Source organism: Engystomops pustulosus, chromosome 3 (assembly GCF_040894005.1).
Source record: "Engystomops pustulosus chromosome 3, aEngPut4.maternal, whole genome shotgun sequence".
Lineage (NCBI taxonomy): Eukaryota > Metazoa > Chordata > Amphibia > Anura > Leptodactylidae > Engystomops > Engystomops pustulosus.
Window position 1 is genome coordinate 199,297,657 of NC_092413.1, and position 72,089 is coordinate 199,369,745.

The window sequence follows — 72,089 nt, forward strand, 5'->3', positions numbered from 1 at the left end:
ATGAGGGCAGCAGAGCGCTGCAACCACGCATGAGCAATGTCCCCAAGTCAGAATCCTCTTGCGTAGAGCAGGTTGGACGTAGGTCTCGCCAGGAGGTAGCTGCCAAAGGTCCACTAGAGAGGCCACTCAGGAGGGATGACATGCTAAGTCACCGGTTCTTCCCCAATGACATCCAATGCACAAGAGAGGGTGTCAGCCTTGATTTTCTTTTTAGCCGGATGGAAATGGATAAGGAAATTGAAACAGGAAAAGAAGTAAAACCAATGGGCTTTTCGAGGTTCTGTGAAGATGCAGAACAGAGCTCCCTCGAGAAGTTAGCGCCTCTCTTCTAAGGCACGTTTTATCGCCAATAGTTCCCGATCTCTTATGGAGTAATTCCTCTCTGCAGAGGTGAAAGTCTTCGAAAAGAAACCGCAAGTAAGAATGCAGCCTTTGGGCCCTTTCTGGGTAAGCACTGCTCCCGCAGAGGAGGCATCAAATTCCAGGTGGAAAGGCTTCTCTGTATCTGGCCATGTCAGAACTGGGGCCGAGGCAAAGGCAGACTTTAATTTAGAGGAGGCCTCTTCAGCCGCTTGAGGCCAGAATCGGGGATTGGCACGGTTCTTGGCGAGTGCCACAATGGGAGACACAAGGGAGGAGAAGTGCGGAATAAACTGCCAGTAATAATTTGCAAAGCCCAGGAACCTCTGCATTGCACGTAGTCCTACTGGGCAAGGCCATTGAAGAACCGTAAATAACTTGGAAGGATTCATCTGTAGATCCCGGTTAGATAATATAGCCGAGGAAAGAGACTCCTCTGATGGAACTGGCACTTCTTAAGTTTGGTGTAGAGACGATCGGCCCGTAAATGGGTAAGAACTTGCTGTACGTGGAATTTGTGGGATTCAAGATCCGGAGAGAACACCAGGATATTGTCGAGATAGACCACGACGCAGGTATATAGCAAGTCTCTGAAGATGTCATTAACAAATACCTGGAAGACAGCTGTTGCTACTCCCATTAGCTGTACATTTAAACTGAAAGAGATAGAGGCAGGTATACATCCTGTAGTGACATCTAGTGGTTGCTTTTGGTACATTCCGCTTTCTTGCTTATTGTGAAATCTAATACATTTTATTATTATGAAATTTTATACGAAATTGAAATTAAACTTAAGATTTTTATGAAGCTTATGTGTTGACTGGTTGTTTGGGGCGATGTTTTGGGATTGGAGCTGGGTGATGGCTTGTTTTTTTGTGGAACATGTACTTTGCAACAGTATCATTCTGGAGTACATTTGTTTTCTTGATCACGCTTTATTGCATTTTTGTTGGATGAAATAGGTAAAAATCATAATTTTTGGTAGGTCCCCCTCCCCCCCCAGGGTGTTCGTCAAGCGGGGTTCAATAATGATCTTTTTTTAAATCTATAGGCCGTGAGGGGCGTGGCTAGCGAATGGCGGGTTAGGACGCACAGACTGAGTGCTCCGCTCCGGAACCCGGCTATCTAGCAACGCAGCAGGCATTTAACACCCCTTACCTCAGCCATGATGGTGGGCAAAGGCGGCAGGAACACCGGGAGATCCCGCCCGAGGAAAGAAAACGGGAACTTGTCCGCCTTTTTCGAGCCGGCGGGCTCCGTCAGCAAGAGGCCGGCATCACCCAAGATGGCCGCCGGCACTGTGAGCGCCAGCGCTTCCTCCCCGAAGACGCAGGGGAGAGAGAGACTGCCCCAACAAGTACAAGTGCTTGCGACAGCTGCCCTGGCACCCGGTCGGGAGGCAGATGAAGTGGGGGTAGCCGAGACCGGACCACAAAGGGAGGCACCACGCACCACTCTGGCCCAGGTAGGAGAGAGAGTGAGCCCAGTAAGGGGGTCTGCTTCAACCCAGCGCGCTCAAGCCACGTGGGCAGATAAGGTGGCATCACCAACATCAGGAGGAAGCCAGCAACATGACTCCCTAGAGGAGCGTGCGATAGCTCGCAGTCCCCGGTCAGAACGGGATGCCCCCCCCTCTCCAAGATCACCAGAGATATTGGGGGAAGCTCACACCAGCATGCATGGGGGAAACCAAGCTGGGCTCTCCACATCAAGCCCTGGGGCCCACTCTGCCCCTCTGGGGGCCTCTCCACGATGGGCATCTCCCCACAGCCCTAATCCCTCTGTCAAGCCTCCTGCTTCAGGCAATGGAGGGCATTGGCCTGGTGCCTCCTCGCCTGCCTCACGTGCCAGTGATGAGTGGGACTGGAGGGCCCATATAATGGCGCTACCCACGAGAGAAGACCTTCAAACCCTTTTAGGGAAGATGGAAGCCTCGCATAAGAAAGACATGGAGGACATTAAGTCAGAGATTAAGCATGTGGGACACAGAGTCCTAGAGCTGGAGGACCAGCAGGAGGACCTGCGTGATATTATTCATTCTCATAAAGAGGTAATTCTACAACACACATCTCAAATAGCTGATATTATGGATCATCTCGACGATATTGAAAACCGTCATAGGCGGAATAATTTGAGAATACGTGGCCTCCCAGAAGAGGTTTTGCCGGAACAACTAGAGACTTGGGCTCAGAAATTCTTTGGTAACTTGCTACAAATGTCTCCCAGCAAGAAGATTGAGATTGACAGGATACATCGCACACTTGGTCCGCGCTCCTCTGATCCTAAACGTGCGCGAGATGTCATATGTCGCATACATTTTTACAGGGAGAAGGAACGTATCCTGCAGCGGGTCCGAGACTCTGGGGGCTTACAACATGGAGACTCATCCATTCTGATCCTACCAGATTTAGCCAGACGTACACTATTCCTAAGGAAAGCTCTTAAGCCCCTTCTGCAGCTCCTACGGGATCACGACATCCCCTACAGATGGGGGTACCCTTTCCAATTGTTGGCCAGGAAAGATGGAAAGACTGCTTCATTCAGACGTCTTGGAGATCTACCCAAGTTCCTAGGAACTTTTGAGCTACCAATGGTGTCATTACCAGATTGGCCGAGTCCGATCTCTCTACCTGTGTCACCGCCGAGGGAACAATGGAATAGAGTTCCGCCCAAACAACAAAGGGATCCCAAGAGACCCAGAAGTGCTGCCTCTACGAGTTCAACCTGAGATACATCCTGTTTAGTGGATACCCCTGAAGCCTTCACTATCTTGATCTACTGTGAATTTCCCACTTGTAACGCCCAGTTGGGGGCACCTTAGAGCGCTTTTTGTTGCACAATATAAGATTTGTTACGCCTGCTGCCGTATACCTGGCCTGTTGAGCCATGTTCTCTCTTAGGGTTTGGTGCTAATGCACAACCGTCATAAGCTTGTCTAGTTCCCAAGTAGGGTTAGCAACAATTTCTGTTGCTCAGTGCATAGCACCTAAGCTTAGAATAATATATTGCACTGTATATACTGGCTTCCTAGTCTCCTTGGGACTGGGAACCTGGTGTACAGATTGCTTGTTTCCTTTTATTTTAGTATAAGGTTTGTCATTTGAGTTCCCCTGTCTGTCCTTGTTTGTCTTTGTGAGTCTTACCCCCTTTTTTTTTTTTTTTTTTTTCCTCTCCCCCTGGTGCGAGTGACATCACTGCCGAATCATTATGTCTAACCTGTCCTTTGCCACGTTCAATGCTAGGGGCCTAAATAGCCCAGGAAAGAGAGGGCAAATTCTATACAAATTCCATAAATTGCGTGTTCAGATAGTCATGTTCCAAGAAACGCACTTTAAAGCCTCTTGCATGCCGGTGTGTCATAATAAGTTCTATAATGTCTGGTTTCATGCTCCAAATCCTGTTCAGAAGTCCAAAGGGGTTTCCGTGGCATTTCACTCTTCCTTTTCTCCGCAGGTCCTGGACTCTAGGGTGGATCAAGAAGGCAGATTTCTCTTTCTTAAGATATCTGTAGCAGGCTCAGTATACACTCTGGCTAACGTATATTTTCCAAACGTAGGACAAATCGCGTACGGTCTTTGTCTCTTGGAGAATTTGGCAGAATTTGCTGGGGGATCGGCCATCATACTCGGAGGTGATCTGAATGTACCGCTTGATCCAAGCCTTGACACTTCTGAAGGTAAGTCCTCAATTTCTTTTGCAGCCACCCGTAGACTCAAACAAGCAATAGCCAAATTGAACTTAGTAGACCTCTGGAGAATACTACATCCTACAGTTAGGGATTATAGTCATTACTCTAGTGTGCACAACACATATAGCCGTATTGACACTATTTTGATCTCTCACTCCCTTCTTGATCTCGGTCCTACATGCTCCGTTGATTCTATTCTGTGGTCTGACCATGCGCCAGTACTGGGAGCGATCAGACCCTATCCTCAGAAGAGGAAAACATTTTCTTGGCGACTAAACGACCACTTGCTAAAAGATGTCTTATGTCTGACTGAGATCAGGATGGCCTTAGAGAGGTTTAAAACAGGCAACATAATTGATTCTAGTAATGCCCCGACAATGTGGGAAGGGTTAAAATGTGAACTCCGTAGAATATTCATGTCTCATGGGGCTAGACTCAAGAAACAAAACGCCTTTAAACTAAGGACCCTGCTAGCTACCCTGACTTCCCTTGAGTCTGCAAACAAGAGGCAGAAGACTGATGCACTAAGAGCAGAGTTATCTTCTGTTAGACAACAAATCCTACAAATCTTGGATCAAAAAACGTTATGCGCGAGAGATCGGTTGCGTTTCGGTTACTTTGAATATGGTAACAAAAGCGGAAAATGGCTTTCCAGGGCCCTACACCCTAGGTTACTTTCCTCAAGGGTGATGTCTATAAACTCTCCTACTAAGGGTGCACTCCATAGTCCCTCAGAAATCCTTGAGGAATTCAAAGAATTTTATGAAAACCTCTATAATATACCAACACATGCAGACCCGAACAGGAAAGAGGAGATCGCTGCGTATTTATCTAAATTTGCGCCTAAAGGCATCTCACAAGAGATAGCACAGGGACTAGAAGATGAATTTATGCCAGAGGAACTTTCCCAGGTGATTAAGGAATTGAAAGTGGGCAAGAGCCCGGGCCCGGATGGCTTCTCCCCGCGCTTTTATAAATTATTGAAACCGGATCTGGTAGATCCCCTCTTGGCCTCATATAATGCAATTGCAAAAGGAGCTTCGTTTCCCAAACAATCTTTAATGGCGCACATCTCTGTAATCCCAAAACCGGGAAAGGACACCACACACTGCGCCAATTTTAGGCCCATCTCCCTCATAAATATAGACATAAAGATATACTCCAAAATGATAGCGCAGCGCCTGCAAAAGCTGATCCCTGGCCTCATCCATAAAGAGCAGGTAGGCTTTGTCCCAAATAGAGAAGCCAGAGATAATACGATCAAAACAATATCCCTGATGCATGCTGCTCGCCGTCATAAGATCCCTACGTGCCTACTCTCTGTGGATGCCGAAAAGGCATTTGACAGGGTTAGTTGGGACTTTATGGAGCAGACACTTCAACAGATAGGTCTCGGTCCTCTCATGCTGGCGCGCATAATGGCCCTATACCAGCATCCGACGGCTATGGTCAGGGTTAATGGAGACCTTACTGCACCATTTAATATAAGTAATGGGACCCGTCAAGGGTGTCCCCTTTCACCGTTACTTTACATCCTAGTAATGGAGTCCCTGGCGAATGCCATCAGAACCAATGAATCCATTAAAGGCTTAAACCTGGGCGGTTATCACCATAAAATGGCCATTTTTGCGGATGACCTGCTACTATTCATCACACAACCACGCATAACATTACCTACGGTTATGGCAGAGTTTAAAATTTTCTCCGAACTCTCTAACTTCAAGGTGAATCTCACCAAATCCGAAATACTTAATGTAAACCTGCCGGACACCCTAGTGGGAGAGATTGGGGGCGAATTTCCCTTTCGTTGGGCTGAGAAATCTATCACGTATTTGGGGATACAGATCCCAATGGACTTGTCTAGTCTGTTTCAGGTAAACTACCAACCCCTCCTGACCACAATCGAGAAAGATCTCCTCGCGTGGAAGCGCTTACCACTCTCTTGGTTCGGAAGGATCAGTGTAATTAAAATGGACATATTACCAAAATTACTTTACTATTTCCAGACAATTCCCCTACGTATAACTTCTCCCTTCTTTAGCAGACTCAAGGGAATAATCTCAAGATTTGTATGGGACTCCTCTAGGCCCCGTATGTCGCACTATATTCTCACCAGACCCAAAGAATTAGGTGGAGCAGGCCTGCCCGATATGGGCTTATATTATGAGGCCTCTATGCTGGCATGCATGGTTGACGCAGTTTTAAGTTCACCCTCGAAGCTATGGGTGATGTTAGAAGCCTCCTTGAATTCGACTCCCTTGGGAGCGTCTCTGTGGCTTTCTGCCACAGATCGAGGGATACCCCCGGTCCGCACACCCCTGTATAAAACGCTCATAGGTGTCTGGGATATAATGAGGAAACGCCACAATTTGACGTCCATACCTGGTCCTATGTCACCAATATTCTTAGACCCTAGATGCCCTTTGAGGGACATGACCCCGGAATTGTTCGGACTTCCACCAAACGAGGTGGTGCAAATAAGGCATGCTTTAGTAAATAGGGACGTACACTCCCTGGATGGATGGTTCCCCACAAACATGAGGGGTAGTAGGTGGTTTATGGCTAAGCAGCTGAGTAGTTTTATCCAGTCATTAGGACCCACACAAGCGCTTACACGGGAAGTGACATTTATAGAGCGTATTTTCACGAATAAAACTGCTCCTAGACATTTGATTTCTACAGTCTACGGGTGGTTGCTGAAGGAGAGGGCTGCGAAAACACCAATCCCATATAGACAAGCATGGGAAAGAGCTTTGAACAAATCATTTTCTGAGGAGGACTGGGACAAGGCGGCCATCCTGATTCACAAAATCTCTGTGTCAGCACAAATTCAAGAGACAAACTTTAAAATCATGGCCAGATGGTACCGAACCCCAGCAAAGTTACATAGGATGTTCCCCTCGGTGTCTGATGTTTGCTGGAGATGTAGTCGGGAGCAGGGTACTATGCTGCATGTCTGGTGGTCGTGCCCTGGGGTTCAGGATCTGTGGAAGGGAGTCTTCGCTCTTTACAACAAGTTATGGTCAGATACTATTACACCACTTCCAGAGCTTGGGCTGTTGTCTATGTTCCCGGGTTCAATTTCAGCGGCGAAGAAAGGCTTCCTGAGACACTGCATTGTTGCCACTCGCCAAATAATCCCCAGGCTCTGGAAGTCCAGCATGTGCCCAACAAGAGCCCAGTGGGCAGAGGCCCTGAACAATATAATGAGGATGGAAGAAATGAGAGCCGTAGAGGGGCTGACGGACTCGCAGTTCGATAAATATACTAAGACTTGGTCCCCCTGGATAGATTTCCGCAGCTCAACGGAATTTGCATCTTGGATAGAGGGGACATAGATTAGATAGGAGATATGTAAGGACCAGGTGGACGAATCCTCGCACTCCTTACCTACCCCCCTTTCCCCTTTGCTCCCCCTTTTTTCTTTTATTTCCTTCCCCTATTGTGCTCCTCCCCTAATACCCTTCCTCCACCCCTAATGTGGTTTCCGATATATGTTTGTTCTATGTGAGTAATGTTAATCTTGTAATTATGTTAATCAAGTTATAGTCCTATACGACTTCTTTCTTTGCATCTTAATATAGAGTTGGCCTTTATTACAGCAGTAATATTATGTTTCATGAAACGGCTATTCATTTTTTTTTACATTGTACCTAAGGTGTATGACATTTGTTTTATATACACTATGATACGTATACTGACTTAATTGGCACTTGTTCCATTGTTAATACCTTGAAAGTTTTTATGTGTCATTTTCAATAAAGTTTATTGAACAGAATCTATAGGCCGTAACAGACACAATGACACTATATATCAGGGGTTTGTGTCTATAAATCCATGATTTAGACTTTTTTCCGTTATACATCTCTTTCCTGATGTATTGCAGGGTATGAGCTGTATCAGCCTATACACATGCATAGGCTGACACTGAATGTAAGATGACGTAACAGACAGGCTGCCATGGGAACGATCTGCGTCCCCTCAAGATGGCGTCGGGCCATCCAATGCTCTCTAATGGCAGTTTTTGAAAATATATTTAGTTTAGGGGGTTAATTTGCCTGACGGGCTCTCTTTAACAAAAATAAAGCATTTCACAGATATAAGTACAACCTGTTTATATCAGTCCTGCTGTACACAATTTCAGTTGCTTCTGGTTTCTGACCCTGGTTCTTCCGAGCAGAGCCAGCAGCCATCTTGCTTTTTCGGTCCAATGCTGTGTAGCTGAGCTGCTCTCTGCCTCTAGCCCCTCCCCCTGCATTCCAGGACAAGCTCACACTCACTGACTTCCTAATAGAAATGGGGATGGGCGTGGCCATCGGACAACCCGACGGATTTGGAAAAAACGCGGAATTTAAAAACAATTTGTTTTGCAAGATCAAGCACTCACATGCACCAGGAAGAAGCAGGTGAACTCCGGCTGACCTCGGCGCAGCAGTGACACCTGCTGGATATCGGGCACACGACCTTAGTGAATCCCAGCAGACCCGAATCCTTGTCGGACAACGCACCGCGGGATCGCGACTGGACCGGGTAAGTAAATGAGCCCCAATGTTACACCAAGTTATAAGAACTAAAACAGCAATAAAACCAAGTAAAATTGTAAAGTAAGGTGTTAAATGATCTTTATTGTGTAGATATTAGGGGATTGAAATTTGAGAATTTTCTTTCAAGGGTCAACCCCTTTAAGCTTGCTACCTTTAAGCCATTGCACTATTACAATCTGTATAGGCTCTTTGAGTGGATGGTGAGGACTGGGCTGTACTTCTGAAACTGGATGAGATGATATACTATTAGGCTGTGACCATAAGGACACACAACTTAACTACAATCATTAGCCAAAAAGGGAGACAAAACACAAGAGACTTGACTTTATTGTCATTCATAAGGATAGAAAACTATAATTACACATTGTCATGATAGTTGGTCAAGCTCAAAACTTAAAACATTTTTCATGACTACACAATCTACTGATCAGAGTAGTTCTTTTATTTACACTTTTTTTTTTTTTTTTTTATAGCTGAACTCTACAAACATTACACACTACGAAGCATGCGTCAGGACACCGCTTTTGTCTGCGGCAGAGCAGGGAACAGTACATCCCCTGCTCAGACAAAAGCATACAGGCAGACAGCGTGCAATTCAGATGGCCACGTGACCACCAAAATCACGCACACTTCGTGGCAGCCCTGAGAATTTACACAAAACAGGTCACACTTGCCACAAATTTTAATCCTGAAGAATTATTTACTTACCTGATGGTTCTGCCATAAAATATCTAAACTACAGAACAAAGTACAGGCAGTCCCCGGGTTAGGCCGCGGTCACACGATCCGCTAAGCGTCCTTTCATAACGCGACGCTAGCGCACAGGGGGGGCGGTCCTCGGCCCGAACGCACATGCGTTAACAGGGAAACGCATTCGATCGGCTTATCAATCGCATGCGTTTCCCTGTTAACGCATGTGCGGTCGGGCCGAGGACCGCCCCCTGTGCGCTATCGTCACGTTATGAACGTACGTCTAGCGGTACGTGTGACCGCGGCCTAACGTACAAGATGGGGTCCGGAGGTTTGTTCTTAAGTTGAATTTGTATGCAAGTCGAAACTGTATATTTTATAATTGTAGATCCAGACCAAAAAAAATTTGGCTCCAGTGACAATTCGACTTTAAACATTTTTTTGCTGTAATGGGACCAAGGATTATCAATAAAGCTTCATTACAGACACCTTACAGCAGATCATTACAGTCTGGGACTATAGTAACATCCAGAGACTTCACCAGAGGTTAGAGGGGTCTGTCTGTAACTATGGGTTGTCTGTAAGTCGAGTGTCCTTAAGTAGGGGACTGCCTGTAATTGACTAATTTAGCAGCTTCTATTAAGGGTACATTTACACACATGCATTTGACTGCTTTAAAAGAGTTGTTCTTCGTTGCTGGAAGGGTAAGCAGCCACGTTAACATTTTTACAGCTGCAAGCACATGGTAACACGTAAAATACTTTCAAAAAACACAAAAAAGAAGTTGTGTGAACACATTAAAAAGGGTCAAAATACTGAATAAAAGAAATAAATCTTTCATTTATGGTCACACAGTTAAAAATTCAATCTGGAAACAAAAACCATAAAACCTCTGGCCACACCCTAACCCAGCTGACCTTCAATCTGATGTACATAAATATTTGATGGTAGGAAGTTATAGGAATTACTTCTAGCAAACATTATTATCTCAAGGAATCAAGGGTCAAAGCTGTCAGCGACATTTTAAGTAGTAAAAAGGTAAGTCATAAGTAACATCTGCATTCTTAAAGTGTGGTCACACGTGGGGCTTGCATTGGATTTAAAAACCTATATTGCAGGCAAAACATGTGACTGCGCTTCATAAAAGTTTTATTTTTTTCCTGTTTGATTTCTTATACAAGTGAACACAGCGGAGTTTATAAATGATCCAGTGCTAATGCTCATAAAGGCCCGTTGCACATCTGATGACTGCGGAATCTACGGTTATTTGGTCGATTTGGCCCAAGATTAGATTTGGGCATGTATCCATATGGCATTTGCTTTACTGAAAACATTATTAATGAACAGGATAGAAAAGTTCTTAAGGCCGGCGGCACACATGGCGTTTTGAATGAGTTTTTGGCCCGTTTTTAAGCAGTCCGTTAAAATACGCCTCTGTTTTTGACAGGTTTGACCAATTATCTTAATTCAAACGGGCCAAAAAAAACTGATGAGTTTTTAAATGCATGCAGTTTTTGACGGACTGTTTAAAAACGGGCCAAAAATGCGATGTGATTTGCCTATCTACATTACTGTTAACATTTGCATTTACAAAACGCAGTGGAAATGTGATGTTAACAAATAGTTTGAACTGTTGACACTTAACATGCATTAACATTGCATTTACACTGCATTTTGTAAATGCTAATGTTAATAGTAATGTAATTAGGCAAATCACCTCATCCCAGCTACTGTAATGCGTTTCAAAACGCAATGAAAATGCACTGTGTGACCGCGCCCCAGGGAAGGCAGCAACTAACAGCATCATAGATAACCAAGATGTGGAAAGTCCTTGTCCAAGGATGTGCAAAATATCTACAGAAGAGTCCGAATTTCTTGGAAAAATTAAATAACCTGGTGCGTAGCCATCTAACATGCTGTGGCTGCATTGCTGTTAAATCTGTATCTCAAATCACATTTATCAGACGGTTTACAGTTGTTTGAGACTTAACCCCTTGGCCGCAGTCACACGTTCCGCTAGGAATCTGTTCATAACACGCGGCTAGCACACAGGGGGCGGTGCTCCGCCCGAAGGCACATGCGTTTCCAGGGATTGATAAGCCTTCCACTGAAGGTAAACATCAGTGTGACCACACATGACTGATACAATGCAGAATTTCTATAGCAAAATCTAAAAATCAATTAATTGATGTTAACAAATAAGTTACATAAAGTTTTCCCTCCAATGAACTAGATGGTAAAAGTCTGTTGTGTCTCAAAATCCATTCCACCATCTATAATGAGATTATTCAACACGCACAAAAAAAACTGAAGAAAAGCAGGAACAATGAGTTACATAAGTGGACAGGTGGCTGCCGCCTTTGCCTCCCCCAGCAGGGTTTGGCACTGCAAATCTTCCAGCAGCTGCCTGGAGCAAGGAGAGGTGGTTTTCATAATCCAAGACATCAATAGGTTTCTGCAGATCCCCTTTGAGGTTGTAATGGTGTATACATTTGTTAGAGATTTTGTATGTCCATCTCCACAAGACATTTTTGCAATACATCTGCTGGGTGTGACTATATCTCTACACAAGGCAAACTTCAGAGACAATAACCAGCTCCTGATACAGTCCTCCCACATGAGATTTGTTTCAGCAATTTTTATGCTTCATTTTAAATGCAGAAGTTTTACAAAAATCACAGCCTGGAAGAAGTACATACACTGATGCTTCTCAGAATGTGAGGCCATGTTAACACATTCTAGTTGAATTGTGCTTTAAAACGCAATGGGAAGGGACATGTCCCGATTGAATAAGAATTTAAACTTGAACGCATGCAATAAGAAACAAACACCATGATTTTTGCATCATAAGGTGGAGTTTACATTGCGTTTGAAACAAAACAATAGCTGCGGAGAGATTTTCCTAGTTACGTAACAGTCAACATTTGCACGTAGAAAACAGACTAAGGCCGCAGTCACACGTACCGCTAGGCGTCCGTCATAACGCGCCGCTAGCGCACAGGGGGAGGTCCTCGGCCCAAACACGCACGTGCATTTGGGCCGAGGACCGCCCCCTGTGCGCTAGCGTCGCGTTAGGAACGTACGCCTAGTGGTACGTGCGACCGCAGCCTAAACCCCACTTGTGAAAGAAGCCCAAGGGAGATGCCACACGTCCCGTTTTTAAAGGTGATGCCAACACATGCCGTTTTGAACCCGTTTTTAAGCAGTCCGTTAAAAACCGCATGCGGTTTTGAAGAAGGCCGGCGGCACACAGGGCGCTTTGTCTGCGCTTGCAAACGCAGACAAAGTCGCGCCCACCGGGGCGGGCTTCGGCCCGTTCGCATCGGCGTTTCTATGGAAACGCCTGCGATCGGGAACGAGCCGCCGGTGTTTTGCGTTAATTTAACGCGAAACACCGGCGGCTCCTTCCCGATCGCAGGCGTTTCCATAGAAACGCCGATGCGATCGGGCCGAGGCCCGCCCCGGTGGGCGCGACTTTGTCTGCGTTTGCAAGCGCAGACAAAGCGCCCTGTGTGGCGCCGGCCGAAGGGATGCATTTTTTAAACGCATCTGTTTTTGACTGGTTTTACGAATTAACTTAATTAAAACTGGTCAAAAACAGGTTCAAAACGCCATGTGTGGCATCACCCTAAGCATGCGTTTGGCTGCTTACCTGTTTATCAAGATAATTGTGAAAACCGGTCAAAAACTTTTTAAAAAATGGTCCAAAAAGGGGACATGTGGCATCACCCTAAACAATTTGATGCACTTGAACTGCCTTTCAATTCAACTCAAGCTCAATTTCACTTCGAAACCGGTCTAGGAAATGCAGCCATCACAGACTGTTTTGTGGAATTAACACAGTTGGGATTAAACAAAAACACAGATGGAAAAAAAATGCATTATACACACTTAAACTATAAAATGTGTGAAAACTTTATTGCAAGACTGAAGCAGATGATACAAACACAAAACAGCATCTTTTTTTTTTTTTTTTTTTTTTTAATTGAGTAAAATATAATTCCTTGTAGAAAGTTTCCAAAACATCCCATAACCCGCATTTCCCCAAATCAGTTTGCTATAGCCAACACTACAAATAGTGTTAATTCTAATGCATTTGCAAAACTAAAGCACTAAAACCACAAGGGAAAAAAAGAAAATGTGAAAAGGAGCAGCTGATCTTACACTGGAGCATTGTGCAAACTGGGGGAGGGTGAGCAGAGTAGGGGGAAGGGAGACAGGATGGGTCTGGGCAATTTCACAAAAACTAAACCGGTATGCAAACCACAGAGAAATAATAAACATGTCCTAGTCCTCAGGGCATGTCATACATTACACCCTGCATCAACACTGGTATCAGTAAAAGTAGTATAGAACTTCTATATACTTACAAATGGGTGTTGTTTTGGAAGCAGTAACAAAGAAAGCCAGAGTTGTATAACTATAGTCTCAGCTGTTGTGTAAGGGGGCTGTCACATGGTGCGCTCTTGGACGGTTTTTAAACACACACGGTTTTTGTATGTTTACCATGCGTTTGGCTTGTTTTAATTTGTTTCATAGCCGCTTACACTTCCGGAAATGAAGAGAAACAAACGCATGGTAAGCGTACAGTGCGCTTAAAAGACAAGAACAGTCCAAGAACGCTCCGTGTTACAGCACCATAAGGATTTTGGCAGTGTTCTTTAAAATAGGCACACAATTTGGATGCATTTTTTTTTTTTACCTTAAAAGGGTGAAAAGTATAAATAAGATGTATTTTAACTGTAACTACAAGACCATAGGCCGGCGCCACACAGAGCGCTTTGTCTGCGCTTGCAAACGCTCGGGAACGAGCCGCCGGTGTTCTCCGCCCGGTGGGCGCGACTTTGTCTGCGTTTGCGTGCGCAGACAAAGCGCCCTGTGTGGCGCCGGCCATAGGTGGCTAAAAGGTCCTGTGTTTGTAAATGTGTAAACAACAACAACAAAAAAGCTTAACCCCTTATCACCGACACTAGTTTTCAGCTCAATGACCAGACTCGATTTTTCAAATCTGACATGTCTCACGATAATTGGTTATAACTTCGGAACGCTTTAACATATCCTGGTGATTTTGAGAATGTTTTCTCGTGACACATTGTACTTCATGTTAGTTATAAAATTTAAGTGATAAGTTTTGCGTTTCGTTCTGAAAAAAAGTGAAAATTTGGCAAAAGTTTGTAAAAATTCTTCATTTTCCAAGTTTGAAATGTTCTGGTTTCCAGACAGGAAGTAAAACTACCCAAAAAGTTTGATAATTAACATTTACAGAATATCTGCTTTATGTTGGGATGATATTTTATGCTTCCGGTCATTTTTCTAGGATGTTATGAGGTGCAGAACTTTAGGTGCGATTTTTCTTATTTTCATGAAAATTGCCATAACTCACATTTTGAGGGACAACTCGGCTTCCAAGTGACTTTGAGAGGCCTAAATAATAGTAAAACCCCATAAATTACCCCACTATAGAAACTTCACCCCTCAACGTATGTAAAACAACTTCTATTAAGTCCATTAACCCTTTAAGTGTTTCACATGGGTTAAAAAATATGGACCTGCGATTTAGAAACTATGGAATTTTTTTGGAAATACATTCATTTAGGCCAAAACTGACATTTTCAGAATAAATTAAATGATGAAACGCACTGCAACGCTTGATGCCCAATTCCTCCCGAGTGTACTGATACCCCATATGTGGTGGTAAACTGCTGTACGGGCGCACGGCCGAGCATAGAATGAATGGAGGCGCCATCCACAGCAGATTTGTATTGTCACATTGTACGACCTATAAATTTTTATTTTTTTTTGGTAATGCGATCATATGAGGGCTTATTTTTTATGGGATGAGATACAATGTATAAATAATTTATTTTGGGAGTCTAAAGCTTATTCATGAGATTTTATTAACTATTTCAAGGGGGACACAAACAAAATCATCAATTTTTATTTTGGATTGTGAGCATTCCCCCCCCCCCCCGCTCACCGTAACGTAAAAATAATATTTTATCTTTATTCTCTGGTTCACTACGATTGCGGTGATACCTCATTTATATAGTTTTTCGTATTTTGCTCAATTTTCCTGAGCAAAACCAATATTGGAGAAAATCGCATTGTTTTTACTATTGACAACTTTTCAGGGCCATAACTTCTGTATTTTTCTGTTGTCAGATCTGGTTGAGGGCTTATTTTTTGCGAAAACAGTTGCTCTTTTCAGTCGTGTCATATTAGGTACCGTAACTTTTTTTGATCACTTTTTAGAACATTTTTTGTGATGGTGTTTGATGAAAAATTGTATATTATGCGAAGTTTTTCGAGTTTTTTTTTTACGTAGTTCACCGAGCGGGTTCAATATTGATTTAGATTTATTGTACAGATTAATACGGACGCGGTGATACCAAATATGTACGTGTTTTGTGTTTTATATACTTTATTTGCATTTTATGTGTTACTGGGGAGATTATGGGACTTTTATTTTATTTATTTAATTATATTATAAAAAGATTTAATTTTTTTTTTTTTACATTTTCTACTTCTTGGCTTGAATAAGCGATCATCCGATCGCTTATTCAAGCCTTTACACTGCAATACACTTGTATTGCAGTGTATAGTGAAAGTAACTGAGCATGCTGCGCATGCTCAGTTACTTACAGCCGGGTCCTGCCAGGAAGGCAGGACCCGGTGAGAAGAGGAGCCGACAGCCCCGGGTCACTCGTCGGAACCCGGGGCAGCGGCAGGAGGGATCGGATCCCCCGGTAAGCACACCGGGGGGGTCCGATCCACGGGGGACACACTTGCACGCCGCGGTCATGCTTGACCGCGCCGTGCAAGGGGTTAAACACCCGGGATCGGAGTTTTTCCGATCCCGGGTGTTAGTGCCGGGTCTGGGCTGTGATATCACAGCCCGACACCGGCACCAGCGAGACCCGGTGTCCCGAAAACTTCTTCTGATGCGCCGCCGTAGAAAGGCGTCGCATCAGAAGAAGTACCCTTAATGACCGCCGTAAAAACCCGATAGGGCGGTCATTAAGGGGTTAAATGGTCATAACCCACAATAAAGGCATATTTACAGACACAGGACTTTTTGGGCCCAAAAACATGTTATGATTAATCTCCCCATTTGAATGTTTTTTCAATGCAGTGGGAAAGCAGGCTTATAATAAATGCATATATTGGGGATTACATGTGTATATGCTGTAAGTTCTCATGAGGAAGGCCATTATATTGTTTCACATCATCATGGTTTTTCACTACAACATATATATATATATATATATACACACATACACACACACTTGTATCTAATGGCACTGTAATGTATATATTAGGACAATAGGGCCGCAGTTTTATATATTAAAACATAGACACTGTTGTGTGAATACATCTCCTTTCAAAACCCTTTGTACGCGTTCTTATAGGGGGGGGGGGGGGGGACACCATCTTAGAAAAAGGGTCTCCTGATCCATAAACCTCCACAATATGGACTGAAACATACTGCAATACCACACACACACACACGGCACGTGATACAGCATATATAAAACCCCAGGCATACAATTAAAGTTTAGGACTACATGACAACTCTGAACACACAACATGTCTCAGGGTCAACAACTGCAAATCACTTTGCTGCCATTGAATACAATGAAGGTAAAATCACTTACAACATGTGGTATGACAAGATCTTTATGGACAGTCACTATATATATCACACACAGGTACAGCCCCGTATAATACAGACACTAATGTCAATGCAATTTAGATTTGTATCAAGAATTATACTATAATTACCACAGAAACCTTAAACTTGAGCTTGTAATCGCCATCCCCATTAGGACGGTAGCGATTACATACACCAAACCGTATAACCCACACGGATAGCCCGACTCCCAACAATCCCTCGATATTTCCATCTCATACACTTCCCATTCATGCGATAATTTCACATAATTTTATTCTAAATGACGCGGGAATTACTTAATCACTCACTTCCGCCCTGCAGCTCCACGGAATGAAAGCGAGGTGTGGAGCGCTGACACGCTTCACAATGGAGCCGACGCTATTGGATGGAACTGCATTACCTAACAGCTCATAGCCAATAGGAAGCGACTGTTCGGGCAAGACCTAAACGCGCCAAATTAGAACTTGCCTGTGGCGCGCAGGGCTGTCAGTCACGTGATCCTTTCGAGTTGTGGCGGGAGTTCAGTTCACTTTGTCTGGGGACATCATACAGCAGTAACTTATTCCTATTATGAGTACAATTAAAAAATTCACAGCAGCAAAATTACATGTAGTTTACAAAAAATAGTACACTATTATTATTTTAGGCAGGGGACACAAGTGGCGTTTTTGTGGCCTTCCCACATGGCGTTGTTTTTATTGCGTTTTTAAACGCATTCAAAAAGCAAGTGTGAGGGGGGATTGCCTGAGGGCGCTGTTTTTATTGCGTTTTTAAACGCATTCAAAAAGCAAGTGTGAGGGGGGATTGCCTGAGGGCGCGTTCACACGTTCCGCTATCGCCGCGTTCATAACGCGACGCTAGCGCACAGGGGGAGGAGTTTGGGGCGATCGCATATGCGTTTCCAGAGAAACGCACGGGATCGGGTTATTAATCGCATGTGTTTCCCGGGAAACGCATATGCGATCGGCCCGAGCCCCGCCCACTGTGCGCTAGTGTCGCGTTATGAACGCGACGATAGCGGAACGTGTGAACGCGCCCTCAAACTCATATGTTTCATTACAAATGCAGATGCATTTTGGCCAAACGCACCCTCCAACTTGCGTTTTGGATATGTTTAAAATCATGAGAAAAACGCCAAGTGGAAAGGCGCCCTCATTGCATTGAAAACGCTTTCAGATAAAAACGCAATGCTTAAGACCGCGATCACATGTTCTGCTAGCGTCGCGTTCATAACTTGATGCTAGCGTACAGTGGGAAGGCCTCAGCCCGATCGAAATAGCGTTTCCGGAGAAACACATGCGATCGGTTATCTATCACATGCATTTCCCGGGAAATGCATATGCGATCGGCCCAAGGCCTGTCCCCTGTGCGCTAGCGTTATGCTATGAACGCGACACTAGCAGAACGTGTGAACGCGCCCAGAGTCTTGATCACATGCCAAGGTTATAAATTGCGTTTCCACTGCATCTGCTAAAACACAATGTAATCTCAGCATGTGATAAAGGCTGAGGGCGCGTTCACACGTTCCGCTAGCGCCGCGGAGGGGGGCGGAGTTTGCGGCGATCGCATATGCGTTTCCAGAGAAACGCATGCGATCGGGTTATTAATTGCATGCGTTTCCCGGGAAACGCATAAGCGCTCGGCCCGAGCCCCGCCCACTGTGCGCTAGCGTCGCGTTATGAACGCGACGATAGCGGAACGTGTGAACGCGCCCGCAAGCGTTTGGCCACAGTCACATGTACCGCTAGGCAGCCGTTCATAACGCGACAGGGGGAGGTCCTCGGCCCGAACGCAAATGCGTTTCCAGGGAAACGCATGACATTGTTAATGTTAAACGATCGCGTTTTCTCTGGAAACGCATGTGCGTTCGGGCTGAGGACCTCCCCCTGTGCGCTAGCGTTGCGTTATGAACGGACGTCTAGCGGTACGTGTGACCGCGGCCTAAAAGAATGTTTTGCCCAATACACACGTTTTTCCCAATGCGCTTCAAAACGCTTGAACGCTCCTTCATCCACGTTAATAAATCTGATATGCAAAACACATCTCTAGCGCTCCTCAAATATTGGGGCTCATTTACCAACACCAATTTATCATATAAAAAGGCACAACTGGTTTGCGTCTCTTTCAATTACTTTTGCGCAAAAAAAAAAAAAAATCCTGTATAGCACGAGCTCTGCACAATGCAATGGGCTACACAACAAGGGGATATTTGCAAATTTATTCAAATCCAAAGACTTTTTTTTATTCAGGTTTTTTCTTCTTTTTACATGTAGTCAGTTTCATAACAAGGGGGTCTCTGATTGTGTAACACCCCCCCCCCCCCCCATTGCCCTGCACACTACATACAGCTGTACTATACAGCCATACACACACACTACATACAACTACACTACCACACACTACATACATGTCACACACCACACAATTATGATTCATGATTTTTTTTTTTTTTTAATGCGAAATGTCGTTTCTATTGTGTAAAAGGGCGCACTTTTTATGATTGGTATTCGGTAACAGCTGTCTCTCCCTCCAGTCCTCCTGATTGGCTAGCCGTCGATTCACTCTTTCACTCACGTCCAATCAGCGTTCAGTGCCGGTAATCTGTGATTGGTTGTGTTTTCCTGGCGCCAAATGCAAACCGGGCTTAAATAGTGAGCGCCGGCGGCTGGTAGCCAGTCATCAGCTTCTCCTGCTTCGTACACAGAAGTTTTGCTTGTAGTCCTCTGCTGCTTCTTCCCGCCATCATCATGCTCTCCTCACGCAAGCCTTTCTCTGCTGTCAACGAGAACGTGTCTCCTATGAAGAACTTGTCGCTGGTCGATAAGGAGAATACCGTAAGTCTTTCCCCTGCGAAATCCTTGTTCTATTGTGTCCTTTTCTGCCGCAGTGCAAGGGTTAATGTGTAAAACTTTGTGTTATAGCCCCCAACTCTGAGCAACACCCGGATCCTGGCCAGTAAGACCGCCCGCAAGATCTTCCAGGAGACAGAGTCGGTGAGTTCAAAATGTACAGTATAATGTAGAAGGGGAACTACAACTCCCAGCAGGTATTATGTAGATATAGTACAGTACTAGTTTGATATAAAGAGCAGGATGGGAGTTGTAGTTGCTACAATTGGGAGTGGCTCTATCCTGGCGCCAAAAACTAGGGGAGGGGGTGTCAAGTGCTTCCTGCTGAAGTATAGGCACAAATTGTGTTAATATTTTACTTGCACAAGTCGCTAATAGCAAAATGAGATCAGAGGGTGGGGCATTAGTAGTATCTGATCTGCTACCTCATGTCATGGCCCTTGTCTTCTGTTATCTGCAAGATGTATCCACAGTGCAGGGGAATCACTAATTTAATGTAAATTTTGTCATCGTGTATAAGAGGAAGATGCATTGCATGGCATGTGACTCCAGCTGTATGATTTAACAGTGGATTGCAACTAATTTCCTCTAATATAATCAAAAGTAGACCCCCTCCCAATTGGGGTTGAATCTACACTGTCACATTTAGTATTTGTTTACTGTATCTGATGGCAGAGTTATGGTGCAGTTTTGCTTTGTCTGTAATTTACCTCCTTGGCCACTATGTGGAGTTATTGTCCACATTTTCTCCTTCTATATTCCTTGGCTAAAGAATTAATTGTTATATCCTGTTTCCTATGTAACTCAATGCTGATGCCAACTGAGTTACTCAATGTGAGTTCAATTATCTGTACTGTATCCATTGCTTTGCATTTAACTCAAACATATTGAAAGAACTTATAAATCAGTTTGAAATGACTTAACTAAGTTTTTTTTTTTTTTTTTTTTTTTGAAGGTCAAAGCTAAACCAGAGCAGAACTTTCAGGATGAGCCCCTCCTGAGGGACAACCCCCATCGCTTTGTCATCTTCCCCATCCAGTACCATGATATCTGGCAAATGTACAAGAAAGCAGAAGCGTCTTTCTGGACTGCAGAGGAGGTGAGCAGATGTGTAGTGTTTATTCTTTGCTTGTTGGCTTGTGATCTACCTATTTGTATGATAAAATTAAATGTGGTGTCCTTTTACAGGTTGACCTCTCCAAAGATCTGCTGCACTGGGAGTCCTTGAAGGATGATGAGAGGTTCTTTATTTCTCATGTCTTGGCATTCTTTGCTGCTAGTGATGGCATTGTCAATGAGAACTTGGTAAGAGCACATAAGATCCTTGTATCTGCAATGTATCATATTACCTGTAATACTTCTGTCTTGGGCTGAAGTTGTTCATCTTGACTTATAATATTGTATAGATTATCCTCTAATTGTTAAGCAATTATAATGGCCTTCAGAAAAAATCCATTGGTCACTGCATTGGGCAATGTCCATTCACCACTGAACCCAGTCTGGGCAGATGCTGTTATTAGTTTACATTCTATGGTGGCTGAAATTCTTGGCCTGTTGCTATAGGCATTAAAGATGCCATGTCTATTTATAGGGCAAACTGTTGTGGTGGTTGCAGGGACTATAACATCAGGCTAAAACTTAGTTGAGTGGGCAGTGGTCTGGCTGGATTTATTTTTCCACTTAACTAAAGTTCTCCTTTCCTACCCTAGGTTGAGAGGTTCAGTAAAGAAGTTCAAGTAACTGAGGCACGCTGCTTTTATGGTTTCCAAATTGCAATGGAGAACATCCATTCAGAGATGTATAGTCTTCTCATTGACACCTACATTAAAGATCCTAAAGAAAGGTGAGCATTGATGGGTGTCTAAAGCATTTCCTATACTTGCTACATACTCCAAAAGCTTTTGGACTCCATACATGGGTATAAAATGTATTGCAACTAATAAGCACTTCATATTTACAGGGAGTTCCTTTTCAATGCCATTGAAACACTGCCATGTGTGAAAAAGAAGGCTGACTGGGCACTGCGGTGGATTGGAGACAACCAATCTACTTATGGTAAGAATTGAAAGCCCATTTTTACACTAATTTTATTGGGTTGAGTTGTTAAACCAACTTGGGTCTGCCAACGTTTTGGCCTTAACTGACTAGTTAATCCAAAATCAAAACAGTCCATATAAACCTTGATTTTTGTCACAGGGCTGATGCAAGTGTCTTGCCACTATTCAGACAGGAAAGGCTCAATTTTTATATTTTTTCTCTAGGTGAACGTGTTGTGGCTTTTGCTGCTGTAGAAGGAATATTCTTCTCTGGATCATTTGCTGCCATCTTTTGGCTCAAGAAACGGGGACTGATGCCCGGTCTGACTTTCTCCAATGAACTCATTAGTCGCGATGAGGTGAGTGATCAACACTCAGGATCTGTTTACTCTGCTTTCCTCTGAGCTGAATGACTGATTCACTTTACTTCTACAGGGTCTGCACACTGACTTTGCTTGTCTCATGTTCAAACATCTTGTACACAAGCCATCAGAAGACCGTGTTAAGGAGCTGATAGTTGATGCAGTCAGGATTGAACAAGTGAGTACCTTGCTTCTGAACTATTGTATTATGGCTGCTGTAAACCCAAATCTAGCAAGATGTGGCAAGCAGATACCTTGGGACTTATTCAGAGTTTTAGTGCTCAATGAAGAGCACATCAACATTTGGGACCCACCTTAATGGGTGAACAAATCTGGAGTGCTGGGTAGGAGCTTGGAAGCTGTGTAAATATAGGCTTGGCAGGCAAGGAAACAAAGGCTGACACTTCTCTTAAAGGAACCCCCTCCAAGCCACCAAACAGTAATTTCTGTAAAATGTATGTCTAAGCATATTTCTGGGTTGCAGCATGGGAAACTTTTACATTCTAGGATGCAGCCAGGCAACCCCTCCCCACTATCTATCTGGCACCCAGCCACCAAATTGGAATCCTCATTAGGAGGCAGCACTGGGATTCCAGATGCATTGAGTGGCCAGAGCAAAAAGACTACAGGAGGCAGGGTTGCCTGACATTGTACTAAAAATTTTTCATTCATGCTACAAAGAAATATTCTAAAAAAGACCTACAGGGGTGTACATATAGCAGAATGCACACATGAGCTGGGATAGCTTTTTGTTCTCAACTGCCCATTCAAGTGTTCATCAATGCAATATTGATCAGCTTCTATATAATCAAGATTTGGCTTTCTCTTTAGGAATTCTTGACTGATGCACTACCTGTGAAACTCATTGGCATGAACGATGCTCTGATGAAGCAGTACATTGAGTTTGTGGCTGACCGTCTCATGTTGGAGCTTGGCTTTGGCAAGGTAAATGCAATTGTTCAGATTAACTTACTAAACTTGTTAAAGGTTAATACCCCTATTTTACATTACATTGTCTTCAAGCATAGTATTGCAATGCATTTGCTCTCAAAATAAAGCAGTCTAACCTTTTTATTAGACAGTACTTAGGGGATCATTGATGCATTTACAAATCAAAATGAAAGTAATTGCATTTGAGCAGGGATCTCATTTGCCCCTGCCCCTCCCCCAGATTTCAATCTGTTATTTAGATTGGGTCTGAGCAGTGGATATTACTAGCAGCATCCTTGTCATATTACTTGCTGCAGTGTAAGACTTGCTTTCTAACATGTATCTATGTACTAATGGTCTACATTACTTTCTAGATCTTCAGGGCAGAAAATCCTTTTGACTTTATGGAGAACATTTCCCTTGAAGGAAAGACCAACTTTTTTGAGAAGAAAGTTGGTGAATACCAAAAAATGGGAGTCATGGCAAAGGCAGAGGACAACAAGTTCACTCTTGATGCTGACTTTTAAAAGGACTGAACACTTCCAGTGCAACAATAGGGGTCCAGGTTGTCAACTGGTGCCTGTTTGACTATAAGCTTGGATATGTTGTCCTATGACCACATATTTAACACATGCTAGTTTACAGAGGTTGGCATGTGACTGAACACTCATGGGTACAAAGGTTGTACAGCTTGGTGTATGTATTATAATGGGTGCTGTGTACTCTGCAGGGGAAGCGCTGCTCGATGGCAGTAACTTTTATTTTAGTGTAAATGTTTTTATGTAACTTTTTTTAGTTGAAACCTTGCACTTTAAATTAATAAAATTCTTTTAATAAAATTTTTGCTTAGTATCTTGAATGTGATCAAAGGCTTATATTAAACATCTGAGCAAGACTTGTGTCTGGTAGTGAGTGCCAAATCTGGTTTATAGCTACAACTACTACTATGCATTTCAATTGCTGTAGGTGTGACTTCCCTTAACACCCTATGCAAGTTTCCACATTTGTCACTGAAGGGTACTTGGGTTAGACTGATGGCCATGCATGACTCAGCCCATGAACTCTTCATACACCCCCTGCACCACCAGGACATAATGCTTCCTGGTGCATGAAGGGGTTAAGTCTTCATGGCTCTTTAAATCAAAACAAAACTTAGCTTATGAAGAGTGAGTAGTGAAAAAATGCAAACCAATGGCAAATCACTTATGGGTTAAAGATGTGAGAACCAGTAATGTCCATTACTGGCCTAAGGTGAAGTCACATGGTTAATGCTTATGTTTCGAAATGCAATATTTAGAAATGCAATATTTTTGTGAAACATGACTGCATCCTCAGTTACTGAAACCTCGGGCTGCTGTTGCATGTTAGCTTCTAGATTCCATTAACACTCGGTGCTAGGCTGCAGTAGATTGCACATGGGTATTTTCCAACACTCTGCAGCCCAGTGTGTAAAGTTCTGGAGCCGGGTGCTAATTGGCAATTTAAATGTGTAAGCATATGCAATTGGCTGTGGCCTGTCCCAATGCTGTTTGGTTATAAAAGAAGCAAAATGCTCTCGTGATGGCACCTGAAGTTGTAAATCTTTACTGAAATTCCTTCAACAGCCACCAGGGGGCATGACTGTCAAAGGAAAGTTCATTATTCAAAAAAATCTAATGTACTTTGTCTATAAGAAATTTGGAGGGCTCATCAAAACACCACTATTTTACAACATATTAAAGTAACATGTAGATCTAAGTCACCCAGTCTTCAAAATGTTTTGCAAAAAAATCACACCTCGCACAGCTCTGTACACCAATGTGTGAAATGGCTATTAGTGTCAGATGGCAAAACAAATTTTTAAAAACCACTTGTATAACTAGTATCACTGTGATCGTGCAGGACCAAAGATGGGTGTTATTTGGGGTGCACAGTGAAAGCCTAAAACTGAGCAGATGGGACACCATGTACAATCTGCAGGCAGCATGTTATAGAGCAGAAGAGCCTGAGTGGATTGTATGGTGTCTTGTCTAGAGAAAGCATGTTATAGTGAAGGAGCAGGTTTAACAATGTTCCATTTGGTGTTTTGGAGTAATAGGGCACTATATACAATCTGAGCTCCTCACCCCTCCCATCTCAATATGGGTCAGGAGTAGGACCTGCTCTATCTCGCAACGCTCACTGCTCCATGCCCAATAGACCTCAATAGCGGCTACCTCACAGCCACCATTTACAGGTGAGCATGAGGCCAAGTATTTCCTGGCTGATATGTGACCACTTGGGTTAAAAACCTTGAATTACAACTGTTACTATATATATAATTTTTTTTTTTTTTTTGTAGGTGTCATAAGAAAACGTAATTCTATACCATGACGGAAAATCCATCTCCTTGTAGATCCCCTCCCGCCATTGCAGAATGTGACTTTTACACAAATCTTTACATGATTATGGTAAATATCACTATGCAAATTACCCAGAGGAATAAGACTTTCAGTTGCCGGGCAACCTTATATATTTCATGTTTACATTGTATTATAATGATGTGTGAAATATCAGCTAAATGCCATCAATAATCTGCATCTCCTCCTCCCGCTCCTGGCCGCTTACTCTGCTCATACTTGCACTAGAATCCTAACGAGGCCATTTAGTTTATATTCCTAATGCACATACAATCTAGAGGTTGTGGAGACTGGAGATCAGGGCTGTGCCGTTACAATTAATACAGTTAACCCTTTCAGGAACAGGTTTTTCTGTGTTTTATGCGTTTCGGTGTTTTTTTTTCCACTTCCCTCGTTACACCTGCCAACACCTTAGTTTTCTCAGTTTATAGAAATGTATGACAGCTTGTTATCTACGGGACAAATTGTACTTCCTATATTGTCAGCATTTAATATTCTCTTCCGTGTACTGGAAAGGTGGAAAAAAAAGTGTTGGAAGCGGCAAAGAAAAAACTTTAGTTGCACCATTTTCTTCTAGGCTTTATATTTATGGATTTCACACTAAAGTCCCAATGGCACAGAAAAAATTGGAGGTACCAATCATGTCGCCATATGACCCCCCCCCCCCCCCCTTGTTCCTTTTTCATACTTTGCTTAGGTCATTTCATTGACACCAATTTGACCGCAGTACAACCTTTCTATCACTTTTTATTAAAATTTTTATGGGAGGCAAAAAACGCCACGTGTGCCGCCGGCCTAAGGTGCACGTGATAAAAACACCATTGCTATCTACTGTATAGTGTCTACAGGAACCTGTCACCAGTGAAAAATACCCCTCTGATGACAAGTTCCCTTTAACTCCCTGGACAGTCTGTAGTGATTTGGGCTCCATATACATTAGACGCTCAGCCGAACCCATGTGTATGAGGTCCATAAGTCTTGGGCACGATAGTAACACCCGATCACTTATTAGTTGTGGTAAAATCATGATACAGGCAGTACCCGGGTTACGAACAAGATAGGTTCCATAGGTTTGTTCTTAAGTTGAATTTGTATGTAAGTTGAAACTGTATATTTTATAATTGTAGTTCCAGAATTTTTTTTTTTTACAAGTGACAATTGGAGTTTCACGTTTTTTTTTTTTGCCGTAATGGGAACAAGGATTATCAATAAAGCTTCATTACGGACACCTTACAGCTGATTATTACAGCCTGGGAGTATAGTAACATCCAGAGACTTCACCAGAGGTCACAGGGGGCAGAGGTGTCCGTCTTTACCTAGGGGTTGTCTGTAAGTCAGGTGTCCTTAAGTAGGGGACCGCCTGTATTATTATGATTGACTATAAACTCAAGACAGTTTATGTTATGTAGTTGTGGCTCATTGAAGCTGCCTGAGTAAGGGACACCACACTAAAACTTCCTTTCCCCCCAAAGAGTTTAATGGATTTATAACTATAAAGCATCGTATAAAGGCAGATAATGAGAATCAGCCACTACTGGTAATATGATTAGATTTTTCAGATGGGTTCACGCCGATATCAGTTTCTTACAAATATTTCTCATTGCAGTATTGAAAAACTAAATTCATAGGGAAATGTAGCATCTCACTTTCCACCTATTATTGTCTGTGTGGACTGAGCATCCCCCTTCCCAGCAGCACACAGAGACCTACAGAGCAGAAAGTGTGGATTCATAAATCATCCGATGTGAATTATTTAGGAGCTGGCCGAGTGTGAAATAAAAAGTCGCCGTTTCCTGCAAAGTCAGAAATGTGACAATCATTTTATAGCATATAGTCCTACAGCGGCGGCTTATTGGGAGCAGCTGGAGGCTCTTGATCTCCTGTTGCAGATGGGATGAATACGAAAAAAAAATGTCACGGTCCAGAATTAATATTTTATTCTCACTAGGTTGCAGGCATCTGCATTTAAATGGGATGTTCTGTATGGTTACGAGACACAATAGCCGGTATAAAATGGCTTTCTCCACTGGAAGCCTTATTTTGCCTCACCTTTCATAAGAGAGTCATAGAAATCATAAGCAATGAATAAATACCAATAATTCAGTGGGAATATTCTGCTGTCCTTTACTTATTTCCTATATTTAAAGGAATTTTACCGCAGAATTTATAACTTATTGTCAAAAGTTTGGGTCACTTGTACAGGCAGTCCCCTGGTTACATACAAGATAGGGTCTGTAGGTTTGTTCTTAAGTTGAGTTTGTATGTAAGTCGGAACTGTATGTTTTATCATTGTAATCCCAGCCAGAACTTTTTTGGTCTCTGTAACAATTGGATTTTAAAAATGTTGGGTTGTCATAAGAATCAGGAGTAACACTAAATCTTCATTACAGACACCTGTGATAACTGTTATAGCTGATTATTGTAGCCTAGGGCTAAAGCCCAATAAATTATAAATATCCAGAGGTCCGTTTGTAACTAGGGGTCGTATGTAAGTTGAGTGTTCTTAAGTAGGGGGCCGCCTGTAAATTTAAAGCATAACTAAACTTTTAAGTAAATTTGTCTAGATCAAAAGTTTGTAATTGTCAGGCTCCAGGGGTAGTGGACCCACTGGACCACCGCGGACGATGATGTAAGCCGACCCCTGAGGCCGGAATCTAAGTGGTACCCAGTTTTCACCAGAGCCCGCCGCAAAATGGGTTGGACTTGTTGCGGCGTGGTACCACCAGGTCATTCCACAGGTGCGACTTTGTCCATGGTGGCAGCCAGGGAGAGGTACAGAGATGATAGGCAGAAACGTATTCAGGGACTCTAAGGCACAAGGCGTGAATATCCAGTAGGGAGAGGCAGGTTTATATAGGATTCTGGGAAATGGGCAGCACCAATTAATAACGTGCTGGCCCTTAAAGTCTTCTGAACCCGGGCAGGCGCCCTAGGGGACGGGGACGTGCGTGCACAGCCGGAGGACCGGGGACAGGTAAGAGACGTGGAGCACCGCGCTTGTGAACAGAGAGGGGCATGGGTGATCCCGCGACCTGAGATATGGGTCGCTGGAGCACCTGTGACAGTAATACACTATCAAAGAAAAATGTTCCTGTGCCCCATTCCCTCCCTTCTTTGTGCTTTAGCAGTGTGAATAAATCAGCTTTCCCTTTCTACCACTAACAGCCGATAGATAAGGAGAAGATGATAAAGTTTTAACTGACTTAAAGGGGTGTTCCCATTTCAGCAAATTAATTGTTTGTATGATAAAAAAAGTTATACAATTGTATTGTACAAGTTATACAATACTTTCTGTATCAATTCCTTGTGGTTTTCTAGAGCTCTGCTTACTGACATTCTATGGAAAGCTTCTTTGTTTACATCCAGTGGACAGAAATCTGACCATGGTCACACAGGTGCGCGGCTCATTAATATGAAAGAGAGTAATCAGAGTTATAGGTTATAACAAGCACCTGTGTGACCGTGGTCAGATTTCTGAATATAGAAGCTTTCCTTAGAATGACAGCAAAAATGAGGAATTGATACAGAAAGTATATTGGAAAGTTGTAAAACTATTTATAATACAAACAATAACAATAATTTGTAGTAATGAGAATACCCCTTTAAAGGGATTTGTCCATGAAACAAAGTTCTCAAGTTTTATTCCCCTAGTGATGTTTACACAATAAATATAATTTTTAACCCATTATTTTACAATTTTAGTCAGATTTTTTGCTGTTTTTGGTCCTATAACTCAGTGATGGTCAGTGTAAGATTCAGCAGTGTGGGTGGGGACTCTCCAAGAAGACACTTCATGATTCCTTTGTGCTATGAGATGCTGTGTGCTGACAACGTGCTTAGATGATCAGGGGGCAGGGTTTATATACACTTTCATTTAGCATCTGAACATTGTACTAGTATCTGACACATAGAAAAAGAGAGATGAGACAGATCAGCGTCATGAGATGGACATTAGGCACCTATAAAAACCTACAAAACCTATAAAACACACAGTCACCACTGTTATGCCCCCCACCCCTTCCATCAAATCCAGAACTTATCTTGTCTATAAAGCTGATGCTGTCATGCCAGAGGAATCTGCCGACCATAGTTAGGAGTTCATGGTCATTTTACGGGACAACCAAAATGTGTACACCAGGACTGATAGGGGGGGGGGGAGGGGGGGTTGGAATTATATCTGTGAAATGCTGTATTTTTGTTAATAACATTGAATTAGAGAATGGGGCAGATTTACTTACCCGGTCCATTCGCGAGCCAGCGGCGGGTTCTCTGCGGTGGATTCGGATCCGGCCGGGATTCATTAAGGTAGTTCCTCTGCCGTCCACCAGGTGGCGCTGCTGCGCTGAAGAGCATCAGAACGCGCTGGAGTACACAGAGCCGGGCTGAGTGAAGGTAAGTGCAAGCTCCGCGACAGATTTTTTTAAAAAATGCGGCGGTTTTTCGGAATCCGTCGAGTTTTCGTTTGGCCACGCCCCCCGATTTCCGTCGCGTGCATGCCAGCGCCGATGCGCCACAATCCGATCGTGTGCGACAAAATCCTGGGGCAATTCAGGGGAAACCGGCGCAAATTGGAAATATTCGGGTAACACGTCGGGAAAACGTGAATCGGCCCCTTAGTAAATGACCCCCAATGTGTTATTTTGTTATCCTGAGTATATTTAACCCCGTAACGACTGCTGTACCAGGTTTTTACAGAGGCTATTAAGGGTACTCCCATGCTAAATTTTTACGTCAACGCGTCAAATGAAGATTGCAGGACATCAGGTCCTGTAAGTTCCGGTGTCGGGCTGTACCATTACAGCCTAGACCCGATGCTGACACCTGTGATCGGAAAAACTCAGCGGTCGTGCTTGTAAGTGTAACCCCCGTGAATTGGACCCCCCCAGTGAGCTTACCAGGGGGTCCAATCTATACTGCTGCAGCGTCAGGGTCCGGCATGTGCCCCGAGGCTGCTGGCTCCTCATCACGCGGGTTCATGCTCTGTTACATCTATTATACACTGCAATACAAGTGAATTCTAGTGTTAGGGCTTGAACAAGTGATCGGATGAACAAAGTCTAGAAAAAATAAAACATTTTAAAAAAAGGTAAAATCATTTAAAAGTAATAATTAAATAAATAAAATTAGAGTCCCTAATCACCCCTGTTGCATATAAAAACTAAACAAACTATTTGAAACACACAAACACAAAAAGGTACATATTTGGTATCACCTTCTCTGTATTAATATAAATTGATATTAAATATGCTCAGTGAATATAAAAAAAATATGAAAAATACCCACACAAAAATGTATTAAAAAGCAAACAAAAAATGTACGCACCCTAAAATGATACGACTGAAAAGAACAACTGTTCTGCAAAAAATAAGCCCTCAATCAGATCTGTCAACAGAAAAATACAGAAGTTATGCCCCTGAAAAGTTGTTTATACTAAAAATTTTTATTTTTTTTGTAAAAAATTACTCAAAATTCTCCTCCAATATTGGATTTGCTCAATAAAATTGAGCAAAGATAAGAAAAACTATATAAATGAGGTATCCAGTGGCAGATTAAGTGGGATGTTAACACAACTAGGCCCCCCCCAGCATCCAAATCAACATGTGCTACTTTATATACTCTATATCCTTAATCTTCTACAGTCCTTAAAAGTAATTTAATGATGAACTACATGGATAAGGCCTAACTTGCGTTCGTGGTAAAACCCTTTTAAGCTGAAAACAAGCGTCGGAGATAAGAGGGTTAAGATTCTTGCCTTTTGGGAATACCCCTTTAACTCCTTGTAGTCAGTCACCAGATAGTCTGAACTTTTTACAGAACTTAATCATCAAATTAATTATTCTCTATTTCTGGCAAAGATTCTTCTCCTTGTCTCTCTGAGAAGTTTTTCAGAAACACTGCTCACTGCAGGAAAAGAAAGGAGCATAAATGGGACAAAGAAGCTTTTTTTCTCCTTAATAAATTACCACTTGCTCTATTGTTTCAAAGGGTTAGTTACACTTTAAATCTCTTAATTCGGAATGAGTTTCTAAATTAGACAAATGCTGCAAATGTATATATTTAGACCCAGATTTTTCAGTTAAATATAATTGCGGCAACACATACATTAGAATATGGCAGCTTATACATTGTATGATGTAGAGATCCGTCACTCCTTTGTGCTTGTTTGTGATGTCTCACTGTTCACCAATGTGTGGTCTTATTTTTTGATTGCTTACTTGTATTCGCTGAACACTATAATCAATGTTCTATTTAGTATTCCTTCTCTATCCTTTATAATTTCCTCAAGGCTCTCTTGTCTCCAATTGATGTTTCTTCAATGCCCCAGACAAGATCAGTAGTTGTCTTCCCCCTCCTGTGATGACAGAGACAGATCCATGCCTTTTCTTTCTAGAAGTCGGCTGGATAATAGCTGAATATTACCTGCAGTGAGCGGCTTCAATCTGAGTTCATTAAAGCCTTGAAGATGCTTTCACGTTATCGTCTCTTCACATATAATCACCAAACAAACTAAATGCAATGTTATAGCAATATTCTCTGTGTAGAGAATCTCCATTGATATATCTCCTATAGTATATAGATGGAATGTTGAGTTTTAAATATCAATGTTCACTTAAAGGGAACCTGTCATCATGGATATTCCCTACAAAACCAAAACAGTAGGAGGAGGGAACAGTAGCTTTTTTTCCTTAATAAATTACCACTTGTTGTTTCATAGGTTTCGTTACACTTTACATCTCTTAATTCAGAATGAGTTTCTAAATGAGAAAAATCCTGTAAAAGTATATATTAACACCCACATTTTTCAGTGAAATGTCATTGCGGCAACACATGCATTAGAATATGGCAGGTTATACATTGTATGATGTAGACATCCATCACCCCTTTGTGCTTGTCTGTGATGTTTAACTCTTCACCAATGTGTGGTCTTATTCTTTGATTGCTTACTTCTATTCCTTACAAGTGTTTTATTGCTAATGTTATAGCTTCTATACATTGCAACATTTGTCCAAAAATCACTTTTATTCTCTCTCACAGTAGACCTTTGGGTTTTGCTGCCGGCCCTATGATGGCCCCCCCATCGTCTGGCCACACTACAGGACACTACTGTGCGCTGCGTGGGAGCAATCATTAGCTAGCTGGCTTTGCTCCTCCATGATGTGCATGGTGGGTCAAGGCCATGGCATGGATTGCTACTATGAGGCCAGGCAGCAATGTGTAGGGCTGGCACTGAACCCACAGGTGCATGGCACATGTGCGAGAACTCTCTCCAATGAGGACAGTGATGTTGGAGGCTCAGGCTTAGGAGGCCGAGTGGCCATGAGGAGGCAGAGGGTTCCCCCACTGGGGCGTAACTACAGTGGTAGCAGCCATATCAGCTGCTATGGGGCCCACAGTGTCAGGGGGCCCCGGCATCCAACCTGACACACTAAAGAATGGAGGATGTTCCCCATTATATACATATTATGCTGCACATTGTACAAAATAATATGTGTATGACATATAAGTGATGTATATATGCTGTATGTGTACAGAATGTATGATGTGTATATATAGGGGGATATCTGTAATGACAGGTTCACTTTAAAGAGAATCTATCAGCAGTTTAGACTCTGCAAAACCTAGACAGTGTTAGCTGAAAAGTGCATTTAAAACTCTGGATTGTAGATTGGAGTTCACTGTGGGCAGATCCTCACACAGCTGAGCTCTTTGTTCTCTGCATTACACTGCTCTGCATACTCCCCTTTTTGCTTTGAGTGACTGCTGTAGTTATTACTCCGTACATCTGCTACAGCTTTTACTCAGAGCTAATAGCTACTGTCATATATTCTCCTATAGTGGATATAGTCTTGACCCCACATACCCACAATTCTTGCCCCCCCCCCAAGTAGTGAAGGTGCATGTCACTCTGCACCCCACATTACACCCATGTCACCCTGCACCCCACATTACACCCATGTCACCCTGCACCCCACATTACATCCATGTCACCCTGCACCCCACATTACATCCATGTTACACATTACATCCATGTCAGCCTGAACCCCCACATTACATCCATGTCACCCTGCACCCCCACATTACATCCATGTCACCCTGCACCCCACATTACACCCATGTCACCCTGCACCCCACATTACATCCATGTCACCCTGAACCCCACATTACACCCATGTCACCCTGCACCCCACATTACATCCATGTCACCCTGCACCCCACATTACACCCATGTCACCCTGAACCCCACATTACACCCATGTCACCCTGCACCCCACATTACATCCATGTCACCCTGCACCCCACATTACATCCATGTCACCTTGAACCTCACATTACACCCATGTCACCCTGCACCCCACATTACATCCATGTCACCCTGAACCCCACATTACATCCATGTCACCCTGCACCCCACATTACATCCATGTCACCCTGAACCCCACATTACATCCATGTCACCCTGCACCCCCACATTACATCCATGTCACCCTGCACCCCACATTACACCCATGTCACCCTGCACCCCACATTACATCCATGTCACCCTGCACCCCCACATTACATCCATGTCACCCTGCAACCCACATTACATCCATGTCACCCTGCACCTCACATTACATCAATGTCACCCTGCACCCCACATTACATCCATATCATCCTGCACCCCCACATTACATCCATGTCACCCTGCACCTCACATTACATCAATGTCACCCTGCTCCCCACATTACATCCATATCATCCTGCACCCCCACATTACATCCATGTCACCCTGCACCCCCACATTACATCCATGTCACCCTGCACCCCCACATTACATCCATGTCACCCTGCACCTTACATTACATCCATGTCACCCTGCACCCCACATTACATCCATGTCACCCTGAACCCCACATTACATCCATATCACCCTGCACCCCCACATTACACCGATGTCACCCTGCACCCCCACATTACATCCATGTCACCCTGAACCCCACATTACATCCATGTCACCCTGAACCCCACATTACATCCATGTCAGCCTGCACCCCCACATTACATCCATGTCACCCTGAACCCCACATAACATCCATGTCACCCTGAACCCCACATTACATCCATGTCAGCCTGCACCCCCACATTACATCCATGTCACCCTGAACCCCACATTACATCCATATCACCCTGCACCCCCACATTACATCCATGTCACCCTGCACCCCACATTACACCCATGTCACCCTGCACCCCACATTACATCCATGTCACCCTGAACCCCACATTACACCCATGTCACCCTGCACTCCACATTACATCCATGTCACCCTGAACCCCACATTACACCCATGTCACCCTTCACCTCACATTACATCCATGTCACCCTGCACCCCACATTACATCCATGTCACCTTGAACCCCACATTACACCCATGTCACCCTGCACCCCACATTACATCCATGTCACCCTGAACCCCACATTACATCCATGTCACCCTGCACCCCACATTACATCCATGTCACCCTGAACCCCACATTACATCCATGTCACCCTGCACCCCACATTACATCCATGTCACCCTGAACCCCACATAACATCCATGTCACCCTGAACCCCACATTACATCCATGTCAGCCTGCACCCCCACATTACATCCATGTCACCCTGAACCCCACATTACATCCATATCACCCTGCACCCCCACATTACATCCATGTCACCCTGAACCCCACATTACATCCATGTCACCCTGAACCCCCACAATACATCCATGTCACCCTGCACCCCCACATTACATACATGTCGCACTGCAACCCCACATACATGTCACACTGTACCCCCACATTACATCCATGTCACACTGTACCCCTACATTACATACATCCACATTTACCCCTTGCACCCTTACATTACATGCAGATTACACTGCACCCCCACATTCCCTCTTGCACCCCTACATTACATGCAGATGACACCCTGCACCCCCACATTCCCCCTTTCACCCCTACATTACATGCAGGTTACACTGCAACCCCACATTTCCCCCTTTCACCCCTACATTACATGCAGGTTACACTGCACCCCCACATTTCCCCCTTTCACCCCTACAATACATGCAGATTACACTGCACCCCCACATTCCCCCTTTCACCCCTACATTACATGCAGGTTACACTGCACCCCCACATTTCCCCCTTTCACCCCTACATTACATGCAGGTTACACTGCACCCCCACATTACATGCAAATTACACTGCACTCCCACATCCCCCCTTGCACCCCAACATTACATGTATATTACACTGCACCCCCACATCCCCCTTGCACCCCTACATTACATGCATATTACACTGCACCCCCACATCCCCCTTGCACCCCTACATTACATGCATATTACACTGCACCCCCACATCCCCCCTTGCATGTAATGTAGGGGTGCAAGGGCGGATGTGGGGGTGCAGTGTAATATGCATGTAATGTAGGGGTGCAAGGGTCGATCGCTGCTATTAACCCTTTCATTGCCACCGGCAAAGTCGCCTGCGGCATTTAAAAGACGGCGGCGCGTGGGCGTCGCATCTTTATTACGATCGTCGCTCCCCTGAACGTCATCGGGGGGGGGGGGGGGGGTTGGCGATCGGTTGCCATGGTAGCCTCGGGTCTTCGTTTGACCCGAGGCTTAATGGCTTCTGCAGATTTGTTACAATGAGCCAGTGGCTCATTGTAATGAATGAGCTGCAAAAATGCCATATATTGCAATACAGAAGTATTGCAGTATATGGTAGGAACGATCTGACCATCTAGGGTTAATGTACCCTAGATGGTCTAAGAAATAGTGAAAAAAAAAAGTTTAAAAAAGAAAAAAAATTTATAAAATATTAAAAATTCAAATCACCCCCCTTTCCCTAGAACTGATATAAAACATAATAAACAGTAAAAATCACAGCCACATTAGGTATCGCTGCGTCCCAAAATGCCCTATCTATCAAAATATAAAACCGGTTACGGCCGGCGGTGACCTCCGAGATGGGAAATGGCGCCAAATGTCCGAAAGGCGACTTTTACACCTTTTTACATCACATAAAAAATTATCAAAATGTCGCACAGACCTCAAAATGGTAGCAATGAAAACGTCGCCTCATTTCGCAAAAAATGACCCCTCATACAGCTCCGTGCGCCAAAGTATGAAAAAGTTATTAGCGTCAGAAGATGGCAAAAAAATTTTTTTCTTTTTTGTACACATTAGTTTAATTTTTGAAAATTTATTAAAACACAATAAAACCTGCACCGAACCAAACAATAAAGCTGAGGTGTTATTTGGAGCGCACAGTCAAAGTCGTAAAAACTGAGCCCACAAGAACGTGACGCACGTGCTTGTTTTCTTTCAATTTTTCCACATTTGGAATTTTTTTTCAGCTTCGCAGTACACGGCATGTTAAAATAAATAACATTACGGGAAAGTAAAATTCGCACAAAATAATCCCTCACACAGGTCTGTACACGTAAAAATGAAAAAGTTATGGATTTTTGAAGGTGGAGAGCGAGAAATGAGCGAAAAAAAACCCTGCGTCCTTAAGGGGTTAATAAGTATTAAAAACTGGAGAAGTCCATTGCTAGATTGTGAGTGAATCCCTAAGTAAGAGATCAGAGGGGAATGAAGCAGGAGAGGGATAAAGGAGCACAACCTCATGTCAGAAAATGCAAAGTACAGGCAGTCCCCGGGTTACATACAAGATAGGGTCTGTAGGTTTGTTCTTAAGTTGAGTTTGTATGTAAGTTGGAAGTGTATATTTTATCATTGTAATCCCAGCCAGAACTTTTTTGGTCTCTGTGACAATTGGATTTTAAAAATGTTGGGTTGTCATAAGAATCAGGATTAACAATAAATCTTCATTACAGACACCTGTGATAACTGTTACAGCTGATTATTGTAGCCTAGGACTAAAGTACAATAAATTACCAACATCCAGAGGTCCGTTTGTAACTAGGGGTCGTATGTAAGTTGAGTGTTCTTAAGTAGGGGACCGCCTGTAATAATATATGTGGAATAACATGACACAGATCTGATCTGAGAATAACTTAGTACCGTATTTTCTGCCCTATAGGGCGCACCGGACTATAAGGCGCATTAGTCCGATGCGCCTTATATATGTAATAATTACATATATAAGGCGCATCGGACTATAAGGCGCGGGGTCCGGCGGCCGGGGGCGTGGCGGAGGTCCGGAGGCGTGGCGGAGACCCGACGTGACGCGGCGACGGGACGCGGCGACGAGACGCGACGCCGAGACGCGACGGGGAACGCGAGAAAGGTGAGCGGAGAAGGTGAGGGGGAGGTGGAGGAGGGCAGCGGACCATACTTACATAGGTCCCCGCTACCGGAGACAGCAGATCTCCCGCTGGAGATCTCCGGTAGCGGGGACCTATGTAAGTATGGTCCGCTGCCCTGTGCCCAGCGCCATACATAGGGCGCACCGGACTATAAGGCGCACTTTGGATTTCCACGGAAATCCAATGCTTTTAAGTGCGCCTTATAGTCCGGAAAATACGGTAATAAGTTCAGTTCTCCAAGAACTAATGCAAGGAAGAGTCCAGGGATCTTCAGCCTTCAGTAAGACCCAGTGATTATATACAGAGGATACGACTTCTTAGGTAAAAGAAACATTTGGGGGATGGATCCAATATCCAGAAACACAAAGCAGATTTTTTTTTTGTTTCTTTATATTTTTGTCTCCTATAATATAAAATAAAATACATAAATAAAATCACAGCTTTATCCTCTTCTATCTCCCCCTGTAGATTCCTCCTCTCTACCTCCCAGATCCCATTACACACTTCACCACTCACCATCAGGCTCGGGCCGGATTATTGGACAAGTCCGGTGATGGCTCCGAATCTGTGAAAGTAGGAGATTATTTTCTACTTTTTGCCAAAATATGACAATGAAATGTTAATATAAAGTTGATTCTTTGCTTTTTCTGATTTTCTTGATTTTTTTTTCCAGCTCTCGGTTCTCAATTTATATTTCATCCTGTACCACCGATAACACATGGGGTCACATTTATCATGAAATATCCTGTATAAGCCCTGAAATAGGTGCAATTCATGGCGCATGGGCAATGGAGGGGTGAGAAGAGGGGCGAGGATGGCAGTAGCGAGGGCATTCCTGTACCCTAGTGGTTAGCACTACAGCCTTGCAGCGCTGGGGACGTGGGTTCAAGTCCCATGGTCAACATCTGCAAAGAGTTTGTATGTTCTCTCCGTTTTTGTGGGTTTCCTCCGGGTCCTCCAGTTTCCTCCCACACTCCGAAACATACTGGTAGGTGATTATATTGGGAGCCCCATTGGGGACAGGGACTGATTCTGCAAATTCTGTGCAGCGCTGTGTAATCTGTGTGCGCTATATAAATAAAGGATTATTATTTATTATTATCACCCATAGTCTACACCGGTTCACTGGCGCATCGCTGGTACCAACAGGGGGTGAGGTGCAACATCAAACACTCGTTTCAATTACTGCCAGCGTATAACAAATGTGCCACCACTATGTAGGTAAGGAACCTACGTCCGCCCTCTTTGGGGTGGACGTCCACACTGACCCTGATCTGATAGGTGCCGTCAGGATTGGGGAGGACGTGTGTGGTCTCATATGTGGGAACGTCGTCCACCATGTTCTTCATCCACTTGACATCCACAGCTCGGGGGTGAAATCCGTGCGCCAGACAGTGAAGCGTCAGGATCCCATCATCCTGTGTATAACACGCGGGAGACCCCCCTGTTCTGTGTATAACACCCGGGAGACCCCCCCCCCCCCTCTACTGTGTATAACACTTGGGAGACCCCCCCCATACTATGTATAACACTCGGGAGACCCCCCCTGTACTGTGTATAACACTCGGGAGACCCCCCTGTACTGTGTATAACACTCGGGAGACCCCCTTGTACTGTGTATAACACTAAGGAGACCCCACCTGTACTGTGTATAACACTAAGGAGACCCCCCCCTGTACTGTGTATAACACTCGGGAGACCCCCCTGTACTGTGTATAACACTCGGGAGACCCCCCTGTACTGTGTATAACACTCAGGAGACCCCCCCTGTACTGTGTATAACACCCGGGAGACCCCCCCGCCCTCTACTGTGTATAACACTCGGGAGACCCCCCCCCCCGTACTATGTATAACACTCGGTAGACCCCCCTGTACTGTGTATAACACTCGGGAGCCCCCCCTGTAATGTGTATAACACTAAGGAGACCCCCCTGTACTGTGTATAACACTAAGGAGACCCCCCTGTACTGTGTATAACACTCGGATGACCCCCCCCTGTACTGTGTATAACACTCGGGAGATCCCCTGTACTGTGTACAACACTGGGGAGACCCCCCTCTACTGTGTATAACACTCGGGAGATTCCCCTTTGTACTGTGTATAACACTCGGGAGACCCCCCCACCTCTACTGTGTATAACACTCGGGAGACCCCCCTGTACTGTGTATAACACTCGGGAGACCCCCTTGTAATGTGTATAACACTAAGGAGACCCCCCTGTACTGTGTATAACACTAAGGAGACCCCCCTGTACTGTGTATAACACTCGGATGACCCCCCCTCTACTGTGTATAACACTCGGGAGACCCCCCTGTACTGTGTATAACACTCGGGAGACCCCCCTGTACTTTGTATAACACTCGGGAGACCCCCTTCTACTGTGTATAACACTAAGGAGACCCCACCTGTACTGTGTATAACACTAAGGAGACCCCCCCCCTGTACTGTGTATAACACTCGGGAGCCCCCCCTGTACTGTGTATAACACTCAGGAGACCCCCCTGTACTGTGTATAACACCCGGAAGAACCCCCTGTACTTTTTATAACACTAAGGAGACCCCCCTGTACTGTGTATAATATAACACTCAGGAGACCCCCCTGTACTGTGTATAACACTCAGGAGACCCCCCCTGTACTGTGTATAACACCCGGGAGACCCCCCCCCCCTCTACTGTGTATAACACTCGGGAGACCCCCCCGTACTATGTATAACACTCGGGAGACCCCCCTGTACTGTGTATAACACTCGGGAGACCCCCCCGTACTATGTATAACACTCGGGAGACCCCCCTGTACTGTGTATAACACTAAGGAGACCCCCCTGTACTGTGTATAACACTAAGGAGACCCCCCTGTACTGTGTATAACACTCGGGAAACCCCCCTTGTACTGTGTATAACACTCGGGAGATCCCCTGTACTGTGTACAACACTCGGGAGACCCCCCTCTACTGTGTATAACACTTGGGAGATTCCCCCCTGTACTGTGTATAACACTCGGGAGACCCCCCTGTACTGTGTATGACACTAGGGAGACCCCCCTTTAGTGTGTATAACACTCAGGAGACCCCCCCCTGTACTGTGTATAACACTGGGATGACCCCCCCTGTATTGTGTATAACACGCGGGAGACCCCCCTGTACTGTGTATAACACTCGGGAGACCCCCTGTACTGTGTGTAACACTCGGGAGAACCCCTGTACTGTGTATAACACTCGGGAGACCCCCCTGTACTGTGTATAACACTCAGGAGACCCTCCTGTACTGTGTATAACACTCAGGAGACCCGCCTGTACTGTGTATAACACTCGGGAGACCCCCCTGTACTATGTATAACACTCGGGAGACCCCCCTCTACTGTGTATAACACTTGGGAGATTCCCCCCTGTACTGTGTATAACACTCGGGAGACCCCCCTGTACTGTGTATGACACTAGGGAGACCCCCCTTTAGTGTGTATAACACTCAGGAGACCCCCCCCTGTACTGTGTATAACACTAAGGAGACCCCCCTGTACTGTGTATAACACTCGGGAAACCCCCCTTGTACTGTGTATAACACTCGGGAGATCCCCTGTACTGTGTACAACACTCGGGAGACCCCCCTCTACTGTGTATAACACTTGGGAGATTCCCCCCTGTACTGTGTATAACACTCGGGAGACCCCCCTGTACTGTGTATGACACTAGGGAGACCCCCCCCTGTACTGTGTATAACACTCGGATGACCCCCCCTGTATTGTGTATAACACGCGGGAGACCCCCCTGTACTGTGTATAACACTCGGGAGACCCCCTGTACTGTGTGTAACACTCGGGAGAACCCCTGTACTGTGTATAACACTCGGGAGACCCCCCTGTACTGTGTATAACACTCAGGAGACCCTCCTGTACTGTGTATAACACTCAGGAGACCCGCCTGTACTGTGTATAACACTCGGGAGACCCCCCTGTACTATGTATAACACTCGGGAGACCCTCCTGTACTGTGTATAACACTCGGGAGACCCCCCTGTACTGTGTATAACACTCGGGAGACCCCCCTGTACTGTGTATAACACTCGGGAGACCCCCCTGTACTGTGTATAACACTCGGGAGACCCCCCTTTACTGTGTATAACACTCGGGAGACCCCCCTGTACTGTGTATAACACTCGGGAGACCCTCCTGTACTGTGTATAACACTCGGGAGACCCCCCTGTACTGTGTATGTATAGAAAAGGTGGACAAGGAGAGACCAGAAAGTGAGTTTTAGTGGAGCCTATCATGGATCCAGTACAGCAGACCATAGTCTCCTGACACTGACATAATCCGTTTAATGGTCAAAAGTCAAAAACCTCAGTATAAAGGTTTGTGTAGATGTCCAGATCTTCATTGTCATAGACGTCCAGCTCTGACACCAGGGGCGGGAGGACGCGTCTATTGGCCTAATGAAAGAACAAAGATATATCACTACATACATTCCTCATCAAGTGGCTGCTACATGTCTACAAGACTGGGGCCATCCTGGAATGATCCATAGCTAAATGTCCGTAGCAGTGATGATACCACATGGACATCGGCCTAGATGGGAATATCTTATGGACATTGATCACTAGTAGAGAAGTGATAGGTTTCCATCTATGTGGCAGAGTATAGACTATCAGGACTCACAGGTTCGGTAGGTCACAGGTCGTCTAGAAGAACTTCTTATCTTTGGGAATGAGGTGCAGAGTAGTCAGGACAGGTCAAGAATGAAAGCTGCAAAAAAAAATAAAAAATTCTGGATTATCTTCATTGGAAAGTCTCACATTAGGTCATATAATCCAACACAAAAGTTAAAAATCAGTCAGTGTATGTTATAAATGTAATTTTGGAGCTCCCAATGCACTTTTCCAAACTAAGAGGAAAACAGCAGTAGCAACTTAGCTGTAGACATGTAATAGTAAAATAGTGTGTGATATCGGGACAAGAGAAGTCACTGGACAAGTTCTGAAGACTCCGATCTGCAGAATCTCAGATCTCCGTGATGTTGTCCTTGTCACAATGTACTGATGTGCGTTCCACCTACCTCAGAACTCATCCTCATCGACCTGGGTTGAAGCGTCAACCTTAAAGGAATGGTCCATGGGTTTCACGTGGATCAAGGTGACTTTTGGCCCAAGGCTGAGCTCTTCCTCTGTCACTTGGCACCCAAAGTCCTTGGTGCTCGGTCTGTTGGGAGCTGGCGTGAAAGGAGTCACCTCCACTGATTCCCGGCACTACAGAGGAAACACGAGAGAAAGCTGATGATGATGATGTGTATCACGAGTCCAGTCACTTGTGAATGAGATCCTGAGATACACGACACGTATCACCAGGCTGAGATACATGTCCTAGACTGAGATCTCCTCACCATGCAGAAGATGCTCCTCAGTCTTTGTCTCCATCGTGATCCAGTAGATCTTCTTTCTGGTTCATCCTGTTGAGAATTTGGATACACAGAAATTTAGAGTGATAGAAAGCAAATGAATCCTCCATTCAACTATAAACATGGGTCCAGACTTACTATGGAAAAGCACCAAAAATTGTACACACAGCGGACACCACACACTAAATGACTATATGGTAATGGCCTCCTTACCGATCTAACAATCCAGCAGGGCTCAGGTGACTCCGGCATCAGCTCTCCTGGTCCATCCTGTGCAGCAGCAGCCAAATTATAGAAGGCAGGAGAAGGACCTAACTGTGGGACATAAAAATAGAAACATTACTTTCAGATCAATGACATCTTATTGAGGAGGTGAACCCCAGATAACCCCAATATCACATGTTATGTATAATGTGGTGATGGCTGATGACGTCTCTAGAATTATTTACCCCGTCCTCGTATGAATTAATCCATGCGTGTTCAGCCTCCGGCTCCAGTGCCCTGCGGGTCAGGACTTGGAAATGGGTGCGCCCAGTAAGATTATCCTATAGGGGAGAGAGAAGAACAGAATTTTGGGTCAGTGAAATTATTTGTGGTTCCACATGATGGAGACGTCTCCAGAAGGAATCATGCAAAGTAACCATAGACCTTCAGGAGTGGAGATGGTGGAGACCACTAGTGGAGTATAGGAGGACATTGGTGGAAACCAATAAACCAGGATCAATTACTCATAAACATTTGTGTTATCCATAGACTCCTTCCTTCTAAAATCAACCTTTATAATTCTGCTGATGAGCCAGAAGCGATCTGGGGGGTATTACCAGTGTCCCTCTGTGCTGTAACTCCACAGACCGTTACCCAGTCTCCTCCCCAGGAGGAAGTGCTGGGGGAGAAGGAGGTGGGGAAGACAGTGTAATAGTCTGTGAAGCTGCAGCACAGAGAGTCTCTGGTAACAACCCCAAGAGTTCTATAGGCTCATTGGCATAATTTTAAAAGTTGAATTTTGAAGGAAGGAGACCATAGATAACAAATATAAGAAGATTACCACAGTCACAGTGCCTGGATCTAAGAAACGTACAGCGGACACCAGATGTAACTATTACATCTAAATTTGTAAATCATGTACTTGATAACACCCTCTAGTTTATCTTGCGTCTATTAGAGAATATTAGTAAATCTGCCCCATTGTCTATAAGTCGTGTGTGGATCATAGAGGAGAAGAGACATTACCGTGATGATGCAGTCCAGGTCTAGCGGCTCAGGAGGCGGATCCAGGGGTAGGAAATTCTCCTGTCAATACATATTAAGTGTCAAATTCGAATCATTTTCCCTCAATTCATCATCACCTCCATCATCATCATCAATAACATCAGCAGCAGTTATGGGACATGGTGAGTCCATGACTATATAGTAATGGCCTCCTTACCGATCTAACAATCCAGCAGGGCTCAGGTGACTCCGGCATCAGGTCTCCTGGTCCATCCTGTGCAGCAGCAGCCAAATTATAGAAGGCTGGGGAAGGACCTAACTGTGGGACATAAAAATAGAAACATTACTTTCAGATCAATGACATCTTATTGAGGAGGTGAACCCCAGATAACCCCAATATCACATGTTATGTATAATGTGGTGATGGCTGATGACGTCTCTAGAATTATTTACCCCGTCGTTGTAGGATTTGATCCATGTGCGCTTAGCCTCCGGCTCCAGTGCCCTGCGGGACAGGACTTGGACACGGGTGCGCCCAGTAAGTTTATCCTATAGGGGAGAGAGAAGAACAGAATTTTGGGTCAGTGAAATTATTTGTGGTTCCACATGATGGAGACGTCTCCAGAAGGAATCATGCAAAGTAACCATAGACCTTCAGGAGCGGAGATGGTGGAGACCACTAGTGGAGTATAGGAGGACATTGGTGGAAAGAGACATTGATATAACCAGAAATGAGTAAAGATGTAGTAGACGGCTCTAGAACATCTTCAATATCACATAGTCTATCTCTCAGAGCATTATGGGTAATACCAGGCTGTATACAGCAGTGATAGAGAAAGTAAATGGAGAAAGATTCTATTGCTATGGTAACCAGCACACACATCCGCCATCTTTATTTTAGAGTAAATTATACAATTTTTGCAATTTCTTCACATAAAGTTTATAATTTTAAACTGTTATCAGCAAGAGGAGTGTAAGAATGAGTCTGGGGGTGACATATTATAACTAGTGCACAGTAGATACAGGGTTTAGATCTTCCCCTCACCCTCCCAGACACCTCAATGTCACCCTAATGACAGATCTAGGACGTCAGTATAACCAGGAATGGGTGGAGGGGACATCAGGACCTGGACATAATGTCACCATGTTTTATATCAAGTCCTCTAGGGACATGGGTCTGGGGGTAAATCTTCTTCCTGCTCCTCTGGACACACAGCGCTATCAATAATGTCCCAAATGTAGAACAGAAACCAAAAAATGAGAGCAGATATTCCCCAGGATCCGTGTTGGACTGTCCCACCAGAGGATCGGAGGATCCTCCGGTGGGCCCAGGCTCCAACCTTATACTGGATTACAAAGATACAGCGGAAGACAACTAAATTTGGAAGCTGGAAGGGTCTATTTTTGAGTTGAATGTGAAGAGGGTCCTCCAGAATAATGTTATCTGGTGGACCTAAGTAGCCCAACTACGACACCGCCCAGGATTCCCCTTATCTACATTACAATCCGACCGTCTATTTCCTGATGTCTAAATTTCACCACTAACAATAATCCTGATATCCGTCAGTAAATAAAGTCTACTTACAAAAAATCTTTCCATCATTCGTCTGTAAAACAACAACAAAATCTCCTCTTCACTCTCCACTCTTCTACTATACAACCCTCAGAGAATTATGGGTACAGAGCGGGAGTTATATAGCAGTGATGACATCACAGCGGGTATGACATCATGTTAAGAACTCAGTTGAATGGGGAGGATTCTGATTCCATGGCAACCCAGTACAGAGAGCAGCCATCTTGTATAATAAATGATGGAGACATGATAAATGTATATTAAATATGGCAAATTTAACCCTTTTGACTCTCTTCTATTCCGGGAGTTACTCATATATCAGTATATCAACTTCTGATAGGACAGCCAAAAATATTTCTGCCTAAACCCGAAGACATTTGTATAATAGTGTCTAGGTGGTGACTTCATACCTGCCATATACATCCATAGGTCCAAATTAGCCCGACATATGCCAAAACTATGTCCCATTGTTATACATAAGGCAGTTATACATGAGCTGTTTGTAGTAAAGTAGTGTTACCCATAGTAACCAATCACAGCGCTGCTTTCATTTTATTAGCTGCTCTGAATGAAAGCTGAGCTGTGATTGGCTGCTTCAGTTATATTACATGGCTATATAGATATCACCGGGAGACTCTATGTATAGTAAGATCTCAGCTTCACATTCACCAGCTCTGACAAGGAGAGACAGCGATGAACATGGGGAAAAATTTGGTTATAAAATGTGCTAAATTTTGATAACTGAATTGTTGATTTGTTACAAAAAAAATTGGCGCCATTTTACTATAAAAATACATTTTTCTGATCTTTTTTTTTTTTAAGACCCCGTCCACTTGTCTAGTTGCTGTTCAGATTTGACATGTGATGAGAGGAGTTGCAGTTTTTGATGCTGATTTGTGACACAAGAGATTTTAGGACTTTTTGGTTCAATTCATAGAAAAACTGAATTAATTAGTGAGATCCTAATATTAAATCTGCCATCAAATTCCATCCTGATAAACCAGGATCAATTACTCATACACATATGTGTTATCCATGGCCTCCTTCCTTCTAAAATCAACCTTTATCATTCTGCTGATGAGCCAGAAGCGATCTGGGGGGTATTACTAGTGCCCCTCTGTGCTGTAACTTCACAGACCATTACCCAGTGTCCTCCCCAGGAGGGAAGTGCTGGGGGAGAAGGAGGTGGGGTAGGCAGTGTAGTAGTCTGTGAGGCTGCAGCACAGAGAGTCTCTGGTAACAACCCCAGGAGTCCTATAGGATCATTAGCATAATTGTAAAAGTTGAATTTAGAAGGAAGGAGGCCATAGATAAAAAATATAAGAAGATTACCACAGTCACGGTGCCTGGATCTAAGAATAAGAGCCCCTGGTTTCATGTTTGATTGCGATGGTAGATTTCCTTTAAGGTCACCCATGGCCAATGTGCAGTTTCTTTCCCTTATGAAGACCTGTACATTATAGATTTCTTACTGGGATCTGGCAGCTTTAAGTTCCTTCTCTGCGGTCACCTATGGTATTTAGGTTTTCCACTATAGGAGAAGTCACAAGCTCAGATGTAATCCTTATAGTGATCCTAAATGTCGGCATCTAAATAACTAATAGAGAATCTTTCTTGGATGAACAAAAGATTGTGAAACCTCCATCTATATTACATCATGCGTAAGATCCATATTATCACCAGGCGACGGTCATTGGATTATGGTTGTAGGATTTCCCATACAGACCTGTCATGTCCTCCTCACACCTGTGACGTCCTGACATCTCTGTGACTAAGGCCAAAATATCCGTCAGATCTGTAATAGATATAATACCGTAAGTAGAGGGAGGGGGGAGAAGAGGAGACGTCATCATTCCTATACACATACATATAACCCTCCAGTGATCAGCCATATCCAATCAGGTGATCAGCAAAGCAGCAATTTTTGGGCTAATATTTTATTCAAGACTTATTACAGCTACCCCCGTATTGCTTTTAGAGGGTCCCATAGGTCCTATTAGGCCTAATGCACATGTGCAGTGGTCATGATCTGGATGCCCATTTTGGGGCCAGATGTCGCCCACCATTGAGGTCTATTACTCCAGGTCACGGTGTGTTGAGTATATTATCTCTCACGGCACTGTGACTGAGCTGGGTAGCCTCCTCTCTATGGAGGACTCACCCCTCCCATCTCCAACCAACCCAAAACATCCCCTGGTGTGCAGCCCATTACATGTATGTAGCCTTACATGGATCAAGCTGTAGATTCTACTTAACATCATCATTAGACAAGGAGTCATTGGCAGTGAAGCTAAAGGCACATCTATAGATATTGCCATGGAAGGGCCAAGCTACATCTCTGAATTCTCCAAATATAGATCCATGATGTCAGCTCTCAGACAGATCTGCCACAAACTTAAAGGGGTATTCTCGTCTTGGCATTTACATTCAATTTTATTAATCTGCCATCTATATACATTTATTCAATTAGATCTTATTAAAAAAAAACTGTGTGAAGATTATTTCTCATAAATGTTGTCATATGGTCCCTTAGTCTGTGTCCTTGGATACGGCCACCTCTGCTGGAGTGATTTCACAAAGTAACAAAAAGTTTTTGTATATGAAATGTCCGGGAGTTACTGCATGTCCCACTGCCGTCCTGTGGTAATGATTGCTGAACCCAGGTGGTCAGAGCTCAATAGCCCATGTCTGGCCACCGCTGCCAAAATGTGAGGTGGTCGTATCCAAGGAAGCTATCTCATTTCTAAGGGACAACATGGCAACATTTATGAGAAATTACTTTCACACAAGAACATTTTTTTAATAACATCCAATCAGAAGAAATGTTTACATATGGAAAATGAATTAAAATAAATGTAAGTGCCCAGATGGGAAAACACCTTAAACGCTTCCCTAAAGAAAAAAGGATATTTTTTTAATCATAAACATGCCTTAACCCCTTAACGCTCTGCGCCATAGCTCTACGGCGCAGAGGTATAAGGGATGTATGAAGAGGGCTCACGGGTCCTCTTCATACAAAGGTGGGGGTTTTTGCATAATGCATAAAACCCCCACCGCTAATAACCGCGGTCGGTGCTAGCACTGATCGCGGCTATTAACCCGCCCGTTGCCGCCGGCAAAGTCGCCGGCGGCATTTAAAAGACGGTGGCGCGCGGGCGCCGCCATCTTTTTTTTCGATCGCCACGCCCCCGAACGTCATCGGGGGGCGGCGATCGGTTGCCATGGTAGCCTCGTGTCTTCTTTTGACACGAGGCTATCTGGCAGCTGCAGATTCGTTACAATGAGCCAGTGGCTCATTGTAATGAATGTGCTGCAAAAATGCCATATATTGCAATACAGAAGTATTGCAGTATATGGTAGCAGCGATCTGACCATCTAGGGTTAATGTACCCTAGATGGTCTAAAAGATAGTGAAAAAAAAAAGAAAAAAAAAAGTTTAAAAAATAAAAAAAATTAATAAAATCTTAAAAGTTCAAATCACCCCCCTTTCCCTAGAACGGATATAAAACATAATAAACAGTAAAAATCACAAACATATTAGGTATCGCTGCGTCCCAAAATGCCCGATCTATCAAAATATAAAAACGGTTACAGGCGGCGGTGACCTCCGAGGCGGGAAATGGCGCCCAAATGTCCGAAATGCGACTTTTACACCTTTTTACATAACATAAAAAATTAAATAAAAAATGATCAAAATGTCGCACAGACCTCAAAATGGTAGCAATGAAAACGTCGCCTCATTTCGCAAAAAATGACCCCTCACACATCTCCGTGCGCCAAAGTATGAAAAAGTTATTAGCGTCAGAAGATGGCAAAATTTTTTTCTCTTTTTTGTACACATTCGTTTTATTTTTGAAAATGTATTAAAACACAATAAAACCTATATAAATTTGGTATCACCGCGATCGCACCGAACCAAAGAATAAAGTAGGAATGTTATTTGGAGCGAAGAGTGAAAGTCGTAAAAACTGAGCCCACAAGAACGTGACGCACGTGCGTTTTTTTTTCAATTTTTCCACATTTGGAATTTTTTTTCAGCTTCCCAGTACACGGCATGTTAAAATAAATAACATTACGGGAAAGTAAAATTTGTTACGCACAAAATAAGCCCTCACACAGGTCCGTACACTGAAAAATGAAAAAGTTATGGATTTTTGAAGTTGGAGAGTGAGAAATGAGCCGAAAAACCCTCCGTCCTTAAGGGGTTAAATATCATATTGTGTTGTATCCCAATGTATTAGGAAGACTCATCGCCAGAACCGAGGTCCCACAACCCTTTCCATGCTTGGTGTCATAACCACCATGTATGAGCTCTAACACACATGTGTGGCTCTATCCTATAGAGGTGAATATAGAAAGTTATGTATATTAGTTTGTGTGATGTGTGTCATTATAACGCCATAAAATTATTTTTCTTACAACTCTGTCCACGTGATTCCTCCTGGAAATGTAAGAATACATCCACAACGTGACACTACCATTTACTGTGCCTTCAGTATTTTATAAAGAGATTGGTACAAAGGGGCTCCCAAGGATCGACCATCAATAGTTGAAGAGTTGGCACTAGACATCTGTGGTCATCTGGACAACCACAAGGACATAGAGCTAGAAGCTGTTGACTCCTTGCCCCTGTAGCTTCAGCCACGGCTAGCATACATTTTCATTAAGAGCCACGTCTCCAGTAGAGATTTCTGAACACTACAGGGGCAATTAGCCAGCTGCTTCCAGCACCTAGACTTTATGTATATGGGGCATAAAACAGTTGATCATATGGGTGTTGTATGTCATTGCTCCAACAATCAACTACTGAAAATAGGCCATCAATAAAAATTCCTGACCAAACCCATTTTCCAGGAGGAAAATGCATCCTAGACATAAGCCGATGACAAGTGAAATTTTGTGGCCTCCTATGCCTTGACCCTGATGCATCAGTAGATATCCAAGTGTAATAGACACAAAACCGAGACCAAAACAATGGCTTTATATACTGTCATAGGCTGGGGCCATTACAATGGCTCCATACAACGTTACAGGCCAAGACCATAGCAATGGCTCCATAGACCGTCATAGGCCGAGACCAGAATAATGGCTCCAGCCTCCACGTCTTTCATCAGTCACCAGGACATTGATATAAATTACTCCTCACATGTAATGATGGGTCATAATATAATGACCTCACATTGGGCCACATTTATCACTTTTGTGCGCCTAAGTGTAGTATTGCGCCTAAATTCTGGTGCACTGTTGCGCCAGAATTATCACAAGCTACAACCATCTGTGATAAGTTAATTTCCTGCCTCTTATTAATCACTTTACTTTAACACAGTTTAGGCGCAATTTTGGCGCAGTTTAAGCTCAATGTTATTTTCGGGCACTTACATGTGATCCTGCTACAAGCTCCTCTCTGCTTCTCCCACAGCCCAGAATGAAGATAACACTCACAGCAGCACCCAGGTGTGTGACACCCTGCACCCAGTGACCTCCTCAGCAGGGGCTTCTCCTGGAGGGGATCCCCCAGTGCTGGTCTCTTGCTGCACCCCTGTAATTCTGCACAGTATCCCCCTCAGAAACACTGGTGATACTGTGCAGAATTACATGGGGGACACTTGTATGTCGTATCTGCTACATTCTGCAAAGTTCTGCAAAGTTCTCTTGCTCTTGCTGTGAGCTCAGCGTTTTGCAGAATGTTTTGTAAATAGAAGGTAATGAACTGTAAATAGAGTCTGCAGCTCCTGTCTGCAGTGTATCTAATGTATCTATTATATGTTCTAGTGCAGTGGTGGCAAACCTATGGCACTGGTGCCAGAGATGGCACTCGGAGGCCTCTCTGTGGGCACACAGGCTGTCTCCCAGGCACAGAGTTTGCCAGACATGGCATCTTCCTGCAGTCTCAGGCAGTCCAAGTAGGGCCCTGCTATTTTAAAGTGACCCATCCTGTGCTGCTTGGTCCTGTCCCATGAGTGAGAAGGTGTGGACAGGGTCGGATTGGAGCTCAAAGATTCTGGTAGCAATAAGTTTGTTACCGCCTAAATTGCCATGTTGGCACTTTGGGAAAAGCTAGTGTGTTTTGGGTCTCATTTTGGGCACTCGATCTCTAAAAGGTTTGCCATCACTGTTCTAGTGTCTGGCTGAGCTTTGCTGCTAGAAATGAGCTGTTCTGCAAAGGGGCTCAGTGCTTTCTTCTCAGATAACGCCACCTTCGGGCTGGAGTGTCTTTGCGCCCGTTTTTGCGCCTAAATGAAAGCGCAGCAAAACATCTGGATTGGTAAGATAGATGAGGGAAAGCTGGTTATTTTTGCTGCGCGGCTAGTTTGGCATTTAATCGCAAAAACGGTGCGCCTGAATGAAAAGGCGCAAAAACAACAGAAAAAACGAGTGATACATGTGGCCCATTATATATAGAGTATTTTATGAGGTAATAGGTGTGAATGAGAAACAGTAAAACCTTCATGTGACTTATGAATAGTAGGACTGGCTGTAATAATGGGCCACATGTATCACTTGTTTTTTCTGTTGTTTTTGCACCTTTTCATTCAGGCGCACCGTTTTTGCGCCATTTTTTCGACTAAACGCCAAACTAGCCGTGCAGCAAAAATAACCAGCTTTCCCTCAGAATGTTAATAACCAACTTTGCAGAATGTTGCACATAGTACAGACAATGTACTTCTACAGACCCCATGTAATTCTGCACAGTATCACCAGTGTATCTGAGGGGGATACTGTGCAGAATTACAGGGGTGCAGCAGGAGATCAGCACTGGGGGATCCCCTCCAGGAGAAGCCACTGCTGAGGAAATGACTGGGTGCTGGGTGTCACACACCTGGGTGCTGCTGTGAGTGTTATCTTCATTCTGGGATGTGGGAGAAGCAGAGAGGAGCTTGTAGCAGGATGACATGTAAGTGCCCGAATCTAACATTGCGCTGAAACTATGTTCAAGTAAAGTGATTAATAAGAGGCAGGAAATTGACTTATCACAGATGGTTGTAGCTTGTGATAATTCTGGCGCAACAGTGCGCCAGAATGTAGGCACAAATACTACACATAGGCGCACAAAAGTGATAAATGTGGCCCAATATGTAGTATGCTTATAATGGACGGCCAGGAGATTATACTCTCATAGGTCACACGCAAAATATAACAATATGTGAGATCATTACACAGAAGCAAATATAGAAGTTTATACTTACGGGAGCATTCAGGGTGACATCCCATTCAAGAGACGAGGAAAGCTGGGTTGCAGCTATACTGGAGGCTAAAACAGCGGTAGATGAGATACATATCATAGAGATGTATAGATATGATATGAGATAGATACAGGCAGTCCCCGGGTTACGTACAAGATAGGGTCCGGAGGTTTGTATGAAAGTCGATACTGTATATTTTATAATTGTAGATCCAGACATAAAAAAATTTGGCCCCAGTGACAATTGGAGTTTAAACATTTTTTGCTGTAATGGGACCAAGGATTATCAATAAAGCTTCATTACAGACACATTACAGCTGATCATTGCAGTCTGGGACTATAGTAACATCCAGAGAGCTTCACCAGAGGTCAGAGGGGTATGTCTGTAACTATGGGTTGTCTGTAAGTTGGGTGTCCTTAAGTAGGGGACCGCCTGTAGATAGATATGAGATAGATAGATAGATAGATTAATATGAGATAGACAGATATGAGATAGATAGATAGTAAAACAATTCAGTGTTTATTCCACCATAAGCAACGTTTCGGCTGTGTATCCAGCCTTTGTCAAGCCATTTGTGTCCAAGTGCACAGATATATATACTCTTAGAGTTGTGACATCATATCCAGGGTAAACATTGCATACATATACAATAAAGTAGTATTTAACATTATCTTTCACATAAACACAATTTTAATAAGTAGTGTATCCCTTTAACATTATATAAAGTGTACAGCCATAAGTGATCAAGTGATCGATTACCATACAGACATAATTTACATAGATTACAGTGTAATAAGTCACCTGTAAGGGAACCTCCTCCTGTCCATGTTGTTCATAGACAAAACGCTAGCCGTGTCCTACAGACACTAGTGCACATGTCAGTAAGAGGTAGTGGCATGCAGATCCTCTATTGAGCATGTCACGCATGCGCATCAGTACAACTGGCTACTGATGCCCCCATCTTAAGTAAGGATAATGTGGATGGGCATAGGAGATTGTGTGCACCATAGGTCTGAACGTCCGGGACCGTCATTTAAAGTAAGGGAAGTTCATTTCTGTAAACCTCAGTCTAGCAGCTGAAAATCTTTAAGCAGTATGGCCTAGATATGACCTTTTAGATAGCGGGGAAAAGCAGTACAGATATCAAAGGTACACATCGAGTATCGAGTATAGGTAGGTAGGCAACTAACCACAAAGTATGGGCTATAAACTCAACACAAAGCCAAAAAAGTCAGTCTGTCAGAAATAACGTGGGGCACTTGCAACATCCCCCACCGGGGCCTAGCCTTTTCTTGGGGCCTGGAGTCAGCCGGGGCCCACAGTACCTGAGTGGCTGGCCTAGGCACGCTAGTGTCACGGTGCTTGGTATGGGGAACCGGAGGGCTGTCCTACAGCCTGGCAGGTCTCCAGCAGGGTGGTGTTGGCAAGAAATGATGAGGGAGAGGCTGCTATAGCGGTTCTCCCTGGGGCAACCCTTTGGTGTCTAGAGTATGAGTCTCTGTGTGGTGGACAGGGTGCCCGTGATGGTGACAGCCGTAGTAGCAGGGACCAGACGGAGGCAGACGTTGAACAAAAATAACTTACAGTTCTTTATTGGAACCGACAGGAACAGTAGCAACGTGCCTTAACAGAATGGTAGAATGCTGGAGATGTAGTTGGAGGGAGCCACAGGATGGATCATCAGCCTGGATGCAAAGGGCAGGCTGGGAGATAGCTGTGTCCTAGTAGGATGCTTCAGCTTGTCCTGGGTTGCTTCAGGTATCACCCTTGAAGGTAGGGTGATACCCCTTTCATCTCACTAACTAGCTCTTAGCTCCACTCTTCAGGCAGGGAACTGGGCTCACCTGCTCTGGTCTGGTGTGCTGGCTGCACAGACTTGCTTAGCTGTACTGAGCTGCGTCAGCTCTAGCCTAAGACTAACTTCACTGGATTAACTCCAGTCTTCTTCTGATCTGTTCAGACTCCTGGGTCTGACTGACTTCTAGAAGTTTCCTGACTAGGGGTTTTGTTACTCCCACTGGTCAGGTGGTGACTACTCCAATGGCATCTTAGCTCACAGTAACAATGTATAACACATGTGATTGGTTGCTGGAATTACATCACAGAAAACAATTAACTCCTGCCTTACCAGGCAGGCTCTACCTCTGCAGTTCTCCCCAGTGTTATGTACTGACATGCTGTGGGGTTGATCAGACCCTACACAGGCTGCAAGCTACATGGTGGGACGTATTCGCAACAACCTCTCTGCCTTGCATCGGCGAGGGTGTTGAATACCCCCGGGGCAATTGAAAGAGCCGCCCTCGGCTCGACTACGTACTGGTTGGGGCGCAGAGGACCAACCGCTGGCCAGCAGCGGGGAACCTCTGTGGGGTCCGTGCGAGTAATGGCCCCTAGAGGTAGATTACAAAAGAGGGCATTTCGGTGAAGTGCAGGCTACATGATCTGTAGGGACAAACCGCCCATGGTCCTAGAGACAGGCACCTGGGTTGGTGTCGGACTAAAACAAAGACATGTGTATGCGAAGTGTGACAGTTGGTTGCTGACGCCATTAAACCAAACTGTACAGTAGGAAAGGTGTGGTGTCATGTACTGTAATCCACTCCTTGCACCAGGGCCTGTATATTTGTTATGTAAACACTTCTTCCCTGGCGACAATTATATAGTGCATATATGCATTACCACTATAGCCCCGGTACCCCTGAAGACGCCACGTGTAGTGGCGAAACATGTCGGGGGGGCTAGTCTGCATTCTACTATTTTAGATTCAGCAGTGTGCTTAAGCGTTTCACAATCCAGCGACTACACAAGTTGTATGTGTGATGGAATGATTGGAGACTAACTATAGGGCAAGATATAGGAATTTTACTCCCCCCTCCCCCCCTCCCCTTAGCTGGTTGAGGCTATCTAATAGGAGTGATGTTGGGCTTTGAATGTGCCGTACCATAGCTTACATATAGGAGGCTTGAGGGGTTATATGGGAGTGAGACCACCCAGCTGGGGAACAAATTCATGACCTGGACAGCTCATATACAGACCTATACCCTATAAAACATACTACTATTTGCCCTATATGCCCCATACTGTTTTTTCGCTGTGCACGACTGTCTGCTAGTTTTAATATTTCACTTATAGTCAAATGATCTCTGATCCATCCCTTATTTTTAAAGTTAATCAGAAATAAAAGTTAAATTTTATGTGACAAATGGGTGGCACTGTCCCCACAGGACAAACCTTCTTCTCCTCTTGACATTGGCATATGTGACACAATAAGACATTGTACAATGTACAAGTACCTTCCGACTGACATTCTTACCCTTGTATGAGTGGCATCCAGGTGCTACATCTTTAACACCCCCGGTCCCCTAAGGACCCGCAGTTTACTGACTACCCCCACTTACGAAGCTTCGGTTTGAGGCATAAGATAGCGGTCAGGGTTTACATACAGACGGTCTGACACAGCCACACTACAATTTGAAAAGCCTATAAAAGGTTAGTGCAAACTACTGGCATAAATTGACAGTGTGCAAACATTCTGGTAAACTCACATTGGCTTAGGAGCTCAATGGGTACACATCTTAAACATAACGTTGCAAACGTTACAGGGATAGGCTACTCGGGGTAGCAGGATATGAAAATGTCTCTTTACCTAAAAAGGGAAAGGCATAGATAAATTGCAAGCAAGAATGTCCATACCTAAAAAAGGAAGGCATTAAGTGCAATATAATAAATCAATAAAGTAGCAACTTTTCCTTGTAGTATCTTGGCAAAGTCTCTCAGAAGGTCTTTAATAGCAAAGTCCATCTTCTGGGTACAGCCCTTGAGGTGGGAAAAGTGCAATAAAGGAATAAAAGGTCTCCTCTATGTGTAGAGGGACAGAGTCCTTTGTAGGAATCTCTGCTGTGGCAGAGGAAGGGGTGCTATCATAGCACATGACAGTGGGCAGTTCAAGGTATGTCTCTTGACTGAGATAAGTAAATAGGGGAAGAGTCTCAGGACAGTTTCTGACTATTTGGGGTTAGCGGGCGTTCAGCCCAAATGGGATAGCAATAGTAAATATACATATTTACAAGAAACACAGTACCTGAAGAGGGCTACAGCCCATCAGGGGTTACTCAGTATCTTCTTCGGTGGTGAATACCTCGGTGTCAGAAAAGCGTACCTGCCTCCTCCTTCAGTGTGACACCAGTTGGTACTCCTGCAGGTACGCAGGAGCTTTACCTTTCGTCTCCCTTTGAGACCTCTGAAGTTCCGGTTGGGAGAAGATAACAACCTCCTCATCGTCCTCCTCTGAGTCAGGCGCTGGAGTTGGAGTCTCAGCTGCCTCTGATGCCTCAGGGGTTGGAGCCGGATCATCCTCCACAGGTAGCAGTATTGGAGACTGCGGTGGGGATGATGGTCTCTCCGGGGTACCTCTTACTGGAGTGGAAACAACAACACAGAGTTGAGGCACAGTCACAAGTTCTAAGAAACTGGGGGTAGGTGAACACAATGAGGTCTGTAAGTTGGGGGTCGAGGTGAGAGGTGTGGACATAGGGGCAAAAGCATGAAGACATCTCTTCAGCCGGATTCCTATGTACCCGGAGTAGTGGACGGTCTCCTCTTGAAATCTCGTAGACTTCAGGGGAGAGACTGTCCCTAACTAGCTATGGCTCACGCTCCCAATGCCCATCTAGCTTACTGGTAGGATGGTTGTTGCGCAGCCACACTTGATCTCCTGGGGCAAAAGGCTCAGCACAGGCATTACGATCAAAGTCCCTTTTTTGTTTCTCTCGGGCCTCTTCCAACCGCAGATCCACAACTTCTTTGGCATCCGCCAGGCGCCTCTGGTGTTCGTGAACCCAGTCAGTCTGGGGGAGTAAAGACTGGGAATCAGGGGACTCCATGTCCCAAGTCATATCAGCAGGGAGATGGCCGTGTCTCCCGAACATCACATAATACGGGGTGTATCCTGTGGAGCAATGAGTGGTGTTGTTGTACAGGTACACTAATTCGGGCAATAGTTTTGGCCAGTCAGCCCTTTTTGCAGGGGTCAGAGTCCTCAGCATGTTGATTAGAGTCTGATTCATCTTTTCGCAAAGCTTGTTGCCTTGGGGATGATAGGCTGTGGTCCTCAGCTTTTTACAGCCATATAGAGTGCACAGCTCTTGGAAGACTTGAGACTCAAATGCTGTTCCTTGGTCCGTAAGGATCTGGTCCGAACAGCCATAGGGGAGGATGAAGCTCTTCCACAGGGCCGCTGCGGTGGTCCTTGCAGATAGGTCTCTGACGGGTACTGCAACCACAAATTTGGTATAGTGGTTGATGATCATGAGAGCATGAGTGTGACCGGATCTGCTGGGCTCCAACTTCACATGATCCAAGGCCAGGATCTCTAAGGGACGTTGGCTCACAATGGGATGTAGAGGGGCCCTTTGATTGTGTCGCTCTCCTCGAGCGATGGCCCAGGCTGGGCATTCCCGACACCAGGCTTCGATGTCGGGCTTCATGTTGACCCAGTAGAAGCGCCTTCGGAGGGTGGCTTCAGTCTTCTGAGCGCCAAAGTGTCCGGACTGGTCATGGTACATATCCAGTACTATCTTGGCGTCCCTCCTGGGAATCACAATTTGATACAGCCAGTCATAAGTGATAAGGTCCAGAGTTCTTCTCTTTAGCAGACCCTGATGCATGTTCAGAGTCTTTCTCTGGCGCCACAATTGAGACAATTCTCCATCAGCTCTTCTCCGGTGGATTCTTTCAGGCACTCGCCCACTAGAGAGATAGTCCATCACTTCTCCTATGGCGCGGCTATCAGCCTGAAGACTCATCCAGAGGTCCTTTTCTGCAGGGGGCTCTGGCGCTGCCTCTGATGGTAAGGAGTAAACTCTTTGGGCATCTTGGCGCACAAACCGGGCATAGAACGCTGGCATCTCCACATCTTCCCACTGAGCATCCGTAGAGGGTCCCTCCCACTGGTCAGGGAGACGGGACAGAACGTCGGCATTGTCATTGGTCTTGCCAGCCCGGTACTTGATGGTAAAGTTGAAGTTGGCAATTCTGGAGGCCCACCGTTGTTCCAGTGCTCCAAGACGAGCAGTGTTCAGATGCGCCAAGGGATTATTGTCTGTGAAGACAGTGAAGAAGGATGCAGCCAGGTAGTCCTTGAACTTTTCGGTCACAGCCCAGACTAACGCCAGAAACTCCAACTTGAAGGAACTGTAGTTCTGGTCATTTTGCTCCGGTTCTCGGAGGGAACGGCTGGCGTAGGCTATGACCCTTTCAGTTCCGTTCTGGAGCTGGGATAGTACAGCCCCAAGGCCTTGCTTGCTGGCATCGGTGTATAGGGTGAAAGGCAGATTGAAGTCTGGATATCCCAACACCGGAGGTTCAGTCAACCTTTGCTTGAGCATCTGGAAGGCAGCTTCTTGTTCGGCTGTCCACTCAATGGATACTCGGGAACGTTAGCTCTCTTTTGGCAGGCCCCTTAGGAGTTCTTGCAGGGGAGCCGCCAGCTGGGCAAACTTCGGGATAAAACGCCTGTAATAACTGGCAAATCCCAGGAAGCTTTTGATGTCCCGTATGGTTGATGGGGTAGGCCAGTCGTGGACAGCTGCAATCTTCTCTGGATCTGGCTCAATTCCATGAGCGCTCACCACATGTCCCAGGTACTTGACGCTAGGTTGTAGCAGGTGGCACTTGGATGGCTTGACCTTCAACCTATGTTGGGTCAGGATTTGGAAGACTTCAGCCAGATGGTGGAGGTGGTCTTCATAAGTCTTGGAGTAGATGATGATGTCGTCCAAGTATAGCAGGACGGTCTCGAAGTTTCGATGACCCAAACATCTCTCCATCAGCCGTTGAAATGTGCCTGGGGCGTTGCATAGCCCGAACGGCATGTTGTTGAACTCGAACAAGCCCATTGGGGTGGTGAAAGCCGTCTTCTCTCTGTCTTCCGGCGCCATGGCCACTTGCCAGTAGCCACTGGTCAGATCCAGGGTAGAGAAGTAGGCAGCTGACCCTAGGGCTGCGAGGGATTCCTCGATTCGAGGCAGCGGATAGGCATCCTTGTGGGTGATATTGTTGATCTTCCTATAGTCAACACAGAATCGAAGGGTTCCATCCTTCTTTTTCACAAGGACCAACGGGGCAGCCCATGGGCTGTGACTCTCCCGGATAACGTTGGCCGTCTTCATCTCTTGTACCAGCTTTTTCACCTCTTGGTAGCGGGCTGGAGGTATAGGCCGGTATCGCTCTTTGATAGGAGGATGAGAGCCAGTAGGGATGGTAGGTTGGATCAGGGTAGTCTGCCCAAAATCCAGTGGGTGTTTGCTAAAGGCCTGGTGGTGCTTCATAACGACATCCAGGACACCTTGTACTTGGTCTGCAGGAGTAAAATCGTCGTCTCCAATATTGAGCTCAAGCCACCAGGATTGCTCGGCAGGCTCACCTTCAGCACTTTGCTTCACTTCCAACTGTTGGGAGGCAGACAGAGAGGTTTCCACTAAGTCTTCAGGATGGACGCTGAAGAGAGTGGCTACAGCTTCATATTTTCTCCACTGGGGAGTCTCCCACATTTAGTAGTCGAATGGGTACTTGTCCTCGGGATACAGTGACTAGGCTCCTGGCGGCTAGGATGGGTAGGTCTTCATCAGCTGGTAGAGGTTCTACTATCGCCTGGTAGTCTTGACCTTGGACGCCCATGCAGGCTCGGCACCATACTAACGTCTCAGTCCCAGGTTGAAGATGGACAGGTTGTGGATCCTTCATCCGGGCTCTGCAGATTTCTCCATTAGGGCCAGCAAACTTCAGTTGCGCCGCTAGAACCTGCATAATCTCCTGAATTACCTTCCGGGAACCGTCGGGCACTGTTGGCAGGGAGTCGTGGAGAGCCTTCAGCACTTCAGGGTAGCAGTTGTGGAGGACATTGGTACCCAGTACCAGGGAGAAGTTACCGTTTTCGGGCACTCGTGTCACCACTACGCCCTGTCTGGTTAACTCAGTGGGGCAGATTTACTTACCCGGCCCATTCGCGATCCAGCGGCGCCTTCTCTGCTGTGGATTCGGGTCGGGCCGGGATTCACTAAGGCAGTTCCTCCGCCATCCACCAGCTGTCGCTGCTGCGCTGAAGAGCATCGGAATGCACTGGAATACACCAAGCCCGGCTGAGTGAAGGTAAGTGCAAGCTCTGCGACACATTTTCCGTTTTTAAATGCGGCGCAAATCGGAACTATTCGGGTAACACGCCGGGAAAACGCGAATCGGGCCCTTAGTAAATGACCCCCAGTGTCTCCAATGCTTAGTGTGGGCTCCCAGTAGCCGCAGATGGGTACGGGTTTTCCGTTCGTAGCAATAATGTTCAAGTAAGCCTTGGGAGGCTGGACTAAGGATGCTCCTCCTCAGCATTTCTCGAAGGCAGCACTCCGGAGGGTGGTCACTTGAGAGCCGGTATCAATTAAGGCCGGTAGGGTAACTCCGTTGATGGTTACATGAACCATGGGGCGAGTCACCACGAACCTGGGAATCCAGTTTGCATCTCGGGGACTTAGAGGTTTTTCCCTTGGGGGTCGTCCCTTAGCTCCAAGGGTTTGTCGTTTAACTGACAACATCCATCCTCTTCATGCCCGTATTTACGGCAGTAGCTGCACCGCTGGCGGGGTTCCTTCTGACTCCAGGTGCTTAACGACTTCGCTTCCCTTGGGCGCTGTTTGGCCGGGGAGTCACAAGGGGTAGCTGACCGTACAGAGTTCTCTGGAGGTTTCTTCCTCATAGCGGAGACAGTCACTTCCAACTGGGTCAACCGATCGAGTATTTTATGCAGGGTGTCCGCCAGATTAGGGACCTGTCCTGCTAAGCCAGCAACTTCCGTAGCCGCAGGAGTAGGTGATGTTGACTGCGTTGGATGGCAAGCTAGAGCAGAGTCCTCCATTTCCACGGATTCAGGCTCTTTCTGCGGTCCAGTAGGTGGTCGGTCCCCTAATATGTCAATGGAAATTTCCTTAAACTCAAGAAAGGAGGCCTGGGCATGTTGAGAAGAGATGATCTTTAGTTGACACATTTGATTTCTATCAACAAGTCCATTAAAGAATTGTTCCCTCAGGGTTTGATCAGAGGTTTCAGCGTCCTAGGGCTCAAGACGGATTATGGCCTTCCATGTCTCCTGTAGGGAGAGGGCAAAGTCTCGGAGGGACTCTTGGGGCTTCTGTCTTTTCCCGAAGAATTGCTGCTTCAACTCTGAGGCAGTACACTTGTCAAAGGTGTTGCGCAGCCTAGCAAGAATTTGGACCACATTCTGGCGCTGTTCTCGGGGCCAAGACTTGACTTCCCGGAGAGCAGGTCCTTTCAACTGCCCGGCTAGGATGCCCACTTTCTGCTCCTCTGTGAGCGGGTACAGGGTGAAGGTGGCTAACAACTTGTCTCTGAATTCAGGGAGAGTGTGTAATTCTCCCTCGTAGTGGGGTAACCAGGGGGCCCCCAGATAGTAGGGCATAGTCAGAGGCATCATGGTGGGGGTCACAGGGACACTAGCTGTAGCAGGGCTGAAGGGACTCTCTGGAAGACTTAACATGCTCCAGTACCCTGAGGAGGGACCAGGGGACGGGACCAGCTCCAGTCCCGTATCTTCGTCCTGGGCGGACATGACTGGCCTAGCTGAGGGAAGTCTGCAGGGTTACACAATGTCCGTTGCTATAGGCGATGGCTAGAATGGGACGTGGGCACTTTAAGACACAGTCACTATTCCCTGGGAGGTGAGCCAATAACCTAGCGTCGGAAACAATCTCTACCCCCCTTTAACTTCCCCAGTGTTACTCACTCAGGATCAGCCGCGGTGACAGGACAGCTACGGTGCACGATGGACTCCGTTCCCGATGTCTGGCAGGCAGCAGGGGCTCGGTGATGCTCAGCGGTGCTCTCCTCCAGTCGCAGGACACGTGCGACGGAACTCCGGATGAGGCTCACGCTGCTGGCAGGCTTCAGGCGCGGCCTGCGCCGAAATCCAAGATGGCCGATTAACCCTCTTCGTTGCTGGCCGCACACGCTCCAGCTCCTCCTCTATGGTCCTTCACGCCTCACGCGCAGAGGGTGGAGCCTGGTGACAACTCTGGAGTTCCCGCCAGTGAGGATTTGGCGGGCTGGAATTCCGTGCTGCACCACACGCCTCTGAGGTAAATGCTTCAGGCGCGGCAGCGCCGGATGTAGCAGAGCTGGCACAGTGCTTTGCAGGGTTTAACCTCCTGAGTGCTGGAGCGGAGCTTGACAGCATGTGGCAGCAGTAACACAGTTCAATGTAGAAATGCACACAATTGCTAGGCCTAAACCCGAATGGCAGCAGGGTTAGGCAGCACAATCTTTGTAATAAATGACAGTCTATAGTGCCAGAATAAGGCACAGAAGTATAAATCCTGTTCGTGACGCCACTTGCAACATCCCCCACCGGGGCCTAGCCTTTTCTTGGGGCCCGGAGTCAGCCGGGGCCCACAGTACCTGAGTGGCTGGCGGTTGCGGCCTAGGCACGCTAGTGTCACGGTGCTTGGTATGGGGAACTGGAGGGCTGTCCTACAGCCTGGCAGGTCTCCAGCAGGGTGGTGTTGGCAAGAAATGATGAGGGAGAGGCTGCTATAGCGGTTCTCCCTGGGGCAACCCTTTGGTGTCTAGAGTATGAGTCTCTGTGTGGTGGACAGGGTGCCCGTGATGGTGACAGCCGTAGTAGCAGGGACCAGACAGAGGCAGACGTTGAACAAAAATAACTTACAGTTCTTTATTGGAACCAACAGGAACAGTAGCAACGTGACTTAACAGAATGGTAGAATGCTGGAGATGTAGTTGGAGGGAGCCACAGGATGGATCATCAGCCTGGATGCAAAGGGCAGGCTGGGAGATAGCTGTGTCCTAGTAGGATGCTTCAGATTGTCCTGGGTTGCTTCAGGTATCACCCTTGAAGGTAGGATGATACCCCTTTCCTCTCACTAACTAGCTCTTAGCTCTACTCTTCAGGCAGGGAGCTGGGCTCACCTGCTCTGGTCTGGTGTGCTGGCTGCACAGACTTGCTTAGATGTACTGAGCTGCGTCAGCTCTAGCCTAAGACTAACTTCACTGGATTAACTCCAGTCTTCTTCTGATCTGTTCAGACTCCTGGGTCTGACTGACTTCTAGAAGTTTCCTGACCAGGGGTTTTGTTACTCCCACTGGTCAGGTGGTGGCTACTCCTCCAATGGCATCTCAGCTCACAGTAACAATGTATAACACATGTGATTGGTTGCTGGAATTACATCACAGAAAACAATTAACTCCTGCCTTACCAGGCAGGCTCTACCTCTGCAGTTCTCCCCTGTGTTATGTAGTGACATGCTGTGGGGTTGATCAGATCAGACCCTACACAGGCTGCAAGCTACATGGTGGGACGTATTCGCAACAACCTCTCTGCCTTGCATCGGCGAGGGTGTTGCACACTCACACGGGGTGTATTCAAGGAGAACACATACCCTGCAAGAAGGGAGAAGCACCCCTATCAGCTGTGAGGATGTCCCCATCACCAACAGCATTTATCGTTGTGCTCTCCACCACTAGTGAACTAAGGAAAGCCCTAGTGGTCAGTATAAACCTAAAAAGACATAAAGTAGCAACGTCCAATCTGTATATTATATAGACCGCTAAATATATACGCTGCAATGTCCTAATCACAGTCCAAGTGGTAGTCGGTCCAGTCTCCATCCACCAAGATAAGTAGTCAATATGTGATCATATTGAACAATATTTAAATAGTTGGGTCTATCAAACTGTAAGACACCCAGTACAATAGCTTAAATTTAAAGAAGAAAAGCGGATGTCTATGAAATTTTTCAATGCAAAATAACAATTTTATTTAGTTATAGAAGACAAATACATTTAAAAACATTTAAAAAGCACAATTCTGTGCTGCACATGCCCCACTATCACAAATGGTAGATAAATCTGCTAAGGATATAGTAGGTAAATGGAGATATAGGTCATTGAGGCTGAAGTTAAAATGGACATAAGTAGAAATGAAAGACCAAGGTGAGCAACAGGCATATAGTCTGTAGAAAGTCACAATTTACCTCAATGTCTAGATCCTCCGGCTTGGGGATAGAAGGGGCAGGAAACAGTCCCCACGCGTTCCGCCTGTCTAGGCAGGCTTCCTCAGCGGTAATGTGCAGAAAGGAAGTTCAAGGAATATATAGGGTACTCACCCCCAGAGTCTAACATTCAATAGCTGTGTCCAGTGAGTGCCTGCGTGTGGCGTGCGTTTCAGTTGGCCGGATGTGACGCAATGCGTTCCAGCCGGTCAGTAAGGTGTCACTTCCGGGGTTTGCAATCCACGATATTTAGGCGCTGCTGCGACAAATTAGGCGCTACTGCGCCACAAAATCAACACATTCATACAGGTACAAGGTGCATGCGCATAAGTGTTATAGCAATAAGTGAGCAAGCGCCGAAAGCATTATAAGCCCTAAAATACCCTAGGGCTGAAAAAAGTGCCTAAGTGCAATCAAAGATAATAAAGAGTTTTTTGGGTTTAAAAAATTACAGAGTATTGACACAGCTGCCAAAAAAAGGGTCAGACTCTGAGGGTGAGTAAGAAATATAGAATAGATACCATATATAAATCTTATCAGCATAATGAACTTACAAATATAATAGTTAAACACAGTGGGGCAGATTTACTTACCCGGTCCATTCGCGATGCAGCGGCGCATTCTCTGCACTGGATTCGGGTCCGGCCGGGATTTAATAAGGTAGTTCCTCCGCCGTCCACCAGGTGGCGCTGCTGCGCTGAAAAGCATTTTAACGCGCCGGAATTCACCGAGGCAGTCTGAGTGAAGGTAAGCGGGTCCCGAGCGACACATTTTCGGTTCTTAAATGCGGCGGTTTTTCCGAATCCGTCGGGTTTTCGTTCGACCACGCCCCCCGATTTCCGTCGCGCGCATGCCGGCGCCGATGCGCCACAATCCGATCGCGTGCGCCAAAATCCCGGGGCAATTCAGGTACAATCGGCGCAAATCGGAAATATTCGGGTAACACGTCGGGAAAACGCGAATCGGGCCCTTAGTAAATGACCCCCAATGTGTTGGAATTGGCTAAAATGGATAAATAGTGTGCATAATAATCAACAGTAATGAACAATATAAATAATATAGTTTTCGTAGTTTTAGGACTCAAAAAGTCAGAGACGTAAAGAGTTAGAGCGTTTAGTACCACAATATTTAAAATTTAAAGCTTGAGACACATGGCGAAGTGAGAAGTATGGACGAGAAGAGAGAAATCATATCCATGAAGATGTCAACTGATGTACATTCTTGGGGAAGTTTGAGACCAGGGGTGGAGCCTCCACTGCGGACAGATGATTAACAAGGTATCGAGGAAGTCGAAGGTTTGAGGATCAGATGGAGTAATAAATTCATAACGTACAGGGTCATAACCATCTAAAAAGAGTGTTCCAAAAGAAAATGTAAAATTAGTAAGTGATAGATATGTGGAAAACCTAGTGAACATAAAAAACGTGAGGAAGAACATATAGAAGCAAGCCGACTACACGGCGGTGACCCGAGGGATATCAAGTTCACCGCCGCGTAGTAGCCGGCAACAATGTAGGAAAAGGTCCATTAATAAATGTATATCTAAATCATAAGAGGACCAATGTGTGATGGAGTGATAAGATGATGATGATGAGGATGATTCCTGTGAGCAAACTGCAATAAGAGAGGAGGAAGAAGGGAGAAGGTGGGGGGAGGGAGAAAGTAGGGAGAAGAAGAATAGAAAGAAGAGAATAAGTAAGAGAATGGACTAGTGAGTAAGTGAGAAATGGGAGACGATAAACCCTTACATAAGTAGAAATTGTATATCTAATCCTTATAAAAACCCGCATATAGGAGGTCTTCGTTTAATCCAGAGGGGGCCAGTGAATTGAGTTGATAAATCCACTTAGATTCTATTCGGAGGAGCTCTTTAGTCCGATTTCCCCCCCGTGGGTTCCAGTGTAACCTCTCCATTCCACAAACCCGAAGACTGTGGTTTTTGCCCTGGTGTGCCTGATGGAAATGGGCAGCCACCGATGAGAGGGTCTTACCTTTCATGAGGTCATTGGCGGCCGTTGTGATGGAAGAGAGGTGCTGTTGTATTCGTTTTCGCAGTTCTTGTCCCGTCTGTCCAACGTAAATCATGGGGCAGGAGCATGTGAGCACGTAGACCACTTCTTTGGTCCTGCAATTTATATAGTCGTAAAGTCTATATGATGATTGGTTGTTAGGATGAACAAAGGTACTGGTCTTTAGAATCCGTGGGCAGACCGAGCAGTCCCCACAGGGGAATGAACCCTTTAGGCGTTGACCCCTAGCGAGCGATGTGGTGGGTCTCTGAAAGTGACTGGAAGTAAGTACATCTTTAAGATTCCGTGCCCTTCTAGAGATCAACCTCGGTTTATCTGAAATATGAACATGTAATCTTTTGTCACTCAGCAAAATATCCCAGTTATTTTCCAAGATGTGGTAGATATCCGACCACTGATTGTTAAAGGTAGTGATCAGGCAGGGTTTGGATTCAGTGTTCCGTACCTGAGGTTCCAGTAGGGTCTTGCGGTCACTGTCCCTGGCCCTGATGAATGCCTTGGAGATAACCTTCTTCGGGTATCCCCGTGCTTGGAATCTTTCAGTTAGGTCTTTTGCATGTGTGCGGAAATCCATATCATCGCAGCAATTTCGACGGACACGGAGGAATTGTCCCACTGGAATGCTCGTTCTTAAGTGTTTGGGGTGAAAACTGGCAAAAGACAGAAGGTTGTTGGTAGCGGTCGGTTTCCTAAACAGTGATGTTACCAGACGAGTCCCATTCTTACCAATCTTCAAATCCAGAAATTCAACAGAAGTTTCAGAGGTATGAGCCGTGAGTTTAATTTTCCAGGGATTAGAGTTCAGACATCTGAAAAAATCCTGAAATTCATCAGTCGTTCCCTGCCAAACCAGAAGCACATCATCAATATACCTATGCCATCCCACCACATGAGCCCGGAATGCAGCCAATTGGTACACGATGCGCTCCTCCCACCACCCCAAAAATAGGTTGGCGTAGGCCGGAGCGCACCGTGCACCCATGGCGGTTCCTGACACCTGTTTGAAGTATGATCTGTCAAATATAAAATAATTTTGGTGGAGGATTAAGGCTAATAGGTCTAAAATGAATGAGTTGTGTCGTCGATCGAGTGATCCTTCTTTGTTGAGAAAATATTCCACAGACCCCAGACCTACCTGATGACCAATAATGGTGTAGAGGGATTCCACATCAAGTGTGATTAGTAGTGCATTCGTCGGGATGGTCAGATTTTCGATCTGTTGTATCAAGTGTGTAGTGTCACGGACGTACGCAGGGAGTTTGAGGACCACTAGGTTTTCCACATATCTATCACTTACTAATTTTACATTTTCTTTTGGAACACTCTTTTTAGATGGTTATGACCCTGTACGTTATGAATTTATTACTCCATCTGATCCTCAAACCTTCGACTTCCTCGATACCTTGTTAATCATCTGTCCGCAGTGGAGGCTCCACCCCTAGTCTCAAACTTCCCCAAGAATGTACATCAGTTGACATCTTCATGGATATGATTTCTCTCTTCTCGTCCATACTTCTCACTTCGCCATGTGTCTCAAGCTTTAAATTTTAAATATTGTGGTACTAAACGCTCTAACTCTTTACGTCTCTGACTTTTTGAGTCCTAAAACTACGAAAACTATATTATTTATATTGTTCATTACTGTTGATTATTATGCACACTATTTATCCATTTTAGCCAATTCCAACACATTGTGTTTAACTATTATATTTGTAAGTTCATTATGCTGATAAGATTTATATATGGTATCTATTCTATGTTTCTTACTCACCCTCAGAGTCTGACCCTTTTTTTGGCAGCTGTGCCAATACTCTAATTTTTTAAACCCAAAAAACTCTTTATTATCTTTGATTGCACTTAGGCACTTTTTTCAGCCCTAGGGTATTTTAGGGCTTATAATGCTTTCGGCGCTTGCTCACTTATTGCTATAACACTTATGCGCATGCACCTTGTACCTGTATGAATGTGTTGATTTTGTGGCGCAGTAGCGCCTAATTTGTCGCAGCAGCGCCTAAATATCGTGGATTGCAAACCCCGGAAGTGACACCTTACTGACCGGCTGGAACGCATTGCGTCACATCCGGCCAACTGAAACGCACGCCACACGCAGGCACTCACTGGACACAGCTGTTGAATGTTAGACTCTGGGGGTGAGTACCCTATATATTCCTTGAACTTCCTTTCTGCACATTACCGCTGAGGAAGCCTGCCTAGACAGGCGGAACGCGTGGGGACTGTTTCCTGCCCCTTCTATCCCCAAGCCGGAGGATCTAGACATTGAGGTAAATTGTGACTTTCTACAGACTATATGCCTGTTGCTCACCTTGGTCTTTCATTTCTACTTATGTCCATTTTAACTTCAGCCTCAATGACCTATATCTCCATTTACCTACTATATCCTTAGCAGATTTATCTACCATTTGTGATAGTGGGGCATGTGCAGCACAGAATTGTGCTTTTTAAATGTTTTTAAATGTATTTGTCTTCTATAACTAAATAAAATTGTTATTTTGCATTGAAAAATTTCATAGACATCCGCTTTTCTTCTTTAAATTTAAGCAATATGTGATCATAGTCATTATGGATCTGTGTTAAAAAGTATATATCACAATATTCACTTGTACTAGACCATAAAGAGTTAAAGTGATAGATATACATACATATGGTGTAAGGGATGAGCTACTGTACATTGCATCAAGCCTAAATATATATGAATACCATATATAGGGACACAGAACGTCCAACACTACAAGACATACCTCTACTATGACTATATATGACAGACAGACAGTGTCATGGCGGCTGATACCGAGAGGCTGTTACAGGACAGCTGGACTTCTCTCTCACAACTGAAACTACTGCTCTCACATCTCGGACGACACAATATATGAAGAAAAGACAACAGGTGTAATGGATAACGATATATGAAGAGCTACGGAAAGAGATGGAAACCTCCCGGCCATTATGGAACATATCCTCACTGATACACTGACTGACATGGACACGTGATTGATGACCTGTGCAAGTATCTTGTAACCTGTATTCTGCAACCTGGATGACGGCAATAAAGGAGACTTTTTATAAGCATCATCGAGTCCTTCTGGTGTCCACCGAGTGACGTATTTTGGGAATAATCACTTTGACACCAAGTATAGTTATTTGTATCAAAATACATTTAACAATACACAGAACAATAGACAATATCTATTATTAGACTTTACAATCTGCAACACCAATAACCTTGGCATGAGTTGATCAGGAGCCAAAATTATCATAAATAAACCTTTTATTAAACTATGCAAATAACAAACATTTTTTAGCAGAGGAGCCATAGGAGGAGTCCACAGACGGTGTCCAGCAATATTGTGTACGTGACAAAGTGCGATCGTGAGAAAGTGATCTATAGAGCAAAAGAAAATTACGGTTAGTATCGTATGTATCACAAGTAAAAGAGGCAAACCAGTATTCAAAAAATTCCGCTTATTTTGAAATCAACATTTAACCCATTGGGTTTCAATGTATTTAACTTATAGATCCACTCTAATTCTCGTTTTTTCAAAAGTTTCATCCTATCCCCTCCTCTCCCCTAGGGGCGCGATTCTGTCTATGAGGCGAAACCTCAATTGTCCCTCTCTATGTTTGCAGTCAGAAAAATGTTTAGGCACCGGGAGATCCTTTCTGCCAGCCCTAATAGTGTATCTATGTCGATTAATCCGGGTCTTGAAATCGAGGGTCGTCTCACCAATATACCATAGATTACATGGGCACTGCAACAGATAAATGACGTGATCCGAATTACACGTAAGATAATGCTTAATTCCATACGTGGTGTTAGTTATTGGGTGTGTGAATTTTTCTCCCTTTAGCATCATAGTGCAGTTTCTTTCTTTTTTGTACCCACATCAGCCCTAACTAACCTGTCTCTCAGACTCGGCGTGCGTCTGTAAGATAGAAGGGGTGGGACGCATCACCAAGAATATGCCAATTCTTATGGATAATCTTTCCTATGTCACCGCTTATTTCAGTATAAGTGGATACAAAGGGTATGCGGTTTTGTTTGATTTGTTTCGATTTGGGTTGTAGGAGATTCTTTCTCTCCATACCCAGAACTCTGTTTCTGTGTTCGGCTATAAGGGATGCAGGGAGAAACCTGTCTCTAAATTTAGTGGACAATTCATCAAAGTTTTTTTGAAGAAAAGAGTCATTCGAGGGGATCCGACGTGCCCTCAAGAATTGGCTATAGGGTAATGACCTCATCATTTTTTTTGGGGTGATTACTCTTGAAATAAAGTAGATTATTTTTGTCTGTTGGTTTGACAAATAAATCGGTTTGTAGTTCACCATTTTTTAGCAAAATTTGTACATCTAAGAACTGCACTGACTCTTTCGACCAGACCAGAGTAAATTGGACATTTTTCTCAACATCATTGAGAAACCTTTGAAAAGAAAATAATTCATCCGAACATTCAACCAGCGCTGTGAATAAGCCCCTCTGCGGTCGCTGTCAGCACAGCGATTGCGCAATACACGCACTGCTGCCGGCGAGTCTGTGTCGTCCGGCCCCCTCATGAATACGGCCGACTGCTAGGAGACTTGCACGATGATCAGACCTCTTATTTGATAAGCGGTCGGATCATTTAAAACTAAGTATAAAAACACAAATTTTAATAAAAATTCAATAAATATAAAGGGGCTGGGGACAGGATGAGGGGGAGCTAATTTGTTGGGGGTGTTTTTCGCGGGTGACAGGTCCTCTTTAATATTAGGAGAAAGAAAATATATAGAAAGAGAAGATTTAAGAAATTAATTAAATAATAGC

At 44.8% G+C, this 72,089-nt stretch overlaps 3 protein-coding genes across 3 annotated transcripts; 1 reads left to right on the forward strand and 2 right to left on the reverse strand.

The window, feature by feature from the left end:
- Positions 1-19,616: 19,616 nt before the first annotated feature.
- RRM2 (ribonucleotide reductase regulatory subunit M2) lies at positions 19,617-23,970 on the forward strand. Its single transcript, XM_072143573.1, has 10 exons — positions 19,617-19,788; positions 19,876-19,947; positions 20,759-20,902; positions 20,992-21,108; positions 21,513-21,646; positions 21,764-21,858; positions 22,065-22,198; positions 22,275-22,379; positions 23,033-23,146; positions 23,506-23,970. Exons 1-10 carry the CDS (start codon positions 19,702-19,704, stop codon positions 23,656-23,658), a joined length of 1,155 nt encoding a protein of 384 aa, XP_071999674.1. The 5' UTR covers positions 19,617-19,701; the 3' UTR covers positions 23,659-23,970.
- Positions 23,971-42,078: 18,108 nt separating this feature from the next.
- LOC140120694 (uncharacterized) lies at positions 42,079-46,065 on the reverse strand. Its single transcript, XM_072139650.1, has 10 exons — positions 46,001-46,065; positions 44,869-44,964; positions 44,633-44,734; positions 44,437-44,496; positions 43,656-43,751; positions 43,420-43,521; positions 43,192-43,257; positions 42,868-43,057; positions 42,471-42,557; positions 42,079-42,244 (listed from the first exon to the last, which is right to left on the reverse strand). The coding sequence occupies exons 1-8, from the start codon at positions 46,016-46,018 to the stop codon at positions 42,869-42,871; spliced, it is 729 nt and encodes a 242-aa protein (XP_071995751.1). The 5' UTR covers positions 46,019-46,065; the 3' UTR covers positions 42,079-42,244; positions 42,471-42,557; position 42,868.
- A 20,379-nt stretch (positions 46,066-66,444) lies between these two features.
- Positions 66,445-68,577, reverse strand: LOC140122897 (uncharacterized). Its single transcript, XM_072144140.1, has 3 exons — positions 68,406-68,577; positions 67,232-68,111; positions 66,445-66,587 (listed from the first exon to the last, which is right to left on the reverse strand). Exons 2-3 carry the CDS (start codon positions 67,842-67,844, stop codon positions 66,445-66,447), a joined length of 756 nt encoding a protein of 251 aa, XP_072000241.1. The 5' UTR covers positions 67,845-68,111; positions 68,406-68,577.
- Positions 68,578-72,089: the final 3,512 nt, after the last annotated feature.

Excerpts from the sequence above, each read along its gene's own strand:
- LOC140122897 (XM_072144140.1), bottom strand. The coding sequence starts at position 67,844 with ATGGATTTCCGCACACATGCAAAAGACCTAACTGAAAGATTCCAAGCA. Across the intron at positions 66,588-67,231 it reads CGCCAATGACCTCATGAAAG|ATGGTTATGACCCTGTACGT; the intron begins GTAAGACCCTCT and ends CACTCTTTTTAG.
- LOC140120694 (XM_072139650.1), bottom strand. Across the intron at positions 44,497-44,632 it reads CCTGCTGGATTGTTAGATCG|GAGAATTTCCTACCCCTGGA; the intron begins GTAAGGAGGCCA and ends ATGTATTGACAG. Across the intron at positions 43,522-43,655 it reads TTAATTCATACGAGGACGGG|TTAGGTCCTTCTCCTGCCTT; the intron begins GTAAATAATTCT and ends TATGTCCCACAG.
- RRM2 (XM_072143573.1), top strand. The coding sequence starts at position 19,702 with ATGCTCTCCTCACGCAAGCCTTTCTCTGCTGTCAACGAGAACGTGTCT. Across the intron at positions 19,948-20,758 it reads TCTTCCAGGAGACAGAGTCG|GTCAAAGCTAAACCAGAGCA; the intron begins GTGAGTTCAAAA and ends TTTTTTTTGAAG. Across the intron at positions 21,647-21,763 it reads ATTAAAGATCCTAAAGAAAG|GGAGTTCCTTTTCAATGCCA; the intron begins GTGAGCATTGAT and ends TCATATTTACAG.